Genomic DNA, 72089 nt, shown 5'->3' with positions numbered 1-72089 from the left:
AATTAAAAATATATATCCGAACAATCGAAAAATGAGCCACAACAGTTATAAACATACGCGATACGAGCGACAGATAATGAATCAAAAAAAAATGTATTTTAAGGTCGATGAGAAAACATTAATGTTCAAAGAAAGATTATAGAAAGAAGAAAATCAATCAACATTGAAATTTGTCTTATGATGTCTGTGCTGATCTTAATATTTTCATCATTTCATTCCCGTCAATAAAAGAATTGCGATTTAAAAATTTCTTTTTTTTTTTTTGGAACTTTTGTTTTTACAAATTACAGGTTTTTATTTAAATTATGTATTTATTGAGAATGAAGCTTCTGTTGGCTAATTTGTCGTTATGTCCATTTGTTTGCTGGTTTGCCTTACTTTATGCTTAACTATGCAGCTGTCTAAATAAAGTGTAAATCAGAATTGACAGGAATTTAAGGATCCGGACTACATAAGTCCACAAAGCATCGAATGGAGTCAGAACTATACTTTTTTAGGCCCTAGTGGAAGCGCTCCACAATAGAATCGTGCTAATTTAAGTTTATGTGCTGATTTGTCTTTCTTTCAGCATGAGAACTTGTATAATAAGTTAAATTTATGCATGCTTTTTGCTGGTTGACTCTAGCTGATTATTCTAGAAGCAAAAGAACGGTTACCCTCTTTATGATGTGGATTTTATCAAGTGGGTTCAAATCCCAGAAATTAAATATACAGAAATAGATTTATAAAGACTCCCACAAGATGCCCCAATATAAAGGGTGACAGTATCCAACTTTGCGGATGATAAAATATTTCGAAGAAAACCAAAGAATTCCTGGATTGGATGTAAAGAAAAATATGCTAAATTCCTCAATATTCCGATCAGGCAGAAGTTCTCGAATGATAGATCCGGCTTTAGACGTTCTATCCGTGCGGAAATCTGCTCACGTGCGCCCTAACCAAGGAAGTAATTAAGTAAGTCATTCAAGTTTTATTCATGCTACGGACATGTCGAAGATGCCGTTATTTTTTCGTTTGAATTTTAAAATAACTGTCAAATTTTCATTAATTTTAGTTAAATTTCAACGAATAACAAGGTTTAATTGAACAACTCTTGTTTATAGATCAATCTTTAGCTAAAATAGATGATTAATAATGTTGAAATTAGACAAAAATATTCAAAAAATCCAAATTCGACACAAGATCGACTTTTTTCAAAAATGTCGACTTTTTTCGACACTGAAATGTCCGTAGCATGGTTTTTTTCAATCTAAATGCGCTTTTAAGTCAACTTCTATCAGATCTCATTACTTCTCTCAATATTCTGCTCACCTTACAGACACAGATGATGTAAAACAAAACTTTTTTCTTCTTTTGATTTTTTTTTTCTCTCAAAAATATTCGCAATCGCAAAAATTGATGAATAAATTTTTCGTACGTGTTTACCTCTTTTAATTCTTTTACTTTTTGAGAAGATGCAGCAAGACATATTTAGTTCGAGTTGGTCATTGTGCCTCAGGGGAATTAATGCATCGTCAAATACCATTCATTCATTAATTTCGGAGTCCAAGAATTTTGCTAGAACGAAATAAATGATTATTTGGAAGGAAGGAAGTCGTTGTGAAATGCTGAGGGGTTTTTGGAAACGCATGAGAAAATGATTTGAGAGTCTAGATAAGAATTTTTATGTGACATATAGATCCATATGACACTAATTAAGTGAAATCTATGGGAATGTTATTACTGTCTTTGCAATATTGCCATAATGATCTGATTCGGTCAGTTGGCACCCTCTTGGAATTTTTTTTTTGATGGTCTAGCTACTTTAATGCTGAAACTAATTATAGTGTTTGCAAAAAAAATTGGTCAAGTGAATGGAATAATTTTGAATAAGCAGCAATGCAGAGAGAGTACATGACCGAATACTGGCCCGCGGGGTTTATTTCACGTGTTTCTAATTGGTTCGGTGACCAACACTCGAATAGTACAGGTCAGTTAGTCAATCAAAAAGCTGACACCAGGCCGGTGTGACTCTCTCTCGTTTTCAAGCTTCACTTTGACATGGTTCCGGGTTTAAATCGAATTTAACCCGAATAAGATAGTTCTAAAAGATTGTCAGTTAGATGCAAAAATGGAAAATTTGTACAAACATTGTGATAAGGCTAGCCATAGAATCAAAAGGAAGGTCATTTGTAGGTACCAAGGTTCCACGTCCGAGCATGGTTCCAGTAAGTAAAAAAAAAACCTTTATCTATTCAGATCATTAAGATCCAGAGCTGCGTTAGGGCGATTCGCGGCTAATTATTGTTTAACGAGTGAGGGTGCGCCAGACCACTGCACTCAATAGACCTACAGTTTATAGTGGGATCAGAACCACTCCAGTAAGTATGTAGCCCGAATTCAGTATCAAATCAAAGTCACATCGAATTAGGTTTGAATCTGAGGGAAAGTAAGAGTCATGCCAGCCTGAGGCAAATCTGGGGTAGGATTTCTAGCATCATTTTGACTTGATGATGGGTTATATTTGAATCTGATACTATGCCAGAGCCACGTTGACCTGAGGTTGGATTTATGATTGATTAACCAATTTATGCTATTCGGGATAAAACTTTGTAAATTTGACAGCATATTTTCGTCTATTTTTGCATGAAGAGCAGTGTTGGGCATCCTTTTTTGTGTCATGAAACACCTCTTGGGTTCTTCGACCTCTTCGGCCTCTTCGACCTCTTCGATCTCTTCGACTGGCTACCATTTGCCAATTTCCGATTCCACGACACACCACAGTCCTTAATAAATTGATACATCCGAGACGTTTCGCAGCACACTAATATACCGACACACACAGGTTATCCACAACTGATCTAGTCTAATGTAGGGCATACATTCAATACATTAATCTACACACTAAATGATGAATCAGACAATGTAAGAATTTGCACTCATTTCTCGTCCAAACATTAAACTTAACACAATTCTTGCCATCAATTCAGTCAATCCCCCAAAAAAAAAATCCAACTGTTTATTTCGTGATCATAAAAATACTTGTTCCATGCTCCATAAAAAATTATTACATTCATTCATCTCAGACAGAATTGAATGAGCTCTTAAAAGTTTGACTTGCGGAAAAAAAGGAAAACGAAAAAGCGAATCAAAATGGACACGAAAAAAAGCAGGCACAAAAAAGTACCTTCAATTGAAGCACATCATTGAATATTTTATGGTAAGAACATGTTACTTACTAATAGACATGTCAAGTAGACCCATTGGTGAAATATATCCATTAAAAAGCAATTTTGAAGGCAGTACAGTCTTGACATGATGCCGATTTCGTCCTCAATCGTTTCAACTCAATTACTCAATGAATGTGTAAAAAAGAAGAAGAAGTAAAGCTATTGAATGGAGTTAGAGATGTGTGAAGTGTTAATGTTTTGACTTATTTCATTGTTAACAGTTTTATACCAGTATGAACAGACTAGGCCTATGACCTTTTTTATGTTGTCTTCTTATTGTTTTTAGACGATGATGATTATTGGAAGTATTTTGGTTAACTAGGTGTGATTATTTACGCTCGTTTTGTCTTGGTTGACATGCGAATTTTTTTGCGATTTTATGAGGTATGATTAGTGGCAATTATTGTAGTGGAAGATTGGAATTTGAATTTTTAACGGAATTTTGAATTTGAAATTTCAACGAAAAAAATTAATTTGAATTTTGAAAGAAATTTGAATTTTCGAAGAAAATTTGAAATTTGAATTTTTAGAGAAAATTTAAAATTTGAAGAAAACTTGAAATTTGAAGAAAATTTAATTTTGAAGAAAATTTTAAATTTTTGATGAGAATTTGAAATTTGAATTTTTGAACAAAATTTGAAATTTGAATTTTTGAAGAAAACTTGAAATTTGAAGAAAATTTTAAATTTGAAGAAAATTTTAAATTTGAAGAAAATTTTTAATTTGAAGAAAATTTTAAATTTGAAGAAAATTTTAAACTTGAAGAAAATTTTAAATTTGAAGAAAATTTTAAATTTGAAGAAAATTTTTAATTTGAAGAAATTTTTAAATTTGAAGAAATTTTTAAATTTGAAGAAATTTAATTTTGAAGAAAATTTCATTTTGAAGAAAATTTTATTTTGAAGAAAATTTAATTTTGAAGAAAATTTGAATTTAAATTTTTAACGATTATATTAAAAATTTTATTTTTTTTTTGTTAAGATTTTGAATCAGTAATTTTGAAGCAAAAATTCAAATTCTCAACTAAATTTTTAACAATTCTAATTCTACATTCTCTAACTAATCAACCACTTATCCAACTGTCTCAACACAATTTCTCTGCCTCAACCCATTCAGTACATTTAATAAAATTTCATAAACCTTTTAATTTCCCCTATACATATTTCACAGCTCTTATGCTTTATGTCAATGTTTCTTACTTAAAGAAATGAGAGAAAAAAAAATCATCATAAATATACACATAATATGCAGACATCACTCAAGAGGTTCAGTGCTCTTAAAACATATGTGAATATGAATAAATAAAAATTACTTAAAGATCTCAATTTTTTTGTTATTAGTTTGGTGAGAAAAATGTTCCCTCGTCTTATTATTTTCTATTGACCTTTAAAACAAAAGCAAAAAAATGCCGATAGAAGTGAGAAAAAAAATATTTCTCTGATGTCTTGTGGGGAGAAAGAAATCAAAGGGAACCTCTTTCTTATCTCTTATCAATTAATACATTTATTAACAGTATTTGTTAATTAGCTTTTAAGTGCCACAGAGCGTTTGGATGGGTTTCATGGAATGATTTTGTCAGAATTTGATGGCTTTTTGTGATTCATTAAATGAATTTTTATAGGTTGATGTGTAAATGATGTGTAACTGATATGTAACGGATATGTAATTGATACGTAATTGATCTATCTATAGCTCTTTTGGGAACGTTCGAAAATTACGTAACGCTTTAAATAACTTTTTAAGAACCCCCTTCTCTCCTCCTTCCCCCTCCTTCCCCCTCCTTCCCCCTCCTTCCCCCTCCTTCCCCCTCCTTCCCCCTCCTTCCCCCTCATTCCCCCTCATTCCCCCTCCTGTTCCCCTCCTTCCCCCCTCCCCCACGGTAACATTCTATCTAGAATCAGCCGCATTAACATTCCATAATAAAATTGTAATTCCTCACCTATCTTTACCCTTAGCATTGCATGATTTCCAAACGTTTCTTTTGAAGGTTGATATGTAATTTAAACGTACATTATATGTAAATGATGTGTAACTGATTTATTTAATGATCTTTTGTTGTTTGATTTGGGGGCTGTTCATTTATTAGGTTACGCAAAAAAACGAATTTAATTACAATTTAACGAGTTCGTCTAATACCAGACTCGATACAAGACTTACAGTTTAAAGTGGGATTCGAATCAATTTTTTGAAAACATTACTGCCTCTATTGTATATCAATTCCAGGATCCCGAATACCGGGATAAAAAAGTCAGTTTTTGAAATAGATTCATTTTTAAATGGCAATTCAACGTTATTTTAATTCAAATTTAGTTAATTTCAGTTGTTTTGAGCCGTTTTGAGCACAATTTGACACCGGATTTTGAGTAAATTATAACATCAGTATTGATAACGGCATCCCGGGATTAAAATTTTGGACCGATATTGAAATCCCTAGTATATTATACGAAAAGGACAGCTGGCTTGACTATCATGATAGCTAAGCCCCTACAGCTCAATAAGTTAACCTACTTGATACGTATTGATGTGTATTTGATATGTAATTTTTAACATAAATCAGAATTTTAATAGATCAACGTTAGCAAGAAGATTAATCCATGATTTCCAAGAGAATGATGTGTACCGATATGTACCAAGTTAGAAGTAAATTTGCATAAATCTGATATTTGCTTAAAATATTAGTGATGTACATGAAATATACTTCAATATGCAAAACTAAGAATTTTCTTGAATTTGAGTAAATATTCTACAAATTAACGTGTAAATAATATTTCAAAAAATGCAAAATATCTTCCATTCATTAATTCAACAAAATTCACCAAAACACCCATCAAAACCACTCATTTCTAAAAACCCAAACTCAACTTCTAAAAAATTCTAACAAAATCCACCTAATTCTTAACACTCTTGAAACACGAATTGAATAGTACTCCACTTCCTTATCTTATCGTAAATATCGAGCTAAAAACCACTTTACAATATTTTATATTAAATCTTATGCTAAAAACGTTTTGAATGCATTTGTTGTTGGAAATATATAAATATGAAAAAAAAAGTGCTGTGTGAAATTCTCCACAATAGAAGTCAACAACATTTTACGGGAATTTGTTTTTTTTTTTTGCACAAGTTTAAGTTTGAAAATAACATATCATTAAAATGCTAACAAGATGTTAACACTATACTGAAATATTTTAATTGTGTAACATTTTTTTTTGTTCCTCCTTAAGATGTTTTAAAGGCATTGCGGGATATGAATATTTAGTGAATATTCAGTCGAAAAGAAGAAGTTCCAAATCATAAATAAATAAATAAATTTAAAAAAAAAAATCATTTTCAAATCCACAGAAGTGTCCAATTTCACCGTGTTTATTATGTTCCTCAATATTGTCATTAATTAATCACTTTCCAGGTATTATTTTCATATTTCTTCTATCGTCATTCACATTTCCTATTTCATTTCATTCAGTGATAATTTATTGAATATTTTGAACTTACTCTCCAACATATGATACGCTAATTAAGCTCAGACGACATGCAGTGCATAAAAACTACTTCAATTTCATCTTTTTTTTGTTCTTTTTTTCACTATTCAGGGTCAATTTTAATTGATTTCTTTAGAATTTCATTTGTCACACATTTCAAATTATTTCAATTCCAATGAATTTTTATTAAATTATTAATTAATGAGCCACAATCAGTCACACTTTAATTTTCAATTTATTTTATTAAAATGCACCACAAAATTTAATTAAATTCAATTTTAATAATTCATAAAAAAATATCAAAAATCAAAATATTAAAAACAAAAAAAATAATTAAAATTTAAATTTCTTCTGACATGTTCAAAGGATGAAAGAAAACTGAATGCAAGAAGTCAAGTCAAAGTAAAAATCAGCGGATTTTAAATGTTTTGTGGTGAAATTAAAAATGAGAATTTCTTCAAGAAACTCGCGTGTGGAGATTTTATGCTGCTTATTTAGATTCTCTCTTTTATGTTGTGTGTTCGAAGATATTTTATGCTGGTTTTTGGGTATCAGTTGCATAAGTGGAAGGGGTACAGGAAGGGTTTAAGTTGGGTAAGATTTCTTTGAAGTTTTAGTAAGAAACTTAGAATTTTGGAATGAATTTTGAGAATTTTGCCTTAAATAGTCACAGAAAATTGAAGAATATTGTTTAACTAGAAAGGAAGGTTGTCCTTAAATCTTCTCATTTTCCAGGATATACCCTTACATCCATAATATCCTCAGAAATTTAATATTTAAATTCCAACTCAAAAAGGTAAATGTTTCAGTACAAAATATTTTAATCTACAAAATTCTATAGAAAACCACACTTAGAACATGCAATGATACTCTTCCTCCCCCCAATACCTAACTACACATATGTATCCACAAAAATGTTCATACAAAAGATTCTAATTATTCTAATTAAAATAAATAACATAAAACCTCATGTAATGAAAAGAACAAGGAACTAAAATTTACGTACATGGAGCTAATGCCAAGTCATAAACTATCAGATTTCAAAAATTATGATTAATCCACAATATCATCAACATTACACTACATTTAGAGAATTCATTCATTAGATTATGATTCAATCTTGTTGAGTAATTACAGCTACAATGCACAATCATACGCCATGTGCGGTATTGAGAATGAAAAGAAGGAACATGAGCAAACATAAAAGCAAAATCCATTAAGTATATGAAAATGTTTAGATTTTAACAAAAAAGAAGAACTTTTTTTGTAAATTAAGAAATTGATGTTTTTTGAAAACATGCCGATGAGTTGTTTTAGGGGCCGTGCTGCACACATCAACAAATATTTGCAAAAGTGATAAGTAAATAAAAAGATTAATCAAAAGTTAGAAGGGAAAGTCACGTGTCAAAATTTGTCAGCATCAACCCCTCAATCATTTACAATGTAAAGAAATGTTTCTAAGAAGTGACGTGAAGGAGGAATCGACGACACACATAAAAAAAGTTATTCTTTGACAACTCATAAATTTTGATTAAAATTTTTCTTTTTGATTCATAATTTGCGTGAAGAAAAATTTTTGTTGTATAATTTTGTGACTTTAGGTTGTGTGATGCACACTTTCTGTACAAGATGATTGGTGGTTAACTTTATCCCATCCTTGTGGGGTCCATTACGAGCTGAAGATCGGACGCTGTAATTTGAGATGTACTTGAGCTTCCCAATTAGGACTTAGTTTGTGTGAACTTTACTTCACTAGACTTTTCGAAGACAATCCTATTCTACCTCATCCTCATTCTATTCTAATTTAGCGACCAAATTTGTTCACAAAAACCTGTTCAAATTTTCTGAATAATTTCCAAACAAAACTCTTAATCTGCCTTTAAATTAGTTTTATTCTGGATTCGAATCAAATAAACATGCCCTAACCTACCTGAGTGATCCGATATGTTCATAGGACGGTCTGGAAGCTTAAAAATTGTTCAGAAACCTCAATCGGTTCCACATTTCTAATGCTCTAATACAAATCCAATAAAGTAATAACGAACGCAATGTTACCATCAAGAACTTTAGGAGTGAAGGAATGAAGTTATCGATAGATATAGTGATATACCTGGGGTTGGAATTTGTCAAGGGCTAGTCAGAATTTGGCACAAGTTTCAGGTGACTTTTACTAGTAAGGCCATTCATCCGGGAGTGTGGTTTTAGGAAACTCAGATGTCAAGGTTTGTCAGTTTTCCAAATTTTTGGAACGTTTCAAATGTCAATTCCCTCAATTCTTATTACAAAATTACCGAAATTTCATCAGATTGTCTTCCTTAAAGGACACATCATCCTAGTATCAATCATTTATTCAATTTCTTAATAAATTTTACAAAAAAAAAAAAAAAATCATAACAAAAAGGGGTTGACTTATGGATTACAAGATTCAAAAATTATTAAAATTTTGCTGTAAAACGATTCTTCCGAATGAGTAATAAGCGCAAATAAAAGGCATAGATGAATAGAAGTGTGAGAGATGTTTGAATGATTGATGGTTTATTTTTCTTATTGAAATTTAATCTTTTTTAACTTTTTTTTCTTCTCCGCTCACTCACAACTCATCGAGTGCCTTTAATATTCTTTTTGCATGTATCATGCATCAATTCCTTTTTAAATGATTCTTTAATGAGCACATCTTTTGTGTATTGAATAAGGAACACTAGAAAAAACAATATAAGTATTTTTCCTATTTGTTCAGATGTGATGAAGCATCAATTTCTACCCCTCTGCATAGATTTCAACTTGCTAGTTATTTAGGAAACAGGAGATTAAACATTCGAATGCTCTTCTCCATCCTCCCACTCTGAAGATTTTTTAGTTCTTTCAACATCCATCCTTAGCTTGAGATGAACATTTTTCCCCATAATTTATGAAGTTTATTTTGGAATTCTCATTGTGGTTCACGCTTCAGTTGATATGAAATCGTCTCAAGCCATAATTAGTGATTTTTTTTTTTCTAAATAAATAATGAATATGTTCTCTCTACGATCTGAGATTTTATTATGTACATATTAAACCCTTGGTGGGATTTTTGGGAGGGTTTTGAAGGTTTCTTTTGGTGGTTAGTTCTAGAAATGTTGATGGTTTTGAGATTTTCTTGAGATTTTGAACATAAACCAGTTGTTCTCGGTTAAATCTGGTTATTCTCGACTAGTTTTAGTCACTCGTGGTCGTTATCGGTCGATGTATGTCGTTAACTGTCATTTATGATCGTTCTCTGCTGTTCACAGTTGCTCTCATTTAAATTTGGTTTTTCTTGGTCCTTTTTAGACTTTTTCAATCATTACCGCTCGTTTTCTTCTATTTCTGGACGTTTTTTATCATTCACGGTAGTTTCCAGTCTTTCATGCTCGTTTAATATTGTTTCTTGTCTTTCTCTGTCCTAAACGGGGTCCCAAACTTTAGGGTTCTTGAACAAGAGCGCCTCAATTCACCAAACCGCCGTTTTCGTCTTGAAAATTATTAAAATTAGTCTTCTAGGTACAGACAAGCCAATTTCATTCTTGTCGTTATTGTGGCATCGCTTTTGTTGACCCAGCTTACCGCTAGCATCAGGCTATGCTGTTCATTCGAATAAAACAAAGGGTTGCACTGACAAATTCACTTATAAATAGCTTATTACCCTAGCGGGCAAAATGCGTGCTTTCAAAAGAGTAAACAAGGTTTACGAGCATGGTCATCTACCATATTTAAGGTAAGCAAGCCCTCGAGAGCATGCTCTTTGCCTATTAGGGTCTATCCTTCTCAATCCTTCTCTCAATAGTTAACAATCAAAACCACATGAAAATCACCCAAAATTCCCACAAAGGAATCGACAATGAGAATTCCCTCCGAAAAAATCTCAGCCTCAGAATGAGAAAAGCAGGATTAAAATGAACAACAACCAAAATGATGTGCAAAGATTTTATTCGAGTGGAATTTAATTGTCTTGAAGAAATTTCCATAATTATTTTTATTTTGCACAATGAATCTGAAATTTGTACATATTTTGTTGCTCCATTGAGAGCGTTTTGTGTTGAGAAATTGAGGAATTTGTTAAAGAATTGAATTCATTCGAGAATTAATGAGACTACATTAGGAAATTTCGAAGATTTGATGAAAAATTGGGGAAAATTTGTGTTGTTAATGAAATGAACTGATTATTTAGTCTGTAATGGAAGTAAATGAATTAAAATGAACATCTTCTTCCATTTGTTTTATGTGATGCGATGGGGATTTAGAGGAAATACCTGATTTAAACTCAATTTAATTAATTTGAGTATTAAGAGTTGAAAATTGTCTATTTTGGATGGATTTGATAGACATTTTGAGGTGTAACTGTGATCCCCTTCCACTTATGCAACTGATGCCCAAAGCCCAGCATAAAATATCTTCGAACAAACAACATAAAAGAGAGAATCCAAATAAGCAGCATAAAATCTCCACACACGAGTTTCTTAAAGAAATTCTCATTTTTAATTTCACCACAAAACATTTAAAATCCGCTGATTTTTACTTTGACTTGACTTCTTGCATTCAGTTTTCTTTCATCCTTTGAACATGTCAGAAGAAATTTAAATTTTAATTAATTTTTTGTGTTTTTAAAATATTAAAATTTTGATTTTTGATATTTTTTATGGATTATTAAAATTGAATTTAATTAAATTTTGTGATGCATTTTAATAAAATAAATTGAAAATTAAAGTGTGACTGATTGTGGCTCATTAATTAATAATTTAATAAAAATTCATTGGAATTGAAATAATTTGAAATGTGTGACAAATGAAATTCTAAAGAAATCAATTAAAATTGACCCTGAATAGTGAAAAAAGGAACAAAAAAAGATGAAATTGAAGTAGTTTTTGTGCACTGCATGTCGTCTGAGCTTAATTAGCGTATCATATGTTGGAGAGTAAGTTCAAAATATTCAATAAATTATCACTGAATGAAATGAAATAGGAAATGTGAATGACGATAGAAGAAATATGAAAATAATGCCTGGAAAGTGATTAATTAATGACAATATTGAGGAACATAATAAACACGGTGAAATTGGACACTTCTGTGGATTTGAAAATGATTTTTTTTTAAATTTATTTATTTATGATTTGGAACTTCTTCTTTTCTACTGAATATTCACTAAATATTCATATCCCGCAATGCCAAAAGATATGACATCTAATCAGCATTTTACTCCACACAACAGAAGTGACAAACTCAACAATAAAAATGAGCATAAAATCATAAAATTTGAGAGCAACAGCAACCACAGCTGCAACCATTGAGGAGGTAAATCATCAGATTCATAGTATTTTTCATCATCCTGCATGTTATGCAACACGAACAAAACAAGAAACATTTTTTTGATGAGACTTGAAGCATGCATGCATACATCATCAACGAGAGATGAGAATTCATTTAAAATTGAAAGAATTTTTATTCCATTTTTCAGGCTGCACATCAGTGATGATGAATCGACGGAAGAGGAATTTGCAAAACAATTTACGGTAAATTGAAAGAGGCAAGGGATGGACACTTTGGAGTTGATTCTGGTTTTGTCAAATTTTAAAGGATTTTGAACTGTTTTGTGAGGATTCTCGGATAAATTCAAGAATTTGACTTTGATCTACTGCATGACATACCAGTCATCAGTCACATCCTATAATCATGTAAACTAAGACAAAAGCCTGAACACATTTTCAAATCAACCCCAAAGTGTCCACCCCTTATCAAAAATCTAAAAATAAATCACAGCATGCTAAAATCTTCCTGAAATGGAAGCAACAACAAAAAAACTGAAGAATTTTCCATCTTAATTAAATTCCTCTCGAAATTATTTACAGCAACAACAAAATGCATCAAAATTCCACTCGAGAAGCAGAACAATGCCGAGACTCAATAATGCCACACAAAACTCAACAAGAAACACGACACAATTGTCGACTTTTCAGCATCAAACACAAATTATACAGCCACAGTTGATTGATGCACATTTGCCACAAATAAATCAACCGAAGAAAATTCCACCAAAACCACCGTTGAGGAAGCAAATCCGACATGATCCGGAAGGAATTCAACAGATTCAGTCAGTTACGGCTGAGTTTCATGAGAAGAAAACTTTTCAGTTGGCAGTTGTACAACAAACCCATAAATTGGCACTACGTGAAGTTCCAAAGCCACCAATAAATTTTAATCATCAACAGAACCAACAGCAGCAGCACTTGTTGCATCAAACTCAATCATCTTCGTCCTCAATGACTACATCGACTACTCATTTTCCAAACATTTTAATTTTTGGCACACAAAATTTCCATTTGCGGCATCAACAGCAACAAATGGCACCAAATTCACAATATTTGCAACAACAACAAAAGCATCAAATGAATAACAACATGCCAAGAATGAATTTTATGAGAAATCAGCAGCAGCAGCAACAGCAGTCACGGCAAGTACACAGTGGCATGATTGTGGCAAATTACAGCAGTGCTGTAGATGAACGAAGTGATCCGGAGAATCACATTTATGAGATGATTGATGAATGTGAAGCAAATGGTCAGCAAAAGAAAAAAGCAATAAATAGTGATGAGGAAATGGCGAGGAAGCCTGAACACGATGGAAATGATTTGTTCCAAAATTTGTTACGTACAGAGATGCTGAATCAGCTGCAATTATGCAATGGAAATAATTTGAGGGGAAATAATGGATTCTTGAGTCATTTAACACATGAAAAGCGGATGGACATCATACAGGAAACTGCACTGTCACTGGCCTCGTCAGCTTATGTTGAAAAGTAAGTCACACAATCAATTTTACGGTCTAATTAACATGAAAGGGTTGGGAGATTCCTTTGTGGAGCTGTTTCTTTGTGAGAACAAAATTCAGTATGTTTGGGAGTAATTGTGTTAGTTTAGGGATTAGGCAGCAAGTGAGTACGAAATGTCAGTGAAGGATATATTGTCGGAAATACTTCAATATTCTTGAGGCAGCTTATCTGACTTTCAAATAGCAATCCTGAAATTTTCGACAATTTCTAATGCCTTTGTGTCAGTTATGGAGTCCAGTGACCCACACCAGGTCCAATGAGCAACAGATAAATCCCATAAAAATTGCAACAGCATCCAATTACCCCCTGATGCTGACAATGAGTACAAAAATCGATATTCGAATGAGTAAACAAGAGGAGCTCAAATTTCACGAATGAAATGATTTTAAAAATAGCAACCGACGAGCATTTCCAGCTATTGAGACACAAAAGTAACATTCAGCACCCGACAATTTTCACTTCTTACTTCCATGTAACCTCGATGATGATTGTCAATCGAGTACGGTACTCAATTTTTGTTTATTTTTCTCGCATAATTTCCAACTCCGGAGTCAGATGTGAAACAACAAAAGGCAGCGATGGAAATGATTTCGAGTGAAAATTGATGAAGTTTTTCCCATTTTCATGTAAACAAATTTTTTTCCAAATTTTCCCGTTGCCTGTCTCATAAATTATCAGCTGCTCTTGAACAAGGAATGAAAAATGAATTTTAATTTTCATCATGAGCAGCTATGGATATAGGAATGAAAATATGTTCCATTTAAAAATATATCAATGAGGCACTTCATCATTTATGCTTGAAATTTTGACTCTTTTATTTGTTTGGAACTGAAAAAAAATTGTGAATTGTTGACTGGATATACTGTCATGAAAATGTTGTTGTGTGACATTATTAAATAAACATAAGGAAGTGCATCTAGTGACTGAATATTCTCACATTTTGACCCAATTTCTGAAAATACTTAAACAAACTTCATTTTAGACATAAAAAATGTGAAAAATTCTACACAAAAAGTCAACAATTCAGTCAGTTCCAACACACTAGATTATCAACAAAGATTAAGCATCAATCCACAATCATTTAAGACAATAAACCAACAACAACAAAAATATCGACTCAAAAATAATCTCATCTAAAATGAGTCATAAACCTTGTTGCTTTACATGCATGACACAAAATAGACACAAAATTTCTGTAAATTTGTTAATCTTTTTTTCACTTCATAAATTTTCATTGTTAAATTTAGTAAAAATTTCTAATTTTATCTTAATTAATCATGACATTTATGGAAGAAACATGCTTTTAGTGACTGAAAAATTGTTTGTAGGAAATTTATTTTTGTTTTACTAGAAAGCAGGGATGTAGTTGGAGTTTTATACAGGAACAGGCAATGAGTAGGATCAATTATGTGTGCATGGTAGTTGTGCTAAAGGAATAGTTGGGTTTCTAGCATTTTTTAGGGATTTAATGGTATAATACTCAACAATTCAGGGATTTTATGTCAAATAATGCTCAAAAATTCAAGAATTTCAATAATTCAGACTCATGACCCCTCCCCCTCCCTCCATCCCTGCTCTAGACACCCAATAAAAAGCAAAAACAAAACGCCCTCAATTTAAATCAAGTCCTAATCATCATCATATATCTCCAACGGAAATTAATGTTCATACAATATTTTATTGTCATAAAGAATTTATTTGAGTTGCATCACATGCTCATAAATTATCACCAACAACGCCAAATATGAACGAATAAAAATATCCTCATGTGATATAAAAAGTCATTAAAATGAACATGGATATGCTGTAGATGTAAAATAAAAAAAATTGCGATAAAAATCTTTTAACCATTTAAAGAATAAATTTTAAAAGCGAAAGCCGAATAAAAAATGTATTGGAATTAACAGACATGGAAAAAAATTACAAATCATTATCAGATTTGGTTGTTTATTCAGTGGACCTCACATGGATGGGGAGTTTGAAGTTTACAGTTCTTTGTTTAATTATATACATAGCATTTTGAGACATATTAAAGTGAAATTTATTGTGGACAAGATCAATTGAGATGAATTGTGGATTTTTTAGATTGAAGTGAAGTTGAGTCAGCTGCAATTCAGGTCAAATTTATTGCAATTTAGATGCATTCATCTGCAAATTGGTTTGATTTTACTCAATTCAGCTCAAATTTATCACAATTCGGCAATATTCATCTGCAAATCAGTCTTCAATTCGACTTAATTTTACTCAATTCTGCTAAAAATTCAGCCATTTACACTATCTTCAGCTTCAGTTCAACCTAATTTGAACTCAATTGCGCTGTATTTTAGCTCAAGTCAAGCAATACTGAGTTCGGCATAATTCTACTACAAAAAAGTTTGATTAAGCTTCAACTGAGTTCTACTTTAGCTGAATTCAGTAACGATCTGGCTCAATTTACTTAATTTCAGTCACAATTCAGCTTAATTGAGCAACAGCTTAGTTCAATTCAGCTCAATTTAACTTAAATTTAATTCAATGTTGTTATTATTGAGTTCCTATTAAGCTTAATACAGTCACAAATTTGCTCAATTTGAATCTACCATTATTCAGCTTAATTCAGCCACAGTTTTATTAGAATAAGCTAAGATTTAGCTCAATTTTGCAACAAATTAGTCCAATCCTGCTTAGTTTAACCACAGTTCTGATCAATTCAGCTCAAAATTTCAACTCAATTAAATTAAAATTCAGTTTTATTTTGATATCACTGAAGTCATATCCAGCTCAATTCAGTCACAATTTAGCTCAACTCAGCCATAATTCAGCCTAAGTTTAACTTAATTCAACCATAGTTTGGCTTAATCCATCTATAATTTGGCTTAATTCTGCAACAAATTTGTCCAATTAAGATCAATTCAACCTTAATTTTGAATAATTCAACAACAATTAAGCTACAATCAATAAAATTAATTTTAATTAATTATTTTCTACTTTTTCATTATTTCAGCATTTATCCGCAATCACTTGCTGCCAACATCATTGCAATCATTGATTAAAAAGGTCACACAAAATCCATTAAGATATTAATTTAAAAGTACAAAAAATCTCACTGATTATTAATCAACATAATGATTGATCGACATAAATGAAAAACGAGTGCCAAGCAGTGCACTCATTGAAGAGTCAACATAGCATGTGATTACAAACGACACTGGTTATTAATCAGTTCATCCACAACAAAACGCTTAAATCGAACAAGATATGCAATAAGTCATTGACTGATAGACATTCACAATCTTCATGATAATCTCAACTCATCGCATATTTATTACAGACTATGAAGTAAATGAGGATAAAAAAGCTATTAACATTGTTTGTGCTTCTTATCAGACGATTATCGAGAACGCGGCACTGGTTGAGACACACTTTATAGTGTAAATGTAATAAGACTTTCATCACGGACATGAAAAGAAAATTAAATTGTCAATGATGGTAAAAGTGAAGGGGAAATGAAATTAGTCTTCCTGTCGATTCGCACAGTCTTTGAGAAATTGCATAGTCAATTAAATGTTAATTATTATTAAATGGGTTTTTTTTTTTTGATGCATGAGAGTAATTGAGAGTGTGAAGTGTGGATGGAGAAAATATTAGACTTTATGCAAGGTTTCCCATAGTCCGTTAAATATTGTTGAATTGTAAAATACATTTGGTCTATTAAATTACAGGTTCGATTCCTTTTAAAACTTTCTTTATTTGAAATAAGCATTGATCTAGACAATTTTTTATTTTTATATTTTTCCATGCCTGCAATAAGGCATTTAAATTATAACAAATAACTAGATTTACTTCCGCGACCCGTACCTTGATATATCAAGAGACGTTACCCTAAATCACTGTCCTTGATGTTTATATTAAGAGCAGGGCCTTGACTCCAAAAGTAACGAAAAGACCTTCGGAAAAGACCCCTCCGCTAGAGGTCGGATTCCACATTTTCTGAATCCTACGGAATACAGAGTCCAGCAAAAGTGCCTCCATATGGAAGTTCTATCCCTTCTGTTTAAGGTTAAGAGTCAGGGTGCGCCAAAAGATAACTCTATGAATGCAATGAATATTGCAATGCTAAATTCACTCTAAAGAGTAAATTCATTAGACTATAACTAGTGTTGAGTTAAATCACTAGAGCTACGTGAACTAAAATAGCGGAAAAATACGATTTCGTTTTCAGTAAAACATCTTTCTGGTCATGCCTTACAAACTCAAAACTTACCAATTCATATGAAACCATTCACTTAATACCTAACTCTCTTGGAAAATATGAGAGATAGGGGCGTAGCCAGGATATTTCACTAGGGGTCCGACCGTTTTTGTGGAATCTATATTAAAACACCCAATTCCTTTGCTGATACAAGAACGGAAGCCACGTGAAGCTGAAAACTGACGGGTATCATGGGGAATGGGCATTGTAATGTGAAACCATGGGAATCCATTTTGTGAAGCAGTATGAAGCTGAAAATTTTTAAGATGGGCGCCCCGGATGCTCCCGATATTCTAGTTTTTAATAAAAAGCAGTGCCCCAATGGCCCCCCTGGATACACCTTTTAGGAGAGGGGCGTGCTGATTCAGATTTTATTACGCTTGATACATTAGGGGAGATTGGGGAGAAGGAACTTTTGAACATTCCTAATTCCTAATAATTTGTATGGTTTTCTTTCAAAATCCATACAAATTGTCATGAATTATCATGAATTTGTACGTTTTTTGCCAGTTATAGGTGCTTATTTTCCAACTCTGCTTCAAAAAAGCCAATATTTAATGTTACGTAATAAGCGAACATCTACTAAATTCCTTAAATATTTCCCATTTGAACAATTGCGGTCAATTGTAAAACATGAAATGATAATGAAGTAAGAAATTCCATTCACAATTATGATGATGCCAATTTACAATTGAACATTCTCATCCACTTGTTCTTTACATATGCAAAAACATCTTTTTTTTGCAGTTCCTCCTTCCTATCCATCCCGCAAGCAATTTCTTTGGTTTAATTTGCATTCTGACTCATTTTAATTATCTTTTCCTTCACATCATGTTCACGTTGCTGTTGCTGCTGCTTTTTTTTAGTATCTTACAACGTTTGTGGCAAGTATAAAGAAATTAAAAATTCAGGTTGATTATCTTATTAAAAAACAGGAACATTGAGCATGTAGAACTGAAAGCAATAAAAACGACCAGCTATAAAATAATTATTACAGCATTTCTCTATTGTCCAATATCCGCATAAAGTAATAAAAAAAAGCCACTGGAGTGACCTCATCTAATCTTTGTTACAATTATTGCTCCCGTGCCTCACCCTGAAGTGAAAAAAGGCTTTTTTGCATTAAAATTACCTTGTGTGTTTTGTGGGGAAATGGACAGAGACAATTATCAGGAATGTGTAGAGACACATAAAAAGGTATGTTGAGTGTGTGTTGGTTGTGAGTTGATGAAAATGTCCTTGTGGATGTTTTAATTGTGCTGGTTGGATGGGATTTGAATGGAAAATTGTAAAAATCTCAATTTTTTCTACATTTATAGCAAATCTATTAATGGCCATACTGGCATTGAATCTCCACAGCATACTTGATGTCTTTTCTATGTTTCAACCCCAATCACACACATTACCATCCACACTTGTGTTAGTTCCAACTCATTTTCATTAATTCACAAAACAGTTTTTCATGAAAATTACCTTCAACCTTCTCCCTTTGTCGTCTCAGTGTGGTCCACATAAAGTTGCAATGCACAAATGTCATTCATAATTAAAAAGGAGAACTTCATGTGGCGTCTGATGATGTGAATATGAAAATATGAAGTGGACATAAAATGTGAAAATGAAATACTCATTTGGTCACGTTTTACGATTCTACGCACTTTATAGTGCCTGTTTTATTGCTATTAATAATGTTTGTGTGACGGTAGGTGTGCGAAATTATGTGGCAACTTTCGTTCCTGTCGTAAATTTATTCCTGCCTTCTTGTTTTAATTTTTCTACTATTTTTTGCTGTTTTGGATTTTAATTTTTAATCTTTTGTTGTTTAATGTGAATAAAAGGAAGTTTAGAGGTGATTTTAGTGCCTGGCTACAGCGCATTACAGATGTATATCCAAAAATTCACCAAAAAGTCCTCGACATTCAGACAACTCAGAATTACAGCAACATAACCTAAAAATCAACTCAACAACAGCAATTCCTGCACATATTTCAATCTATTCCCACAAACTCCACACATGCATGCAAACAAACAATCATGAATGAATGAGAAGAGCTGAAAAAATATTTGCAGTTAAAATTATTAAGCATGTAACATGCAAAAAAACAAGGCACAAAAGGAGGAAAATCCATCGACAAAATTACAACAGCAAACATCAAACAAATGCCTGATAAAAGTGACATAAAGGATTCATCTACATCCAGGCTTTATGCTTTATGTTGCCTTTTATGTATTTTATGCTGTTTGTGGTGAAAAAAATGTTTAATTAAAATGCAATTTTTATGCTGTTGAGTGAGTTTTACTTCTTGTGGATGGATTTATCCCTTTGTGGAATATTTTTCATTTATCATCAAAGCTTTGGCACTTCCTTTAATTTTCTTAAGATGCAAAAATTTTCCTTTTTTTTCAGAGATCAAAAGCTTCATTTTTGAAATGGAATTTTTCATTCTTTTTGTGCTGCATTTGTGCATTAAAATTTCATTTGTAATGGCTATTGTGAGTCAGTTCCAATTGTATTTTGTTTGATTCATTTCAATTTCATGATTTGATGATGATGGACAAGACTTTGCATAATTTAAAGTTAAACATCGATTGTAGTTTGGGTCTTTTGTGATCTGTAAATTGAGGAATTGGAATTGGAATTAGTGATGAGATTAGTTAGTAATGTGGATTGGAAGTGGATTTTTCTGGTTAAAGGTAGGGTTTGCCAAAATTAGATGCGCATAGATGCAGAAAACTGCAGGCCTGCGCATCTGGGCGAATCCTAGATAAAGGTCAATAGCCGGGTCCTCAAGCTGTTGCCACATGGCGTCCAATTGGCAACTTTCATTTTAACTACCATAAAAATTGCCACTTTGATGCCATGTGTTGGTTATCTGGCTGCCATAAAAATGTTATATTAATCAGGTAGATTTTACTTTCTGTGTCTCTTATTGACTCTTGTTTAACTGCCAATCGATCCATTTTCTGACTAGACAGGACTTCAAAACTGGCAGAAGTTACCTAAAGACAGATCCAGCTTTTGACTTGCTTTTGACGAATTCTAAATGAGACAATGAACCCTCGTGTCCCTTCATCAAGGAAGTAAGTAAGTAAGAATTCATTTTAAGGCATGTTGACGTCAGCAGATGCTCTATCTAGCCACAATTATGCTTTTTCGAAATCATGGTCCCGATAAATTTTCGGGATCGGGACCGGAATCGGGATTGAAATTTTCGGGATTTCCCGGAAAGCATAGTCACAATCTCAAATAAAATAGGCTGCAATTAGTCAACCTGAACAGTAAATGGAGTAGACTCATTTAGATGAGAATGCTCATTGTCTGTTAGAGTTAGTTTATAACTAGTCATATAACTCGACCTAACCAGTGCCTGATCCACTCGGAAATCATTAAAATTTGTCTACCGATCAGTTGACATCAAATAAAACATGCTGAATATTAAAGACACATCCCATCAAATTTACCTCTACTTATTCCATTAACTACTCTGCATTTGACATTTAAGCCTCAACATCTCATCCAAACAGATCCCAAAAAGTAAGAAGATAAATTGTTGTTGCCAACAAAGCCAACATTCCAACCCCATCAACTGCAATGCTTTAACTAAATGAAATGACTTAAATGAAAATGTTTGCATTCCACTCACAAAACTGTCTTTTATCCTTTTTTGTGTCATACTACCTGTATGTCATTTTCCTGTGCTGTAATTTTCCTTTATGGCATAGAAAAACAATTCATCATTTCCATTTTTCAGTTCGTCTCGAGTTTGTTATTTTTCAGGAGGAACTGAAAAAATTGAAAAAAATTTTTGGCTTCTCATTTGAGTTGTTTTTTGTCATTTTTTGCTGCCTTGCTGATATCATGTCCTTTTCTTTCTGTTCTTTTTCAATTACTGCATGCGAAGAAATTTTGATGAAAAACTTTTTCGGAATTGAAAATGAAATTTGAAGCCAATTCAAATGTGTCTTGTTGCCTTTTTTTGCTAATCCTTTCTTGATTAGTTTTGAGTTTCATTTGGGGCTGTTGGTAAGTGATGTGGAATGTTAAGTGGAAGTATGGAAATGAATGTTTGGGACTGAATGACATCGAAATTTCATGGACATTTCAGTACATTTATTTAAGAAGGCTGAGACAGTGTAGAAGTTGGTATTGACAATTGGCAAAGGGCAACCAGTAGTAGATCCAATTGTAGACACCAACTGAGAATGACCATGGATCACATCTGATCTGTATGGCCAGCAAAGTATATAAATAAGTAAGTGCATTAATTTCAACATTAAGCAGACATTTGTTAGTGCCAGTTTAGTCAGTCAGTCACTCAAAATTCCCCAACAAACTCACATAACCTCAAAATACTCAATTCCTCAATAAAGACTACATAAAATCATTAAATCCTCATTTTGTTTCCACTTTTGGATTACAAAACTTTTATAAGGTTTGACATTTTTATTATGATTCGCATAGTGAGCAGCAGTGCTGAAAGGGAAGGAAAAGTCGGACTTAAATGTGTGAGGATTGAAAAATATTTAAAACGACATAAATCATGAAAAAATGGATGTGGAAGTTAAACGATGTGTCAACAAAGGAAGTGAGTCGAATGGAACACAAAAGTCAAAATATGTGGAATTATTGTCTTAATGAAATGTCATTTTTGGGTTGATGGAACTGAGAGTGGATTTTAAAGTTTTAATTGTTTAACTTTTTGATGGGAATTTGATGTTGAGTTGAGGAATGGAGTTGGAATTGATAAGAGAATTTTGAGTGATTTTGATGAGTTTTGAGGAAGAATTTTGAGTGATTTTGATGAGTTTTGAGCATTTGCAGACTGTGGAAATTCAGGAAATTGTGAAAAATTCTGGCTTATTCCTGAATATTTTACAGGAGCTTGATCAAGATTCTTCACAATTTTATCAACAATTTCCATCAATTCTGCAGCAATCACACAGCAATTAACAACTACAACTGCAGGAATCTCTGCAAAGCAGCCTAATAATTTCACCCAATATTCAACAAGGAACAATCCCCAAAAAAGCTGAGAATTTAATTAAGCACAAGAATTTATTAATATTTTCATCTTCTGCTCTAAAACAACAAGAATGTCTCATGCTGCAGGCACATGTATAGTTCCACTCTTTTGTTGTGCTGCTGATGATAAATTTTACATGTTTATGTCCTTTCTTATATCTTCCTGTTTATTCCAACATGTACAGCATAAGAAAAACTTCCTTTTGTGCTGTTTACAGACAAAATTTATCACGACTTTTTGAAATATTTCATTCAACAATTTTCACTTCCATTTATGAGCAGTCATAAAACACAAAAAAGTTTGAAGATTGAATTAAAAGATAAGAAGCTGCACACATGTGTGGACTCGACAGAATTAAAATGTCAAAAATGGTCCTCGTTTAACGCAATTTTGAGTGCCTTCAGGTCAGATCGATGAATTATCCATGCTGTGAACGACAACGAGCATCAAATGACTCGAATGAAATTTATTATTGCCAACCCATCGACTATAAATTTCCTCAATTTATCGTTCATTTCTTATGATTTATAATCCAATGAGATTTTCATCCTTAAAATTAACGCTGACTGTAGACTGCAAAAATATTTTTAAATGAAAAACAAACAAAAATTGTCTTTTTTACCCGCAATTCCATAAAAATTGTGTATCTATTCAAGAATAATCCTATTTTACGACATTGATACATACAAATATGCAGCATGGCATACAACACACAATAAATGGCTTTGAAAATTCACAAAAAAAATATAAAAAGTCGTAAAAATTTTCAACAAATCGTTTTTCGTGTTTCTCTAAATTTTTCATGCCAATTCCAATGATAATCCACGACCCACTGCCTCATCCTGCCTCATCCTCATCACTTTGTTGTTCTTGTATTCAATGAAATTTCCATAAATTTTTTAAAGTCAATCCAAAAAAATATTTTTTCATGTCATTCATCTGCTTAGTTTATTGACGATGCAAATGAGACGAAAATGGAAGTGAAACTGAGGTCGATTATTGATTTTTGCATGAATATCTTTAAAATGTATTTCCCAAAGCGACGTGCAGCATAGCCACAGTCAAGCAGCATCGTTTTAATTATGAAAAATAAAAATAAAATGTTGAAAAACGCAAATTTTTACACCGTAAATGGAAGAGATATATGTATGCCGAGTAACTGCATCCATTGTGTATGTGCTGAAGTGAAAATAATTTCATGAATCATCCACGAGAATTGCTGGTTTAATGGGCAATTTTTTTCCATTTTAGTTAAATGAATTATTTTTGTTGATTCTTTAAAAGGGGTTAGTTGAGGATTATGGGAGCTTTATGGATTCAGATTGGAAATTAGTACAAGTTCCAATTTTGTCCAATTTTCAGTTTTTGGCCCGATTTATCCCGATGGACGGGATAATTTTTTAATACTTCCGAAAATTGAAATTTTCAATTTTGGGTCAATTTTTTTGGTTCCGATATTTATTCGATGGACGGGATAATTTTTTAATACTTCCAAAAATTGAAATTTTCAGTTTTGGTCCATATGCCTAACTAGATGTGAATTAATTGTTTTAAGTCTGCACACAGCACTTTTACCACTTTCTACTTTATTATTCTGTTAGTCATGCTTTATACTTCCATAAATGAAATGTACACCCACACACATCCCGTACACAAGAGTCATTCACATACAAAAAGGACAAAAACACATTGCAGGATAATGAAAAGTAAAAAGTCATAAATATTAATAAAAAAGCATAAAACACATTCAGTACCTAAAAAACTAAACTCTTTCCATCGTCTAAATTTAATAAGCACGAAAAATCTATTTTTTGCCTCTTAATTTCCTTGATTTATGACGTTTATTTTGTGGCTTTATTCATTTTATTTATGAAAGTATGTTTATTGTCTACAGTCGAAAAATGTGTCTATAATTAAAATTGCTGCAGATTAGTGAATAATTTTTGCATGCATGATTCATGATAGCGTTTCATTAGGGAAATAATTGAGTGGAATTTTGGGCTGTTTTGTTTAATTTTATGAGAGGTATTGCGGTGTGAATGTGTGTTTTATGCAGTTCAACGCCAGACGACGGAAGGTTGCAATTGTTAGATAAATAGATGCTGCACTTGGTTGGTCGTTCTCGGTTGCTGTTCACGGTCGTTCCTGGTTGAAAAAGAGAATAATTTAAAGTTTGAAGAATAAGCTTCAAAAAATGGTAATTTAAACTCAATAATTGAAATTAAATCAATCTGTGACTTAGGGGGTCATTCCTTTATTACATAACATGAAAAATCAGCTTTTTACACCCCCTCTCCATACCCTCATACCCTCATGTAGCAACATCTCCTTAGAAAATCATTCGCGGCAAACCTTCTATCCTTGACATGTGGTAATCCTTCGAAATGAACCCAAATAGCACACGGCATAAGAAAATTCATGGAATCATTCCAAGCACCTTTGGCGAACCTTCGACACAATTTTATCGACAACCACAGATTACGATTTTGGTCGACAACCTCTGCGTCAATTACTGCCTTAATGGTTCAAAATTCATTTCCTTTTCATTACTTTTCCAATTTTTTCAAGCATATTTCACTTAAATTTCAACAATAATTGAATAAATTTTAATAAAACTAAATTGAAACTCACTTTTCTGTTCATTGTTGGATTTAGTTTTATGACTGAAAAAAGATTTAAACTCCAGCAGCGCAGACTGTGTAAGAAAAACTCGTTAAACTTTTCCTTTTCAATTTTTATTTCCTTTTTGTGAATTTTCACGAATTTTCCGAGAATTTTCAAATTCTTTTTTACAATTGTCAATTTTCAGGACGATTTTAACGACATCAAAAGCAAAAAATCCTCAAAATTGAAAGTTAATGTCCAAAAAAATCAATTTCCACTTCCAACAGACGCAATTTCATCCTCAATTCCAATGATATCCTCACAGTTGGATATCAACGATATGAAAATTTTTATTTCGATTTGATAAATTAGAAAATTATTCATGTGATGGGACTTTCCTTAGTCCTTTTTATTCCTTATTCCATCTCCATCCACACTTCCACTTCCTTAAGGTTGAATCATGACTTTGTTTGTGTGACTTTTTCCCAATTTTCTTTTCAGTTTTTCTTTTATGAAAATTTTTTCTTATAAAAAATCTTTTTTTATTATTTATGTTTTGCCACTTCCTGCTCCCTTCCTTTATGCTTTGCTTTATTTGCAGCAGCCGCAGTTGAAATACAAAAGAAGTAAACTAGAAGTGGAAGTGGAAAATGGAAAAATTGGAGGGGCGCAAAGGAGGAAAAATAAATTTATCTACATTTTTATTACTTTGCACTTCTTGTTTTGTTTAAAGTTAAATTCTTTCCATCTTTTTTTAAGGCATGACTTGATTTTTGGAGGTGGATGTGCTGAGTTTTGGGTGCATTTTGGCATTTTTTGGGGATTTTTGCTTAAAAATTTCTTTTGAATTTTACAAGATTTTTAATAATTTTGTAAAATTTGTTGAATTTCAATAAATGCGCTCTATCAACAACCCACAGGTGCCTTCCTTACTTGCAACTTTCCATCCTCACAGCTTTCATTTTCAGCTCACAATTCAAATGAGATTTTGACAATGAAAATTATCATCATTACTAGGCAATTTAGAGATGATTTTTGTCGATTAGATTAAACGTTTTATGGCCTATAAAAAAGTTTTTCCTTCCATTTTTCCGAACTTTTCCTAGAATTTTTTCCTTCATTTATAATTTAAGGTAGAAAATGAAGCAGAAAATTTGCAGTTCATCTTTAATTACTCGACTGACTCCAAATAGATGAAAATGAAAATGAAAATGAATGAAAATCGCACACTTGGGAAAATTAATGAAAAAGTTTTTCCTGGAAAATTCTTCAAATTGAATGAGAAAGTTTTGAGCATAAACAACAGTTTTTTGTGAATTGTTTCTATTTTGAGGAACTAAAAAGACACAAAAAGTTGTTAAGGAAAAATGTCAAAATATTTTCATAAATTTCACCAGCTTTTGTCATCAGTTCCTCATAAACTTCCTCCTTACAGACACAAGACGACAATTTACTTCCCATTAATTCCATAGCTGTCATGAATGTCGGCAACTGCGTGCAATTTCCCTTAAAAAAAAATTTGCAACAAAAGTCACATAAATTACATAAAATTATGAATGCTCCAAGGAAACTACTTCCAATTCCAAAAATAATAACAAAAAGGGCCAGAACAGACACAAAAGAAGCTATAAAAATGAATGCAGGATTAAACTCACTTTATGAGCCTGACTGATGGCAATAATCATAATTTTCATTAAATGATGGATAATCGTAAAATGATTTTTGCTTCTCTGCCTGCTTACTGCTCAGTTCCAGCACACAGAAATTTATGATTGAACACAAAAAGCAAAATCATGTTTTTTTCTCATCAAGGCACAGCAGCTAAGAGATGAGGTAATAAATTTGCGAGTGTAAGCAACGGAAAATCTTTTAATGCTCTTAATCTAATGAGCCATCACAATTCATTAATCAATCATAGGAAATGAAACTGGAAATAAAAATATTTTTTATATGTGAGAGAGGATTTTATGGATCGAATTTTTATTGACTGTGAAGGTGAATTTGGAAAGATAAGCAGGTAATCATTAGGGAATATTTGAGGTATTGCGGATATTATCAGGGCTTATTGCGCTATATTGAGGATCAGAGGAATTAGGGGGCAGCGGAAATGAAAATGGAAATGTTGAACTCAAAACTTAGTTTCATTAGGTGAATATTGGCATTTTATATTTACTTACTTGCTTCGCTGACTGTACAGATAAATTGTGATCCATGGTGTTTCTTAATTTGCATCTGAAGCTTGCTTTATCTCTGGAACTGCTCCAATTATTCGATGTGATTTCAAACCATCTTTATACATGTCACAATTCATAGTAACCAGAAAACTTAACAAAAAATTTAGTAAGATTTTTACAATTTTTTTCGACTGACTTTAAAAATTGTCCATCCTCTTTAGTTATTGAAGCTGATTTATTGTGTCAGCTTATGCATTCGATGCAATTTGCTTCTTTGCTAAATTGCAACCATTTTTATTACAAGTCAGTTAATCGAATTTAAACCGAATTAGAAAGTCAGTTAATCGATAATCAGGAATAAAGCAGATTAACATTCTTGTTGATCTTTGCCTTGATTTCAATTTTTGCAAAGCTCGAAGTCGATAAAGTAAGTCGACTCGACTCGACTATGCAGCTCTTACGTGGTTAGATAGTGAGCAGCGGCACTCATAATGACCACCATCATAACTTATGAACATTCCAAATGGATTTCATAACCAGTCTGTTTGATGCTCGAATGCTCGATGCTCGATGGAAAACAAGTTTTTTAGTTAAATTGATATTAAAGTGTCTACAAACAGCCTAGCATCTGGTAAAGTTTTGTCCAGGGAGCGAACAACTCAAGTGATAAAGTGTGTCACTTTTATCATTTTTGTGTCACTTGTCTCCAAAGTTGTCCGCAAACGGTTTTGCATTTACAAAAGCAATGACTGAGCCATTGACATTGCCTGTGCCTTTGTCCTTATGAAGAGCGTTAAAGTCTTACATTTACTTCCTTAATTAATTAAATTCACACTCAAGAAACTCCAGAATTCCTCTTTAAAAATTCAAAACGAATCCTAATGCTCCTCCTTCCTCCCTTAAAAAAACAAAAAAAAAACAAAAAAAAGTTCAACTAAAACTCATTGAAAAATGACTGATTCATTTGTCATTGTACTTTCTATACATCACGTCTTGTAATATTACACAGGAAATGAAATTGTAAGTAAGATGAGATAATCCATCTTCATAAGAATTTTCAACCTGGATCAATGTCAAAGTGAAAAAAATGAGAGTAAAATGAAAATGAGGAACATTTGTGACATGAATGCTGATAAGGAAAAAAAGGAGACAAATTTTTTCCTGTTCCTTTTTGTCGCCATTTTCCTCGTCGTCTAAATTAACATCTATCTTTGTAAAGGTACAAAAAAAATAAAGAAAATAACTAATTTAATTAAAATTGTAAAAGAGATGAAAAAACTTTACAGGATGAATGAGAAAGAGATGCTGAGTAACTGGATGAAAAGCTTTGGAATTTTTTTTCTTTATTATTGTGCCTTTTGAAGCTTTAATTTGAACTGGAATTGAAGGTAAATGTAGTTGTGATATTCATTTTGTCAAGTAGATCTCCCGAACAGCTTAAATCAGTGATCCAAAACCATGTAGGAGTTCTGCAAGCCTAATGTCAGGTTTTGAATCTATCAACTGACTTGAACTATACGAGAATATTAGAAATTGTGTCCATATTTCAAGAAAGTAAGCTGTCGATAGAAACCATTCGGTATAGACAATCGGAGTCATACACAGTTAGGTCCTAGGATGGAATCCACAAGGGAAAAGACGTCCTGGAGCTCCAAAAGCAACATGACGTAGAACGGTATTAAAAGAATGTCAGTTAGATGCAAAGACGAAGAATCTGTACAAACTTTGTGATAAGGCCAGCAACAGAGTCAGATGGAAAGCCTTTTGTAGAAACCTAGGCTCCACATCGGTAAGTAAGTAAGTAAGTAATCGGGAGTCATAGCATTATATAGGCAGCTTTATGCGTCATTTAAGAAAGATCATGGATTACAATAGGTATACTTAAAAACCATGACGTTTCTTAAATCAATTTAAGAACAAACATGGACATGGCAGTATATAAACAACGTATACTTATGTCCGTGTTAATTCGTGTTTCCCCAATTGACTACACTCTAATGTCTCAGGGTGGTACAAGCTGCAATTAGTCGACTGTATGTCTATTTATAAGGTTGACATATCAGAGTTGGCAGAACTTTAAAGTCTGAAAACAGTGTATTTGGGACAACATGACTTTCTTTTGGGACTTTTGGGACTTTTGGAGTCCGGATTCCACAGTCCTGCCAACTCTGGTTGACATATCCCCGAAAAACATCGGAAAAGTCTGAAAACAGTGTATTTGGGACAACATGACTTTAGCATAGGGCTGGATTTTAAAAAATCGGTCTTGAAGCCAGAGTCACACCGTTTTAGGGCCTTTTTCCGACTTTTGTACCTTTTGACATCACGACAAGTTCAACTAGTGACGATCAAGCTTTGAACTGGGTTTACATACATAAAATGATAAATTTGAAGCCTATCAACTTAATATTGCCTGCCGAACGACATACAAGCGATGATAAGCTTTCCAATCGACCATTTCTTTATTAAACTTGTTCAAAGCAAGCAACAGAAGACTCTGATAATCACAATTGCAACATTGTATCACCAACTATCTCATTATTCCATTCAATCATCCACTCGCCTCTCAATACTTTCCTTACTTTTCCTTCTTTTAAATATAAAGTAGAAAAAAAATAGATAGGAAGAAGTTTTTTTTTATAAAAATTTATAAGACATTCCTAGAGATTAAAAAACTTTATGAACTTTTCCCCCATTCCTATTTTACAGTTTTGTGTGTGAATGAGAACTAAGGAACTTAATTCAGATTGCATTCAGGTGAAGTGCTTTCTTTACATTTCTTGTTCACTTTTGAGATAGATTGTAAAGAGAAAATTAATTCCTATAAAAATTGCATTTTCAGGTTCTTTAAATTAAGTAAAAAAAACTTTTGAATTTTAATTAAAAATCTTCCTTTTTTAGGAAGATTGATGATGGAATTATTTCTTAGGGAAAGTATTTATTATTTGTGTGGAGTTGTGCATAAGTGATGTAACATGTGGAGATCATCATATTGTAAGGAACAGTGCAACATGGTCGGTATGGCACTGTCATGTCGCTTTATTGACGACAAAACGTCAAAATGACATGAAAGTCGATGTTTCCTGAAGTTTTGGTCTAGACTAGGGCGGCCATCTGCTGTATTTTTGCCGGGACACTGCTGTACTTTTTAACCTTGCTGCTGTGTCCCGACAAAGCCTCAAAATGTCCCGATTTTTCAACAAGTCGAAAATTCCATACAAATATTGGAATTTTTGACAAATTTTGAACATTTTCCTTTTGAAGGTCCAGGTTCAAGCTTAGGACTCAAAATTTAAGACTAAAAATAGTAGATTGAGACCGATACTAACTGGGACTAGCCGGGAAGTCTCAATAGTGATCTCAGAATCGAGAACCCTTAATTAAAGTGCGACCAAGACCAAAAAACGGCTTTTTTCTCACTTTGATTGCTAATAATCCAATCTACAGCAGCATGACTAGATCTAACTACTTAATCAACACTGTTCATACCTTCAGACTACCCTTCTATCTACCCTGAAGCTCTTATAAGCTCATCTCCCAGATGTTATACATCATTCTTGCACATCCTTTACAAGAATTCAACAAAAGAGGATATAATGGATCTTACATATGCAGAATAACATAAATGATAATTATTTGCATGAAAAAGTCCTTCCTCACATGCTGCAAGGCAAAAAATAATTCCATTCTTGTTATTATGCTATCATATGATGATAAATTTTACATGTTTATGTCCTTTCTTATATCTTCCTGTTTATTCCAACATGTACAGCATAAGAAAAACTTCCTTTTGTGCTGTTTACAGACAAAATTTATCACGACTTTTTGAAATATTTCATTCAACAATTTTCACTTCCATTTATGAGCAGTCATAAAACACAAAAAAGTTTGAAGATTGAATTAAAAGATAAGAAGCTGCACACATGTGTGTGGACTCGACTGAATTAAAATGTCAAAAATGGTCCTCGTTTAACGCAATTTTGAGTGCCTTCAGGTCAGATCGATGAATTATCCATGCTGTGAACGACAACGAGCATCAAATGACTCGAATGAAATTTATTATTGCCAACCATCGACTATAAATTTCCTCAATTTATCGTTCATTTCTTATGATTTATAATCCAATGAGATTTTCATCCTTAAAATTAACGCTGACTGTAGACTGCAAAAATATTTTTAAATGAAAAACAAACAAAAATTGTCTTTTTTTACCCGCAATTCCATAAAAGTTGTGTATCTATTCAAGAATAATCCTATTTTACGACATTGATACATACAAATATGCAGCATGGCATACAACACACAATAAATGGCTTTGAAAATTCACAAAAAAATATAAAAAGTCGTAAAAATTTTCAACAAATCGTTTTTCGTGTTTCTCTCAATTTTTCATGCCAATTTCAATGATAATCCATTGAACCACGTCCCACTGCCTCATCCTCATCACTTTGTTGTTCTTGTATTCAATGGAATTTCCATAAATTTTTTAAAGTCAATCGAAAAAATATTTTTTCATGTCATTCATCTGCTTAGTTTATTGACGATGCAAATGAGACGAAAATGGAAGTGAAACTGAGGTCGATTATTGATTTTTCCATTTCACATACCGTATACACAACTTGCATTTTACTGGAATTTTCTCATTCATTAATGTTGATGTTGCATCGTGTAATAATAAAAATATTACTCTAGGGATTAACACCATCCAATGAACATTTTATTATTACAAAATTTACATTTCACTGCCAGCATAAATTTCATAAATGTCTGCGAAAATAAATGAATGAATTTTGGAGTCGATGTGGGATATGATGGTTGGAGTTGAAGTTGGAAATGAATGATTTTAGACGCAGTTTGATTTTTGAAGGATGAAAGTAAGTAATGTGATTGTAAAATAGTTTTGGAGATGGATATTGTGATTCTTGTCGTTTAGACCAGCAATTTAAAGTGGAATTTGAAGGTAATTCAGTCTTTGCTATACTTATGAACATCCTTATTAAATTTCAATGGAGATAGTGATACGTGGATGAACGCAATGTAACGGCTTCTAACGTCGATTGTTATGGCTTCCAAATTTAATACATAATTCAGGATTTCTTATGGATATCCTCAAAAACCCATATAAACTGCTGAATCTCTAACTCCAGCCAACTTACATACTTACTTCACTGGCCATACAGATCATCTGTGATCCATGGCTTTTCTCAGTTGACATCTAAAACTGGTTCTATCGCTGATCGCTTACTTACTTACTTACTTACTGGAACCATGCTATAACTTATTTCTGAAGGCTTTTCACTTTACTCTATTGCTTGCCACATCACAAAGCTTATATCGCTGGTTGACCTTTACCAATTGCCAATACCAAGTGCTACACTATTCTCAATCAAAAACCCCAGACAAAGCACATCCAAAAATCGCCTCTTTTCCTATAAAACAAAATCAAAAAAGCATATCAAGATTTTCGACGAAAAATAAAGCCAACGTAAAATTGGAGTAGACACAAAAAAAAATATACAGGCCATGGCATAATACATCATTGCTTATTGCACATATCTCATATATATATACACACAATATCAACATTATATACACAGACCAGAAAAGGATAATCTAATAAAGAGCAAAATTTAGGACAAACTAATTGAAGCATCAAATTCAATAAAAGCCACGTCAAACTTTCTCTCTTGGGACTTTTTGCGATCGATTATTTGAACAAAGTTTTTTCATGGAGGGGTCGGGACATAAAAATTGAGGGAAAAAACTTTTCTGTTATTCACAAGGGCAATTTAATATGAAAAGCTGGGAATTGACTTGGCACATTAAAATCATCATTTTTGTGTCTATATTTTATAGCTAATTTCAATGCGATGCGTTAATTGTGTCGAAAAGTCTATTATAACGCAATCAATATTGATGCGCGTTCTAATGAAAAAAATAACAAAAAAAATGTTAATTGCCATTTCAAAATCGATTAGCACTTAATTTGGATTTCAAATTGTCTATAATCACGCATCTGTGGAAAGGAAATTTAGTTTATTTAATTGATGATTGAATTTTTTTTTTTATGAATTTGTTCGTTTTTCTTTGGGAACGGAAGCGAATAAATTGTTGTGAAATTATGAGCACTGATGGAATTAATGGGTAAATGATATCGTAATTTTTTGGAGTAAGTATAAAGAAAATATTGAGGAAAATTTTATTGAAATTAATTTTCATATTTTAAGGGCAGAATCGAGCTGGTAATTTCAAATGGAATTGCTTACATATTTAATATGTGAATGTTCCAGGTTGGGGCTTAGGTTACAACAAAAAGCATTTTATGTGAATATATTTTACAACTCAGTCACCTAGTCTGTAGGGCTCTTTAATGACTTTTCCATTGTGGATTTTAGTCAACGACGGTGAAACATACTTTTGTTTTGACTCAGCAATGGCGTTTTCTCGGGCCTTATAGTTACGAAATTAATGTCCGATCCAACTGCACTTACAAATCAGTGTCTCAATATTGATGTCAATTCTAGTCTTTTAGATGCTTTCATTGGACACGTTGATTTCAAAAATATACATTTTTTAAAATATATTGCAAAACTTTATACTTGATTATTTTCAGGAAAAATTTCATACTTGCTTCATTTAACTGTTATGTTGATAGTTACAAATTATTTGGTTTGAAAATACAAATTATCTGGTGACCCAAATAGTTTCAAAACGAACCAAATACACAAATATTGGTATTTGTAATTGACAATCCTAAACGTATGTTTTCCGACAGAAAGTTCGGTCATCAGCGGCGTACTTAGCGTTGCCAAGAGATACTACTTAAAAATGTACATTTTGATGAAGTTCGTGATCGAATTGTTTTTATTATTTTATTGGAGATTTTATAATTTTTGACCGTTTTCTGAGAATTAGAAAGTTTGAAGGACATTTTAGTTTGGACTTTAAAATTCCGTAGGACCACCTCCACTACAATCCAGATTCCAAAAATAGTGGAGTTTCCCCTTCAGTGGAGTCCTATCAACGATTCACAGTGGTGCACTAGGATTCTAACTGAATCAATAAGAACTTATCATTTATTAACTCTGATTTGAGTATTGATGTCCTTGTAGAAGGTAACTTTAAGGACCAGGTAGAAGGCAAGTCAATAGAAATAGACTCACAAGCACGTCAAGCTCAAATGTGATTTATGATTTTTTTTGGAATTTTTCATGCCTGGTCAAGTAGTAGAGTATTAAACCTTCGATTTAGTTTCAAGATAAATTCTAAAGATTAGATCTAACATTAGAAAACAAAAAGCCAATTAAATTTAAAGGTCATGAATCATCTTATAGCTGCACGACCAACAAAATAAGTATACCAGAGTGATTGATGTTAAAATTCCTTTAAAAATTGAAAATTATTAATATGACACACTTACCTTAAATTTCATACCACTCTGTCACCTCAAAAATCCCCGAAAAATGGAACCATTAACAAGCATTCTTTTTCAATAAAGTCAAATTGAAGAAAATTTATTTCCCATTTCCCCTCAAAGAAAATTTTCTTTAGAAAATAAAAAATGAGTAATTTTTATTGCATCTCATCACGTGATTGAAGTGCGGTTGAAGTTGTATCGTTTGATTGATGATTATTATAATGGATTTTTGAGGGTAAAATGCTGAGCAGCAGATCGCTGTTATGCTGCAATTTTCTGTCATAAAAATGTATTGAAATTTAAAGGAATTAAGCTGTTAGGAGTGGAAATGGACGAAAAGGAAGAAAAATTGATTGAAGGAAGTTGATGTGAAAATTGGAATTGGACGAAATTTAATCAAAACTCCCAGACTATGCACTTAACCCTCATTGCATCCAAAAAAATCACTGCCACATCCTTAAATGCCATCAATTTCACCCAACTTTATCCATTCAACATTCCCGTACATCCACCAAAGCCAATTTAATCTCGGAAAATTTAACAAATAGCAATAACATTTCAATTCAATCCGTTTCAAATTGTGAATCAATCCAAGATAAATTTTATAAAATAGAAATTGTAGAAAAATGAAATAAATTTTTGTATCACAAAGGATAAGCATAGCATAGATTGTCGATTGAACGAATGAATAATAGAAAAAAATTTAAAATCACACAAACATTTCAGCATGTTTAGCATCGATTGAATGAATGGCAAGATTCACATGTCCGTCCGTCAGTCTCTGTCCGTCAGTCTCTGTCCGTCAGTCTGTCCGTCAGTCTCTGTCCGTCAGTCTCTGTCCGTCAGTCTCTGTCCGTCAGTCTCTGTCCGTCAGTCTCTGTCCGTCAGTCTCTGTCCGTCAGTCTCTGTCCGTCAGTCTGTTCGTCAGTCTCTGTCCGTCAGTCTGTCCGTCAGTCTGTCCGTCAGTCTCTGTCCGTCAGTCTCCGTGTCCGTCAGTCTCTGTCCGTCAGTCTCTGTCCGTCAGTCTCTGTCCGTCTCTGTCCGTCAGTCTCTGTCCGTCAGTCTGTCTGTCCGTCAGTCTGTTCGTCAGTCTGTACGTCGGTCTGATGCGCTCTATACCCACACAATTACCCAATCACCGAACTCGCTCCTGTCCTTCATTTGCTTGTTGATAGAAAAATTTAACCAATTTTTCACGTTCTTCAATTGCAATCGGAACTTTTATGTCGCACCATAAGTCAGTCGAGTATCTCGCTATGCTCTGTGTCATCTCAATCAATGTGCAGATGTAAGGTTGGATTTGAATTTTATTTTTTTCGTATATTCCAGCCATTCATATGAGGAAGAATTTTATCATGTGAAAAATTTGTCGCTTCATCTTCAATTTTCTCATCCATTGAATTTATTCTACGAAAATGATCACTTGTGTGGCTTTGCAGACGTGTGCATGATTTACGAAGATTGAGCTTATCATGGAAATTCAGAATTTTTTGAAAATTATTGATGTTAATTCAGGAGGAAATGATGGTAAACTTCTTGCTTTTTCAGGTGATGTTGGAATTGATTGTCGATGAAAATTCATTGAATTTTTCCATACATTGTGGCTTGTTATGTAAATACATCCGGATTTGGGTATTGAGGATGATTGAATTTTGAGATGATTTTTGTTAATTTGAATTTTATAGAATTTTTTTAAATTTTAAAGATTTTTGTTTATATTTTAAATTTTGAATTGAATTTTGCAAATTTGAATGTTTTTTTTTAAATATTTTTAATTTTTTTTTAAATTTTTTAAATTTTTTAAAATTTTTTTTAAATTTTTTTAAATTTTTTTCAACTTTTTTAAATTTTCTTAAAATTCTTTTTTTTTAAATTTTTTAACATTTTTTAAATTTGTTTCAATTTTTTATAAATTTTTAAAAAAATTTTCTTATATTTTTAAAATTTTTTTAAATTTTTTTCAAATTTTTTTTTTTTAAATTTTTTTTAATTTTTTTAAAATTTTTTAAAATTTTTAGTCTTTAAATTTTTAAATTTTTTTAATTTTTTTTTCAAATTTTTAAAATTTCTTTCAAATTTTAAATTTTTTTCAATTTTTGAAATTTTTTTAAATTTTGATTTTCTAAAAATTTTATTAATTAAAATAAAATTCAGTAAATTGAAAAACCTTAAAAATAAATTATTTAAAATTCTTAATCCATTTAAATTTCCCAAATTCAATTCCACGTTATAATTTATTTATATATCCACAAAAAAAAGTTCCAACTGCAAAATTCTCTAAAATCTCATGCATTCTGGATGAAAATAAAAGGAAGTTCATTGTACGTCTGAACAATGTAACAGAAACAAAAAAATGTTTACAAAGTTTCTCTCAAATATTTTCAATTCCAATGAACCGGTCGGGAAAGTTCCAATGAGAGAGAAAAAAGTGAAAATTCTTGACTAAAAATAGGAAAAATAGAAGAAAAATTGATGAGATAAATGTTGAGTATGTTGTCAACTTTTATGATGAGAAGTCAAAGATTGTAATAAATCTGGGTTTATAGGCACATGTAGCAATAAAATGTGTGACATTGTTGAAGCCGTAAATTTTAAATTGAAATTCTATGAAAGTTAAAAATAAGTTTGAAGTTTTTTTTGGAAATGTTTTAAAAAAATTTTTTTTTTGAGTTTTGTTAAAATTTAAATTTTTTTTAAAAATATTTTTTCTTAATTTTAAAATTTAGATTTCTAAATTTGTAAAAAATTCTTAACAATTTTTTTTAAAAAAAAAGATTTTTAATTTTAAATAAAAAGAAGGTTTTTAAATTTTAAAGAATAATTTTTAAATTTCTAAAAAAGATCTTTAAATTTATTGAAAAAGATTTTTCAATTTTTTGAAAAAAAATTTTCAATTTTTTAAAAACTTTTTTTTTATTGAAATTTTGTGGAATTTAAGAATTTTCGATTTTTTTAAAAATAAAAATTAGTTTTTTAAATATTTTAAAAAAAAAACAATTTAATAAAAAATTAAATTTGTTCATAAATTGAAAAAAAAAGTTTCAAAATTAAATTTAAAGCTCTTAAAATATTCAAAATTTTTGTTTTTCATCATTTCTAATTCCCCAAAATCATTAACGAAAAAAAAGTAATTTTAAAGCAAACTTTTGTAATTAACATCATTTCTAACGACAATGTGTCATTACGCATTCAGCTCAACATCCAACGACGTTTGTTTCTATTCCTTCTTTACGCTCAATATTCATTAAAGTTGTATGTAAGAAAAAAGATGAAAAATGGAGAAAAAAAATTATTTTTCATCGTGTCATCGTGAGTCAGATGGATGAAAAAGGAAGAAAATAGAAAAAGTTTTCATGCCATCCAACCTGCAACATTTATATCCCTACCATTAAAGACAAACAGAGACATAGATATTTATTTTTCAGCTCATATATGTCTCATTGAGGGGGATGTGATGAAATAATGGATGGTTTTTTTTTTTAAAGTTTTAAACTTATTTCAATTTTAAATGTTTACAATATTTTTAAATTTTTTTTAAATTTTTTTTTTAAAAATTTTTTATTTTTTAAATTTTTTTTCGAATTTTTTAATTTTTTTTTTGAATTTTATAATTTTTTTTTTGATTTTTATAATTTTTTAAATTTTTCAACTTTTTATTTTTTTTTCTTCAAAAATTTACAAATTTAAAACTTTTCAAAATTGAATTTTTTTTTAAAATTTTCAAATAAAAAACTGAAAAAAGTTTAAATTATAAATTGCCAAATTTTGCATTTTTTGAAAGTTTTGAATTTAAAATTTAATTTTTTCCAACATTTTCAAATTTTTCAGATAAACTTTGAAAATTAATTTTTTTTGAAATGAAAGTTGAATTTTAAATTTATTTCTAAATTTTCTTAAGTTTAGATAAATTTTTTAAGTTTTAAAAATTTTCAGCTTTTTTTTGAGTTTAAAAAAAATTCGAAAAGTTTGAGAATTTTTTCAATATTTTTTTATGATTTGTCAATTTTTTAAAATTTGTCAATTTTTAAAATTTGTCAATTTTTTAAAATTTGTCAATTTTTTAAAATTTGTCTATTTTTTTAATTTTTTTGTCAAAGTTTGTTAAAAAATTAAATAAAATTTTAATTTTTATTTTACATCCTTTAAAATTCAAACATTTAATTCCATTTATGTACAATTTTCTTCCTCAACTGTCCCCCTTACACCTTCTTCCATACCTCCACTCATGCATTGTATGAGTAGCATACGTATATGTTTTCTAAATACCGGATAGATGGCATTAAGAAATGGATAGAAAAGTTGTTTAATTTAATACGTGAAAGAAATTTCATATAACTTTAACTCATATCCTCACCAAAAATTGTTGTTGTTGTAGCTGCTCATATCCTGAAACCACAATGGTAAGGTAAATCATAAGACTCGGTTACATGACAAAAATATTAATTTCTGTCGAGTTTAAATCAATTAAGAAGAAAACTTTAGACTTTAGTTTTAATTACAAAAAGCTTTTGAGCTGAAATTAAAAAAAAAATTATGTGCTGGGTGGAATTAAGAAAGTTTTTAAACGGATTTGGCAAGCCACAGATGAAAAGAGATTTTTGGTGACAGTTTGGGATGTGAGAGATTAAACTGAGGATGGCAATTTGGACGTCACTAAAAAATTTCAAATATTTAAAAATTCAAAAAAATCAAAATTTGTCAAAATTTAAAGTTTTAATTTTTTCAAGTTTTGAATTTCATAAAGTTCAAAATTTGAATTTTATTGAATACCTAATTTCCAAATTCGAAAAATTTGATAAATTTTAAAAGGAATTGAAATTTAAATTTTGAAACTGAATCGAATCTTTTGAAATTTTTTTCATTTTTTAAAATCAAAATTTTTAAATGATTCTAAAATTTTTTAAAGAATTTTTTAAAAAAAAGTTGAAATTTTAAAAAAATTTTTTGAATTTTTAAATTTCGAATTTAACATCTAAAAATTCAAATTTTTAAATTTTTTAAAATCAAAAATTTTAAAATTTTAAATTTTCTAAATTTTAACTTTTTTAAAATTAAAATTTTAAATATTTTAAAATTTAAAAAATTTTAAATTTTCAAATTTTTAAAATTTTAATTTTCAAAAATTTAAAATTTTAAAATTTTAATTGTTTAAAAAATTAAAAATTTTAATTTTCTTAAAATAATTAAAATTTTAAATTTTAAAATTAAAAATAAAAAAATGTTTCAAAATTTAAAAATTTAAATTTTTTAAAATAGTTTAATTTAACTTTAAAAAATTGAATTTTTTTTTTTTTCGAAAATTAAATATTTAAAAACAAATAATTTTGTTAAAAATTTAAAATTTAAAAATAATGTTTCAAAAAACATTTAATTTAATAAAATTTAAAATTTTCAAATCCATTTCAATTCAAAAATTTCAAAATCCGTTTAATTTCAAATTTCTAAAATCTGATAAAAATTTGAAATTCTTCATTTAAAATTCAAAACTCAATCCAGTCAGCATTTCCAACTTATTTTTTCTCATTTTCAATCCTTAATTACTTTCCCAACTCGCTTAACATTCAGCTCTAGAAATGAAAATGTTCATACGTGTGTCATCATTCCATTATTTAATTCTCAACATTTTTCTCGTCCTATTGTTATTAAAAAAGTTAATTAAATGTAAAAAAAAGAATAAGAATAAAGGATGAAGACCATTAAAAATGCGAAACAACTCTCTCGCGAGCTTATAGGACTTAATGTGCAATTTAAATTTGAAATAATAATTTTTTTTTGCCAGCATAACAGGAAGCAGTTAAAAGGGGAGAATCTAACCATGATATTCATAAATTTAAATTGAAATGGAAATTTGAACATAAAAATTTAATTAATATGCAAAGTAAAAAAAAAAACAGGCAAAAAGCACAATGAAGGAAAATAAAGGAATTTTAATGGAAGTATGAAAAAGTTCCTTTACTTAACTTTATGTCTTGAAGGAATATTTGATGAACTTTCACATTTCATTCCATTCTTTTCAAAATCCATAACTACATGTCCAAAGCACTTTTCATTTCTTTTATTGCCCACAGCTAAATATATGAACTTTTATACTCAACATTCTCGATAAGATGAGAAATATCGTTGCTATTGTGCATATAGTCGATGTTTAATAAAAGAAAACTATTGGAAGTTAATCTTTTGGATGGGATTTGAGTGAATAAGGCGCATCCAAAAATGGATTTGGACCATTTACGAAGATTTGAATGCTTTTAACCTGTTGATTTGACAGAAAAAGTATAATTCCGAGTGGGACTCGAACCCACGTCCTACGTTATCTAATTGCACTCTTAGAACTGAGCTATCACGGGTTATTCGACTTTATGGTCAAATGCTTTATATTAATTATACATTTTGTGTCCCTTTTATTACTGTAAACCTAATTGAAGGTTTTTCAGTGCCATTATTTAGACAATACTTACTTACTTGCACGAACCATGCTCCGACTTAGAGCCCAAATTACTACAGATTACTGCAAGACTTTCCATCTGACTCTATTGCTGGCCACATCACAAAATTTGTTCATAATCGCTGTTTTCACATCTAATTGCCATTCTCAACAATGGGTCACAATTGATCTGTTCACGGCAAACGAAGCAAGTAAGCAAGAAATTGACATTCTTGAGATAGTGTTCTGAGACATGTCGCTTTTGGAGAACCGATGCCTTTTTCTTTGTGAATTCCATCTAAGGTCGGTGAAACAAGGATGTGCTTCCATCCTACTTACAACACTTTCTTTAGTGACCATTAAACTCTTGAACTTACTTACTTACTTCGCTGGCCATACAGATCAAGTGTGATCCATGGCCTCCCCCATTCGGCACTTAAAACTGGCTCTATCGCTAACTAACGTTTGCCATTTACCAATTCCAAGTGTTACACAATCTCTATCGACAGCTTAAACTCCTGTAATCAGGTATAAAGCTGTATTCAAAATTGATTAATCAAATTTTTAATTAAGATTCCATTCTTAGCTTTATTTACTTTCTTAATCGTTCTTTTATCTTACTATCAAGCCTTCATATCTTCAAATATTTCAAACCAAAAAATGCACTGAAATGCTTATGTAGAGTTAACGAGAAAGTGATTGGCTCAAATTAGACTAGGTTCAGTCAAATGTTGTCGGTTCGAATCCTTCTTTCGCCAAACTTGTGATGGACATTATCTTGTCATCAACAAAGCATAACTTACAAATGAAGTCAAGCGCAAACTGCAAATATACATCAATAGCTGTGCTATAGAAGGATTCTCAGGATTTTTTTCTCAGGAACTCCAAAAGCTACTTGGCGCAGATCAGTAATGAAAGAATGCCAGCTTAACATGCGGACAGAGAATTTGTACAAATGTCATTACATCAATGGAAATCCTTCAGCTGTCGCATAGGAATATGGTTGCCAAGGCATACCGTGTATTTTCTATTTTCATTCCTGATATTGCTTTTTAAGTCAGAAATGCTCTTCAAGCCAGCAACCCAGCTATTTAGTCAAAATCTCATTTTATCATTTTTTACAAACTATAAAATTCACAAAAAAATAATATTTTATAGACGAAAAAAGTGTGCATGTTTATGGCTTTTGTGGTTGATTTTCAATATCCAAAAAAAAGCTGAAGCGGAAATATTATATGATGCAAATATGCATAAATATAACTGTGAGCATATAATAAAAAAAAAAGAAAAAAAATCCTGATTGAATTTCACAACCACACAAATATGAAATAAATGTACAAAGCATGTTTGAGCATAAAAAGCACTAAAGTTATGATTGCTTGTGGATATTTTTTTTTCACTTTTGATTCCTTTTATTACTCGATGAAATTGATGAGATTGTTTATTAAAAAAAAAGGAATTGAAAATAAAAAAAAAAATTGTTAAAATTTTATGATGCTTGGACAATGAAAAATTGTTTGCAGTTCATGAGACTGTTTGTTTGGTAAATTACTGTCATAAATGCACAGTCATCGGGTATTATTACTGACTATCGGAACTGATATGATTTTGTAATTGAATTTTGTAAATAATGGTTTCAAAAAATATTGTTCATATTTTATGTGAATTTACACATAATTGATTGATATGTGCGGTAATTACGGGCAATGTTTGTGGTACAAAAAGCCTTGATTTTTAATGTTTTCTTTAAAATAATTGATAGTTTTGTAATGTTGACGGAAAAATACATTTTAAAAAATTTAAAAAATAAATTAAAAAAGAATTAAATTTTATTAATTTTAAATTTAAAGTTTTAAATGTTTTATTTGAAATTTTAAATTTTAGAATTAAAAAAAAATTAATTTTGTCGGAATTTTTTATTTAAATTTTAAAATTTAATTGAAATTTTTAAAATTAAAATTTAATTGAAATTTTAATCATCAGATTAATTTTTATTTAAATGTAATTTTTGGTCACTTTTTTTTTGGTCATTTTGAAAAATAATTAAGCAATTTTCAACCATTTTATAGAAGAGTTGAAAAATCAGAAAATAATTCTGCAATTTTGACTTTTGGACTTTTAACTTAAAATCAAGAATGACCAAAATTTGTATTTTAAATTTTGAAATTTGATTGAAATTTTAAAAATAATTGTATCAAATTTTAATTTTTTTTTCTATAAATTTTTAATTTTACTTGGAATTCTTATTTTGAATAAATATTAAATAATTGAAATTTTAATTTTCAAATTTGAAAAATCAATTTTGTTTTAGAAATTTTTATTTAAAGTTTGAAAACTAATTATTATTTTAATTTCAAATTCTAAAAAATAATTGAAATTTTAATTTTTAAATTTAAAAAGATTAATTTTATTTTAGAATTCTTTATTTAAATTTTGAAAATCAATTGAAATTTCTAAAGTAAAAACAAAAACAATTTTAATTTTATAATTTTTTATTTCAATTTTAAAAATAATCAATTCCTATAAATCACTATCTTAATTTAATTCACGATACACTACAACTACACTTCTTTGGTTCCGGTGGATTTTTATAAATTTGAATAATTTTTTGAAATAAATCATCAATTCCAATCTGCAAACAAAACATAACTCATTATTATAGAAATTAAATCCACAAAAGCCTCCAAACTCACCTCATCGACTGCAGAGCACTCATGAAATATTGAATTTTCATTTCTAGAATATAAATATCCATCCTCGACACTAATTGGCTTCTGATTTTGAATTCTGTCGAGCCTTAACAAACTAACTTTGTCATTTCGTAAATCTATTTTCGTTCCAATTATCATTAAGTGTGTTCGAGGTGAATTTTTACGTAAAATTGGTATCCACTGGAGATTATAAAATAATTAGTGATATATTCAGTAAAAAAAAATTGTTCAAAATATTACGTTCGCTTTTAGGGGGGAAATTGATAGGATTTTGTAACTTAAAATTACTAAAAAATTTTTTTTAATTTCACTTTGTAACGAGAAGGGGAGGGGGGGGGGGGCTAGAATTTTGTTATTTTTGCGTAACGTAATAAGTGAACAGCCCCTAAGTAAAATACGCATAGATGATAGAAATATTATTATTATTTTTTGGGATTATAATTTATTTTTAAAAAATTTAAAATTTTTGCTTTTATTTTAGCTTTTTAGAAAAATTTATTTTTTATTCATTATTATTTTAAATACTTTTGCGCAAAGTTTTGTTCAATTACAAAATTTTCGGAAAAATAATTTTAAAAATTTAAAAAAAGTATCAAAATTAAAATAAAAATATTAAATTTAATTTAAAATTTGGAAAAAAAAATTGAAGAAATTTAAGAAAATTTGTTAAAATTTAAAAAAATTGCTAATTAATTTTTTTGAAATTTGAAGTTTTTATTTGAAATTTGAAAATTTTCAGTTTTTTTTTTAATTTTAAAAATTGTTTTTATTATAAATTCATTAGAAATTTTATATTTTGAAATTTTAAAAGTTTTTAAAAATTTTGTTTTGTAAATTTTTTGAATTTTAACTGAAATTTTTATCATTTTTAAATTTTCAAACAAATTCAAAAATTTTAAACTTGAAAACTTATTAATTTTACTAGATTTTTAAAACTTTAAATTTTTAAACTTTATTTTAATTTTAAATTTTGAAATTTTCAAGTTTTTAAATTTAATTTTTTTTTTTAATTTAAAAATTTTCAACTTTATTTGGTAATCCGGTTTAATTTTTTTTTAAATTTTAATTTTTTTTTTTAACTTTTAAAAAAAAAATTTAAATTCCAAATTTTAGTAAATTTAGTTTAAAAAAAAACGTAAATTTTTGTCAAATTTCAACAATTCAAATTTTATTTTAAAAATATTGAAATATTTCCCCAAAATATTCACAATTTTACAATTTAATTAATTAAACTCACTCTCTTTTTAACATCCTGAAAGCTTTTCAAATCCATCACTGAATAGCAAATTAATGCAATACTAAAACTATCATTCTGCATTTCCTCAATTATTTTATAATAATCAACAGACTTTGTGTCCCAAAGTTCCATATTATATTCAATATCACCATCGTTCATTAGCACATTCATTGTGCTGACATTATCAAATGGTTTATATTCACTTTTAACATTCCTAACACACGCATTTAACAGACTTGTTTTGCCAACTGCCGAACTTCCAATCACAACTATTTTAATTTTTACAGACTGCATTTTAAAAAACAAAACTTCATGACATCTTGCGACGTTCAACTTAAGACTGACATTGAAGACTGACTTTATAAATAAAAAAAATACCATAAACTATCAGCGATAAAGCTCTTATCAGTTCTTATCTGCAAAAAAAAATTATTATTGAACTAGACATAGCAATGATGTGATTAAAAAGACTTTTTATTTGGAATATTATTGTTTTTTGATAACAATTATTTGGATCAATATGTAAATAATTCATTTAAATGTTCAGGGATGATTTTTAGTTTTTTATTTTTTAAATTCGAGTTGATATTTTGAGATTCAAAATAACGTTTGAGTTTGATTATTAAGTTTTTTAATTAAGCACCCCAGGGGGTCCAAGGGAAGGGGGTGTGTCAATTATTTAAGATATTTTTTTTTTTATTTTTTAATAGGAATTCTGGCTTTTATGGAGAGTATGGACATTCTTAAACTTGGGGTACCCATTTAAGGGGTATACAAAGGGTGAAATTTTAGAATTTTCGCAATTTATAAGTTAATAGGAAAATTTTGACGGATTTTGATAATTTGAGGGATTTAGGATGAAATTTTTACAAAATTCTGATTTTAAAATTCAAATTTTTATATTTTATTTACGAATTAAAGTTAATTAAATGATTAAAAAAAATTTATTTCTGACGGATTAAAAATTTTGAAATTTTGAATTTAGGATGGAATTTGATAAAATTTTCAAATTTTAATTTTAAACTAAGTTTGATGATAATTCTTAAAATTTTTGGAATTTTTAACTTTCTGATAAATTTGAAAAAAATTTAAATTTAAATTATTTTTTTTTTAATTTAATTTTAAACTTTTAAAAAACGTTAAATATTTTAAAAATTTAAATTTTTGTCATTATTTTAATAATTTCAAAGTTTTTTTAAAATTGAAATATTTCCCTAAAATATTCACAATTTACAATTCCTGAATTAATTAAACTCACTCTCTTTTGAACATCCTGAAAGCTTTTCAAATATAACTGAATAGCAAATTAATGCAAACTAAAACTATCACTCTGCATTTAATCATTATTTTATAATAATCAACAGACTTTGTGTCCCAAAGTTCCATATTATATTCAATATCACCATTATTCATTAAACATTTATTGTCTGACATTATCAAATGGTTGCCATATTCACTTTTAACATTCCTAACGGCACGCATTTAACAGACTTGTTTTGCCAACTGCCGAACTTCAATCACAACTATTTTAATTTTTACAACTGCATTTTGAAAAACAAAATTTCATGACATCTTGCGACTTTCAACTTAAGACTGACATTGAAGACTGACTTTATGAAGTAAAAATACCATAAACTATCAGCGATAAAGCTCTTATCAGTTCTTATCTGCAAAAAATTTTTTGAACTAGACATAGCAATGACACGTGATTAAAAAGACTTTTTATTTGGAATATTATTGTTCTTTGATAACAATTATTTGGATCAATTTGTAAATAATTCATTTAAATGTTCAGGGTTGATTTATAGATTTTATTTTTTATCAAATTCGAGTCAGAACTTTGAGATTCAAAATTTTTCAGAATTGATTATTAAGTTTTTTCAGAATTAAGCATCCTAAATCCGTCCAAGGGAAGGGGTTAATTTTAATCCGTAAGATAAATTTTTTTTTCATTTAATTACACTTAATTCGTAAAGAATTCATATAGGAATTCTGGAATTTTATCAGAATTTTGTCAGAATTTCATCATAAATCCCTCAGAATTCCATCAGAAATCCGTCAGAAATTCGGTCGGTCCTATGGCATTCGCCCTTTTCGCAAAATATCGGGACACTTTTGTGAAAAATCGAGACATTTCTAAGTTTGGCACTATTGGCGTTCTTTTGGACTATTTTGAGTCTTAATATTTATTTTGTTTTTGGAAAAATTTAACGGTCGCTTTTGAGAAAGCTACACTCTGGTTACTCGTTTAAATTCCAATATCTAATTCAAAATTTTGTCAAGCTTGCTAACCTTTTAAAACAATAGAAAATTCAAGAAATGAGGTATTTACATGAGCATACAAGAACCTCAAACAATAATCCAGAAAGAAGCTCTTGTTTTTTTTTAAAAATTCACAATTTTTTGAAAATTTTGTATGAAATTATATACTTCACAAGAGGATATTGAATCTTGTGACTTGATTGAGATCAAGACATTGACTGTCTGAAATTGGAGACATCAGAAAATCATAATTTCTTGCAGCCATTACTTCGACTTGAAAGTTTTGAAATTGCACGTTTATTGGCTTACCATGTAGATGAGTTACGTGAGACATTGTAAACACAAATCATAAGTAGAATAAGATGAGTACCCGATTTCTTAAGCAACCTGGGACACCCTAACTTAATCTACGGTACTATTGCAGGATTAGGAAAGTTGGGGTACCCTTAGATAGTCCAGCCTTTACTTAAACTTACTAAAATCCAAAAGGGATTTTGAAACATTTAAAAATTTATCATCCGTTAATTATGAAGACAGCGAATTTAATATTTTCATCTTTAGCTATTGAAATTCAAATTTGAAACATTAAAAAATTAATTTAAATTTCAACTTTATTTTAAATTTAAAATAAACGCATTAAAGTAATTAAATTCAATTTTAAAATATTTAATCGTAACTGAAAATGATTTTGAATATTTGCGCTTGATAAAGCAGTACAATCTGTAAGGTTCTTAAGCATTTGAATTTTCGGCGACCGTTAATCTTAATATGGAATGTAAATAGAATTTAACTTCCGGTTTTGTTTCTTACTAAAATGTGTAGACAGAATGTTGTAAGTAGCAATGGGTCAAGAAAGAAGGTTAATACCCTTAAGTAGGGAACCCAAGCTTAAATAACACAGCATTAATAATCGTCAATAACCAAAAAAGGATAATTTGTACAAATTTTGTGATAATTCCATCAATAGAGTCATGTGGAAGGCATTTTGTAGAAACCTAGGCTCCACATTGGAGCATGGTTCGCGCTAGTAAGGAAGTGACTATCAAAAATAGTTCACTTATTACATTCGCTTTTTAGGGAGGGAGGAGGGGTCAGAAATAGATCAAATCCTTCAATGGACTCTTATAAATTGTGATATTCAGGACTATAAGTGTTCGGGGTTCTCAAGACGTGGTCAAGATGCCATACCGGGAGGTATAAAGTGTAGAAATTGTTGTATAGTTGTTATAGCTCCGAACTACCGTTCTAAAAGACCCAGGTTCAATCCCAGGAAAAGTCTAGTTGGATTCGGATGCATTTTATGCTGTTCTACTCACACCAACTCGGTTGTACCAGCCAAAGTTATAAATCAGGCCTAAAGTCAACTTGACTCTGGTGTAAGGTTAAATTTCATCGAATCTGACAAAGGAAAAGCCGACCAGAAGCTCCAAAAGCTACTTGGCGCAGAACTAGGTGACAGAGCCAGCAACAGAGTCAGATGGAGAGCCTCCTGTTGTAACCCAAGTAACTCAAGAGTCACATCCCTTCCTACACCGTTAGAAATTTAAAAAAATTGAAAATATTCAATAAAATCTTCAAAAACAAAAAAACCGTTTTAAAAATAATTCAAAATGAATTGCCTTAAAGAATTTTAATCAGTTAATCTCTTTGAAAATATATAAAATCTTCCTGCATATTTTTTTTTATGGATTTTTGCATGAATCCCAAATGTGCCGCATGTTGGTTATTAACATAATTCTTCTCCTATAGAGAATTAACACATAAAAAGACTATAAAAATTTGTTATTAAATTAATTGCTAACCAAAGTAATTAAATTCATGTGTTTTTTCGGATCATCTTCCAACTGTGATCCTCTCTCTCTCCTCACAAAAGCAAGTAAGCGAGCAGAACGAAAAAAAAAAAAATTGTTGATTGCCCACCATTTTACACAGATCATGCACTTTTTACGATGCATCATGATGTAACATTTATGTGAGCTGCACTTTTTATTACAAACTATAATATTTTATAAAGTTTTTTTTATTAAATGGCCTCAGTCGAGGTGAGAATCAACATACATTGAGTATATTTTTACACTAAAAAGAGGAGGGAGATGTGAACAAGAAAAAAAAAAAATGCGACAGATGTATGAGAGACACAATATAAAAATTTTGTTTTAAAAACATTTTTCATCTTGCTGCTGCTGCTTTTTTTTTAAATCATGGCTGTTGTCAGTGATTTTTATCTTTACTGCTTAGGGTCCGTTCACTTATTACGTTACGCAAAACAACGAATTTCTAGACACCCCCCCCCCCCCCCCCCCCCTTCGTTGCAAAATTTCCTTTTGGTTAGGCTGTTACAAAATCGTAGATCCCCCCCCCACTCCCCCTTAATAGCGAACGTAATAAGTGAACGGCCCCTTATTTTCTCTCTTGATCATCGCGATGCAATAAATTTAAAAATAATAATAATATTTATTTATGAAATGGTATTTGCGAGATTTTTTCTTTTACTTGTCGTCATTATTGGAAAGGGGTGCAGGCAGTAGATGATCACATTAGCAAACAATAATAGAACATCAACCCTTTTTTATGGTGACGCAAAAGTTTCATTTTTAAATTTTTTTTAAATATTGTTAGCAAAAAAAATTGTCATTTTAAAGTTCAATTAATGGTGCTTGGTATAATGGTTATGTCTGTAAGAGCTAACGGCATATGGAATGACCTGAGTGCATTTTTTTTGCTAGTATGCAGCTTGTTGTACTGGTTTTGCTGCTTGATTTTTTTCTTTTATTGCTTGATGATCATGAATATTATTATGTCATAAGTCTCGGTGGCTTCCGATATGAAGATGCAGTTTTAAATAATAGGTTTTTAAAGATGTCAGAAGAGTGAGAGGTCGACTTGAATTTCGTATAGCGACTCTATCACTCAAATCGATTTAAATCGACTGAATTACCGTCGACTCGAATCAAGTTTTTCATAAAAAATCCAAGTATTCTAGTTCTGAATATCGGCAAGACTCAGGCATGATTCATCTGTATAAAATTTCATAATTTTTGCAATTGTTTGAAATTATGCATTTTTGCAATTTTCAGGTTTGTGTCTGGTCTTAAATGCATAAGATTTAGATTAAATTATTTTTAAAAAAAATTAAAATTTAAATTTTTTTTAAAAAATTTCAATTATCTATTTTTACAATTTTTTAGTTTTTAAAAAAAAAATTATAAATTTTAAGTTTTTTTTTTTTAATTTTTCAATTTTTTAAATTTTTATAAGATTTTTTAACGATATTTTTTAATTTTCAAGTTTTAAAAATTGTTTTAAATTTAAAATGAATAAATAATTAATTATTTAAAGCTTGCTCTATACTTGCTGTTAAACACCTACCGATTTCAGACAATAAGAAACCATTTATTCCAATAGAACTGTATTTGCAGTTAAAAAGTGAAAAGCTTTAAAATTAGTTCAAATGCTTGAATTTGGTTTGAATTCAATTTGAATATTTTTTAAAACAAATCAAAACACTACAAATTATTTTCAAAATTTGAGACAACTTTGAATTAAAAAATTTGAAATTTGTAATAAATTTGTAACTTAAATCTAAAGAATCTTAAAAACTTATTTGACAATTAAAAAATCATCAAAAAATTCAAAATATTGACCCGATTTAATTGTGACAATTTTGATTTTAAATGAATTCAATTTAAAAATAGTAAAATAATTAAAACAAAAACTAAATCAACTTCAAAATATATTTTCATATTCACACTAAATTTTAAATTCTTCATAATTGAAATAGCCACCAAAACATTGAAAAAAAAAATGTTTAAAAATTTTACAGCTGTTTAAAAATTTTTAAAACTTAAAAACAATTTAAAATTTTTAAAATTTTAAAACAATTTTAAATTTGAAATAAATGCTCAAAATTCGCAAAAAAAAAAAAATTGAAAAAATATTCACTAAAATCTAAAATTTAAAACGATTTAAATTTCCCATTACAACAAATCACAATAAATTAACTCATCACGAGAATTGCAGAACAATTCATCCCTCCCTGCCTCAAAACGCGCATTTTTTTAAAAAAAATATAAAACATTCATTTTTATTAATCTTGTTTAAAGAATATTTTTTTAAATAGTTAAAATATGTGACAATCAAGCGATTTAGTCAACATTTGTACACAGATGAAAATGAATTTCAAAACATTTTATGTGGATTAAAAGTTTTTTTTATTGTACGATGTGCGGCTGTGAAGATAAATTCAGCTCAATTGTTCAATAGAAGAAGATGGTTGAACATTGTTGATGAGGGGCGAATTTAAACAATATTGTTAGTTACAGTAAATGGATTTCTAGTTGTTGCCACAAGCTTTACTATATTCCCTCTAATATTTATGTCTAAATCACACCGTGCTGCTTTCCATTTTGATTTTTTTTTGTGTTTCCCTCTCTTGATACTCACTGCATGCCATAGACGAAATAATATTTGCTTTACAAAAAAGACTCTAATTTTGTTGCCAAAATAAAACATTGTAATTAAATTTTTCGACTAAAATTAAATTTATTATATTTTTATGTTTTCTTTTCATATTTCTTTGGAAAACTGTGTCATGGCTTCGATCGAGTTTACTTGTTTTCTATTCTTGCTATTGCTATACATATTTCGGGGTTTGTATTTGATATTTTTTTGTAACTGCAACCTATAATTTTAACGCCAATTTTTTGTTATTAAATTATAATGAAAGAGAAATTTTGTAAAGAAAAAAATTAGATTGTGTAAAATGAAGTGGGAATGGGTTATGATGGAATTATGGATTTGATGGATTTATTAAAAATGAGTAAATATTAAGTTTTGTTTTTTCAAATATTGCTTTTCAATAGGTATTTTTTTTCAAGTCATTCATTTTTTAATATAATTTGTTTTTTAATCAAAATAAAATTAATAATGACGTTTGAGTTTTTAAAAATGTTTAAATTTTTTTTAAAAATAAATTTTATCGAAAAATTTTTTTTTAAAATTTTAAATTTTTAATTAGATTTTAATTTTTCAAATCTTTTGAAAAGTTTTAAGTTTTAAATTTTTAATTGGGTTTTAAATTTTTGAATTTTTTAATTAGTTTTAAATTTCAATTTTTTTTTTATATTAAGTTTTAATTATCTGACCAAATGATTATCGAAATTCTTCAATAACGGATAGTTTTTGCTAATTTTCGAATATTTTCCATTATGCAAACGATTTTAATTTTTATCCTATAGAACTCGCCGAGACACGCAATTTGAAATTTACATACTTTCGATGCTTAGTTCCTTTGCTAGAGCCATTTTTAACCCGTTACTGATAATTTTAAAATTTGAGCATACAAATTATAATTTAAACAGTTACTTTAAAAATTTAAGCACTCAATTTATGGGCTTCTTAACATTACTGCTAAATTTAGGAATTAAACTTGTTTAAGATTAAAATTAACATTTTTGTTAAAAAATTTGTAACGGTTGGCCATAAATTTGAATTTTTTCAATTAATTTAGTCAGCAAAATTATTGTAAACAAACGAAGATTCATTAAAAACTAATTAATGAAATAGAATTGAACTAATTTCAAAAAATGATTAAATAAATGTATTCTTTTTCGATTTTAATCAATAATGGAATAGATTTAGCGATTTTTTTTCAAACCAAATTTTTGTTGCATTCAATAAATTTTCTATAATATTTGAATTCTGAAAAACCGTTATTAAATTTCCTCAAATTTTCGAAAGGCCGTTATATTTTTATTTTATTTTCTATTAATATAAATTTTAATATAATTTAAAAACTTTAGTCGAATATTTAACGAATTAATTTTAGGAAAACTTAGTTTTAAAATTTAGTTTTAAATTTGAAAAATCTGATTTGAATTTTATAAATTTATAGGTACTTAATTATTTTTTTGACAATACAAAATTTTAAAAATAATTTAATTTTACATAATACCAATTAAATTTAAATTTTTATTTTTTGAATATTTTAAACTTATTTTAGAAAATTAGAAATCTAATATAATTTTAAGTCATGATTTTAATATTCAACTTTAATTCTTTTTATAAAATTATTTTCTATTATCACAAAAAATTTCAATTTTAATTTTTAAATCAGATATAGGCTAATATTGCAAAATTTGTAAATTTTTAATATTTTTAAATTTTTTTCGAATCAAAAAATCTGTTTTCTATTAAAATATTGTAATTTTTTCAATTTTTGAATTTTAGATAACTAAAAAATAAATTAATTTAAATTTAAAAATCTTAAATAAATTTTAAATAAACTTAAAAATTACAATATTTTCCGTTTTCAATTTAATAAATTGACATATTTTCAAATTTTGAATTTAAAAGAATTTTGCATTGTGTATTAAAATTAAATATTAAATATTTTATCATAAACTTAAATTCGAATAATTTTGACACATTCTTCCTTAGCTTCATTATATCTTAAAAACCAATATTTTAAAATCGTATTAAATAACAAGCATTCCTATTAGTAAAATCCTCTCGCAATCTGCTGCACATCACACATTTCACTCACAGTCGGCATCATTAAAAACTGATGTATAATAATGATGATTTGCCTGATGTCCATCTAAAACATTTTTATTTGCCACCATAACAATAGAATCTAAAATGTTATTGTTTGATTTAGTGGTTTGACTAAGGGTCACATGACCATTTTTGATATTTACTACAGCCATTGTAAAACAATATTTTAAAATCAATGGCCCACAAATACCAAAAGCAGATCATTTACAAAAGTAAGGAATTTTCAGTTCTTGTGGACAACAAAAACAAATTCTTTTTCTTCGTCCCGAATTTATTTGTATCCAAAAAAGATGAGAAGGAAGACAAAAGAGGCCAATGAAGATATTGAAATAAAATAAATTGTCCTTAACTCAATCACAATTGTGTGTGTTTGTTGCATTAAAAGGCATAAGGCGAACAAAAGGCCCAAAAAAAAATAAAAATCAGACCGAAAATTGGTAATGAAGACATCTTTCAGTGCCAATTTACAGTATAAAAAAATCGAAAAAATTTTTATTCTTTTTTTTTCTATTGTTTAACGTGGTTTTTTGTGTTCTTTATTTCATAATAGAATCGGATCGAAGTGAAAAAAGAGAAAAGGGAGGATGAACATGTAAAAAATATTTCATGGCTAAACTGTACACAGCAGAGATGTCTTAATAATGCTTTAAACTCGACTATGTTCTGTGTATGAAAAAAGTTTAGAAAGATAGGCGTAAACCCGGTGCTTTGATGCAATTGTTTCGTCAGCTCTTTGGCGGAACATCATATGAACATAAATAGAATGCATTGCACAACTTCCTCGTGCTTGCTTCTTTCTTTTTTTTTGATTGAAGAATGTGAAGAAAATATTGTGATGAGAGATGCTTTAGAGATGCCCGAGTTGACAAATATGAGATGTGATGGGTTAAATTGAGAGCGCATTTCATATTTCTTTGTAATATTTTAATGAATCTAACATTGGCTCGACTCAAAAGAGTCCGTAACCGGACTCTAATGTCAGCCCAACCCGGGAAATCTAAATTTAACTCGACCCAATAGGTCTAATTTTAATTCGATCAAAGAGGATCAAATCTTAGCTCGACCCGAGATAATCGTATTTCAGCTCGACCCGAGATTATCTAATTTAGCCGAACCCAAGATGATGTAACTTTAGTTAACCTGAGAGGATCTAACTTTAGTTTGATCCAAAAGGATCTAATTTTATCTCGACCCGAGATAATCTAATTTTTGCTCGACCTGAGACAATACAACTAAAGCAAGACTTGAATGGATCTAACTTTTTCTCATCCCGAGATGATCTAACTTTAGCTTGACCTAAGAATTTCTAATTTTTGCTCGATCGGAGAAGATCTAATTTTAACTCGAACCAAGATGACCTAATTGCAGCTCAAATCGAGAAGATCTAATTTTGTTTCAACCAAAAATAATTTAGATTAAGCTCAATCTGAGAGGATCTAATTTTGGCTCAACCCGGGATGGTCTAATTTCAGCTCGACTCCAGAGGATCTAACTTTAACTTAATCCAAGAGTATCTTCTTATTTAGCTCGACTCAAGAAGATGCAATTTTAGCTCGACCCGAGAGGATCTAACTTTAACTTGACCCAAGAGGATCTTCTAATTTAGCTCGACCCAAGAGGATGCAATTTTAGCTCGACTCAAGATTATCTAATTATTGTTCGAACTAAGATCATCTAAATTTAGCTCAAGTCTCTAATTTTTACTGACCACAGAGAATTTAATTTTGAGCTTGATCATAGAAGATCTATTCTTTGCATGACCCAAGGGAATCTAACTTTAGCGACCACAGAGATGATCTTAATTTTGAACTCAACCATAATGATATAACTTTCTTAATTCGACCCTAAGGGAATTTAACTTGATAACTGAGTGGATCTTAATCAAACCCAAGAAGATCAAATTACTCTCTACTCCATATTACTTCCATCGATACCAATCAATCTAGTCAAAAAGGACACTCATCAGCATCAACTCTATCAAAAATTTCCGCTTTAAAAAAAATTTCCGATCTAAAAGAGAAATTGTATTCGATAAAGAAAAGACGTAAAGGAACAAGAAGAAGAGAACAAAAAAGTGTCAGCTTTCAAAAGGAGCGACGTCATTCATAAAGAAATATTTTATGTGGTAGTAGCTTTGATGAACCATTGATGATGCTTAATAACAAAAATATTTTTACTCATATAAATTTTTTCAAATAATGAAATAGATGAAAGTAAGCATGAGGATCCTCACATCCACACAGCTTGTTAACTTTTCACATATCACAATTGATCTAGTTTTGATATGAAAAGAAACATGAAAATTTGTATGAAAGAGGATACAATTGAGTCAATGTGATGCCGCACAACCGTATATTTTACACATGAATGGACGAGCCACTTCACGTTGATCCTTGAAAACGTCAACTGTTGAAGTTACAAATCCGTTTGTTTATTTATTTTTTTCTCGTTTCTTCCTATCATATGATCAGCATAGATTTTTTTCAATTCAACGACTTGTGACATTTTTGTGACACATAAAAAGTAATATGTAACATGCACCAAACAGTTCTTTTGACTGGGATATTGAATAAAAAATAAATATAAAATTTCGATCTGAATAAACATGAATAGGCAATGCACATCATAGTCATTGGATCAGGATCACTGTTTTTGTTTTTTTATCATTCATGAATGAATTGCATTTGGTTGAAATAACAAAGAATGGAATTAGTTTCTCGTTTTTTTTTATGTTGAATGGATGAAGTGGAAAGATCTGACACAATTTTATGTTAATTTGTATTAAAATATTTGAGATTTTTTTAAGATGGGTGGAATGTGTGATGAGGAATGGCTGAATATTAGTATGAGATTCTATTACGAAATTCTCAAATGATGAAGTTCGGCTCAATCCTAGAGGATATAATTCAGATGGACCTGGAAGGATGTAATTCAGTTCGATTCAAGAGGATATAATTAAGCTCATTTTTAGAGAATTTTGTCTAGCTCGACCCAAGAAAATAAATTTAGCTCGACCTGAGAGACATTTAATCTAGAAAATTTAATCTACTCAACCCATGAGGATATAATTCAGCTCGACCTAAGAAGATATAGTGGAGCTCGTCTTTTCAAGTTTTAATCTCAACCCAATGGGATAAAATTCAGCTCGACTTGAGATAATTAAACCTAGCTCGACCCAAGAAGATACAATTCAGCTCGATCTGAAAGAATTTAATCTAGCTCGACCCAAGAAAATGTAATTCAGCTCGACCTGAGAGAATTCAATCTAGCTCGACCCAAGAAGATATAATTCAGCTCGACCTGAGAGAATTTAATCTAGCTCGACCCAAGAAGATATAATTCAGCTCGACCTGAGAGAATTTAATCTAGCTCGACCCAAGAAGATATAATTCAGCTCGATCTGAGAGAATTCAATCTAGCTCGACCCAAGAAGATGTAATTCAGCTCGATCTGAGAGAATTTAATCAAGCATGACCCAAGAAGATATAATTCTCGACCTGAGACAATTTAATCTAGCTCGTCCAACAGGAAATAATTCAGCTCAAACTGAAAGGTTGCCACCTAGCTCGACCCAAGAAGATATAATTCAGCTCGACCTGAGAGTAAATAATTCACAATTCAAGTTACCATTAATATTAGCCACAAATTCCCAAATTATCTCCCACAAAAAACAAAAATTCATAAGTGACTTTCAACAAAACAATCTGCAAGCTGTAAAACATTTTTCAAGAGCAAGGAAGCATATTTTCTTACAAAAACATCAATTCATGTACAAAAAAAAAAGTGTGTAACGAATGCTCATTCTATTCACATTTCATCATCAGAACAGAAGTAAAAAAAAATATTTTATTTGTTCCAGCAACAGCAACATTGGTTGGTAACTCGCCCTGCATTGTATCGCGACTGTTTGTGTTTCATTTTGTAGCGTTACTGATTTGTTTGAATATAAATAAATAAATACGCATTGAGTTAAATTTACTTGAAATTCATCGCACATTTTTATTAAATGGATATATAGACATCCATTCTATTATTCATCAACCCTAATTTTTTCGAACGGTACCCGAAAAAAATGTATTTTAAAGTACAAGAAATGAGAGGGATTGGATTTTTATTGTTTGATGATATTAATTCATTTTTAACCCTTCATTTACTTCTTTTAAATAAACGTTACGAAAAATCATTGCTTACTTACTTACTGATGTTCAACACAGACAATTACCCTTGTTAGCTTCTATATAATTGCTGTTGGTGCATTTAAAATGGGATTTTATGTTTCTCTCAACATGTGATGCGACTTGTATATTACAATGGATATATATGTGAAATTCCTGTTAAATAGAGGAGTGTCTTTTTTGTAAAAGAGAAAGGAACTGTAATGTACTGGTATGGAATATTGTCTATGTTTGTTGGATGAGTGTCGTTTGAAGCGCATTTTAATGGGTTGAAATGAATTTTATTTACTTAGGTCGAGCTGAATTCTATATTCGTGGATCGAACTGAATCCTATTATATCTTCTCAGGTCGAGCTGAATTCTACCCTCTTGGGTCGAGCTGCATTCTATCCTCTTGGGTCGAGCTGAATTCTATTCTCTTGGATCGAGCTAAATTTTATCTTCTTCGGTCGAGCTGCACTCTATCCTCTTGGGTCGAGCTGAATTCTATTATCCTAGATCGAGCTAAATTTCATCGTCTTCGGTCGAGCTGCATTCTATCCTCTTGGGTCGAGCTGAATTCTATTCTCTTGGATCGAGCTAAATTTTATCTTCTTCGGTCGAGCTGCACTCTATCCTCTTGGGCCGAGCTGAATTCTATTTTCTTGGATCGAGCTAAATTTTATCTTCTTCGGTCGAGCTGCAATCTATCCTTTTGGATCGAACTGAATTTCATTCTCTTGGATATTCTATAAATCAATCAAAGCTAAATCTCTACAGACAGTCAGGCAAAACAATCACTAAACCTCTCTCATTATCAGAAAATCTAGTTTAACACAACGACAATGGAATGAGGAAGAATTGAAAAGGGAAATTGTCAATGTTGCAACATTTTAATGAATTTTAATTAAAGATTTATTTATTATTTTTATGTGCCATGTCGAAAAGACATTTTGCATGTTTATATCACATAAATTGAGCCTGATAAAATAATTAAGTTAGTATCAACACCCTCCCCGTCATCATTATTCATTACTGGAGCATAAACATTTATTTCCATGTTCAGTGAGTCAACACGTTAATGTGCGTGGGAAAATCCTCATCTCCCCAAGTAAAATTCCAGTTCGGAAAAGTCATCATCTTCAAAATGGAGGGGTTGGTGTTAATAGGAAACAATCAGAACAAATTGAGTTTTCCGTTATTTTTTAGCACATCATTTTAGATGTGATAACATACTCACTATGCATCATGTTAGGGTCTTTTATGTGTTTACAGACTAAATCGGGGGAAAATTGCGCATGTAATGTGATCCCTCTCTATGCTGTATATGCTTTATGTCTATTGTACACTTTTTTTAATGATTTTGTAATTTTACTTCAATTGAGATGTTTAAACCGATTAACACACAGAATTTTACAAGCTGAAAAATAAACATAAAAAAAGTATTTTTGTGCAATCTTTTTGACAAACAATTTACTTTATTTGTTAATGGATGGAATGGCTTACAAAATCGTTTAATTCATGTTTAAATATTGATTTTTATTGAGTTAAATTTTGAATGAAAATTTTAATTTTGTGTCTCTTTTGAAAAATTGTTTTGTGAATTTTATAATTGAAATATTTTTTTTGGGGGTTATGGAGGGGTTATGGGTATTTTTGTAATTGTTGTTGGTTTGAAAGGTTTAGTTTGTAGATATTTTACATTTATTTGGATTTTTGAATTTTCAAATAATTGCTGAACATTTAATTTAATTAAAAATAAATTGAATTAAAATCAAATCTTTAACCATTTATTACAAATTTCAATTCATCTTTAAAAATTGAATTTTTGGTTATTTTGAAAACAAAAAAGTTAAAAAAAAATATTTTGAAATTTCATTTCAATTTAATCAAAAATTAAATTTAAATATAAAAAATTGAAAATTTGGTGTGAATATGATTTTTAAATTTTTTTTATAAAATTTGTAATTTGAAAAATTGATATTTAACAGAATTAGAATTAGAGTTTAGAATTAAATAAATTAAATATTTTGAAGTTTATTTCACAAAACTTAAAAACTTGAATTTATACTTTTTGTAAAATTGTCAAATTTAATTTTTTAGAATTTTATAAAAATTTAAAAAAATTAAAATCTTTTAAGTTGAAATTTAGCTGAACAGTTAAATTCTTACTGACTTTTTAAAATTGACAATTTTAATTTTTTTAAATTTCACACCTTTAATTGCTTATTTCTGACAATTTGATATTTTTCAATCTGAAAATTTTAGTTTCGTAAACTTAATTTATTTTAATTTAAGAATTCTAGTTTTTTTTTAATTCGACAATTTTGATTTTTTTTTAATTTGACAACTTTAATTTATTAAATTCGAAAACTAAAATTCTTTAAATTTGGCAATTTTTAATAATTTAAATTAGACTTCTTTAATTTTAAATTTAATAATTTTCATTTTAAAATTTGACAAGTTAAGTTTTTTAAATTTGACTAGTTAAATTTTTTAAATTTGACAAATTAAAATTTTTAAATTTGACAATTTAAATTTTTTAAATTTGACAATTTGATTTTTTTTAATTTGAGAATTTAAATTGTTAATTTGAAAACTTACATTGTCTGTCTTATATTTTTTAAAACCACAAATATAACATTCTCACTTAAAGAATTCAAGTAAACAAAATAATTAAAATTTTAAAAATATAATTTATTATTAAGATTATGAAAAAAATATTATTTTATTTTAAATTTAAAATTTAAAAGTATTTTTTATTGTTTTTTTAATGTTATTTCAATGTTATAATATTTTTTGTATATTTTTTTCCTACAAATTAATTCTTACAATGTAGCAAAAAAAAAGACTTAATTTAATTCGTTCCACAAGATTAGCAAAAATGTGCATAATTTCAGTATAAACGCATTACATTTATTCCACACATGAGCCATATTTATGTGACACAATCAACCATTTAGATTACAATATTTGCTATACTTCCATAAATTTCCATCATGATCTACATAAAGATATATTTTTTGGGAAATTGCAAACTGCAATAAAATTAAATTTGACATAGTTTCTGCATTGCATTATAATTTATTGAATTTTTATATTTGTTTTATAGATTAATAAAGTTATCACGTAAATTTTCAATGCCAAATCGATTTTCGGGGTTTATATTTTGTATACACATGGGACATATTTATGGTTAAAAGTAGACACACACAGAAAAAACTTCTAAATTAGGGGCTCATAGCTGTTATACAGCAGAAAATAAATAATGTCATAATTTTCCCAAAAAAAAAAAAAAAAAGAAAAATGATCAGATGTCGGTTAGGCATAAAGGGGATTTTATTTTAAATTTTAAATTTAAAGTATTTTTTATTGTTTTTTTAATGTTATTTCGAGACATTTAACCAAAATACGAAATATGGTCGTTATCGTAAATATTTTCATAAGTATGCATTCTATGCTAAAACGGTTGCATAATGTCGACACATTTTTGCGTTTATATCATATTTATCCCAGACTAGCGTCATTTCAAATATTGATCGTTATTATTTGAATGAAAAAACGGGGATGAAAACTATATTTTTAAAAAATAAATGACCGTTGAAAATTTTTAAATTCAAAAAATACGTTACAAACAAAAAATCAATATTTATTCAAATTCTGATGCATGTAACTGTTTTCTTTCAAATGAACAATGATATTAATGATCATTTGAGTCTTAACTTCATGGAATTTCATCAAAAGAACTGATAATTTTTAAAAAATATTTTTCGTTGTTTACATTTATATCAACGGTAAAATATTTTTTGAATTTTCGCAATCAATTTCGAATATTTTCGAACTAATTTCGAATTTTTTCGAAATGAAATGACGCAAGTCTGATTTATCCATTCAGCTCAGTGCACAACATAAGGAAGAATTAAAAATGACTTCAGGCTATTAATGTCTTGTGTAATGGCTGTTGTTTTTTTTGGTACGAGTACCTTCAAACATAAGCACACACAAGTATTTGTACATGCGTATGGGATCGTGAGAAGGAAATATTAAAAATATTAAAAATGCTCATCGCCATTCATTTAAAAAAAATTTGAATATTCACAACAATGTGCTTCTTTATGCTACATTTATTTCAATTTATTATGGTTCTCATCGTTGCTGATGATATTAAAAATAATGTTACTGAATGTTCTTTAAGAAGACATTAAACTGTATTGATTCTTTGAGTGTTGTTCTACCTCAATAGCACTATGGGGTTGTTTATCAATGACGTCTGATGAGAATTTGCATTTTTAATTGCTTTTTTGACACAAAATATTCATGAAATTTTATAATTTGGTGTCTATAATGACCTTGGTGTCTCCTTCTTCCTTGACATAAATATAGGCATTGACAATAAGATAGACATCATTTACGAATGACTCCCTAGTAAAAAAGTGGTTGAGAATTGCGTAGAATTCAATTAGAAGCCAATGAAAGGCATATTTAATACGATAGAAAACAATGACGTGAACAAAACTGAAAGACAGAAATAGAATATCGAGAGCTGTTCTTAAAGGGGTAATCATATGTGATGTCTATGTGTTTAGGATTGTAGTTTAAAATGGTGTAGATTATATAGACCAGTGGTGGGCCTTTAACTCTTCGAAGCTCTACTTAGAAAGATAGTACACTAATGTGCCGCGGTACATAGGTTGCCTATTACTACTATAGACAACTAGGTTTACAATAGACACATTTAATTGTGTAGGAACACATATAATTGATCAACAAGATATGGCAAATTACATTTTTACATAATGCACCAAAATCAGATCAGAAAGCAGTCAGTGTAAGCTCGAGTCTTGTCGTCAACGAATATTCAGATGAACTAGCGTCCTGACATTGTCCTAAAGTGACTTCATTATTATACGAAATTGACAAAAGGGTTTAGCTGTGTGATACTTTATAAGCCCGACTCCCTAAAGTACAAGCGATCACGAGGACGCCTCAAGAACTCATGGTAAGATACTGTCGGTAGAGATGGTAATGCACTTGGCATCGGTAATTGGTAAGCGGTTGTCAGGGATAGAGCCTTCCTCAGACGCAACAGACGCAAACTAAGGGAAGCTATGGATCACCATTGAACTGCACGGCTAGCGAAATAAGTAAATAAGGAGCACAAGTTGATTAATTAATTCAAAATTCTCACCAATTCGGCTCTAATCTGGCATGTTGTCAGATTCAAACCGAATCCTACATCAAGTCAGAGTCACGTCAGCTTGACCTAGCTTGACGTCAGAGTCACGAGGACCAGATTTTTGATCGATTAATAGATATCTAAAATTTACTTGGCGTACAACAGTAGAGAAGGAGGCAGAACAACAACAAAAGAAGTTAGCAGAAGTAGGCGTTATAGCCCGGAACAGAGACCTGTTCAATCACTTTATTAACGCCCTACGATTCACAGTGGATCAATAGGAACCAATCATCATCATCATCAATCGATATCTGATGTTCGAGATACCTGCATTACTTCTTACAGGCTAAAGAAATCAGAGACATCATTCACACATGACCCATCCACATATGCGAAAGAGTAAAATAAGCAGCTATTAAATAGAAATCGGACACCATCAATTTTTATTTCTATTCATTGCTCTACAAACTTTTATTTCTTCTTTTATTGATTCCATTCATAAAATTTGAATCTCATTGTTTTATGTACATTTAAATCTGTATTGCGGAATACAGTTCTAAGACTGATTCTTTTTCTTTTTGTTATTCAGTTCTTATTTCATTAATAGAAACTCCGAATTGTTAATCAAATCATTAAGAAGGAAGAAAGAAGAATGGGAAATTGCCTCTATAGATCACACAGTAAATTCTTGTACTCTTATTTTTTGTGAATAACTAGATGTTATTTGATGTATGTAGTTAGATTCTGTTTTGTCATATAACATGATGGGATGGGGAATTGGGTTGTTTAGTGGATTTGATGGGATTTGGTTTGATAGCTGGTTGGAAGGTCATTTATGGTTCAAAGTCGACTCAGATTTTGTATGCAAAAATCAAAAAAATGTTAAAATTGAGCAGACGAGCAGCACAATGTGGCAAATTGCATAAAATGGTTTGAATTAGTCGTAACGTTGCCGTCTGGGCAACTATGCATCTTTCCGTTAATAAAAGTAACGAACCGATGCCCTAGCTGACACGCTGTGCTGTTCAGGCTCATTTCCAGTTAATTATGGATACGACAATATCAAATTTGCTCTAAAAATCCTCAAAAAACTCAAACATTATCCCCAAAAGTACTGACATTCGATTCACCAACCCAACACACTTCTCATTCCTCGCACGTAATTCGATGTAAGATTTCTCAGGTACACATTCATCCAGAAGATTACGTAGTATAAGATTTGTTGTATATTTCTTTATTAAGACATCGGAAGAATAAGATGCAAACAAAAGTCTCAAATGTCCAACTGTATTAAGTAATCTTAAAAATAAAAATCTCTTAATTATATTGAGTGGCTATTGTGGGTTTCATTATGAACGAAGCATCCCCAACAATGGAAAAATTCTACATTGCGGTTTTTGTAATTTGATGCATTTGTTTCTGCTTAAACATCCTTGTTATTGTCCTCGATTTCATTTGCGAGAGGAATTTGAGATTTCTATCAAATTATTTACAGAGAAAAGTGTGAAAAGCCACAAAAAATATAGGAATTAAGATGAAAAAGTGCAACAGGATACATATCCATTAAAAATAGCCTTGAGGCACTTTTTGTCTTCATTCACAGAATTTATGCCAATCAATCTTGGATGTAAGAGACAGTTTTTTCTTTTATTAGACACAAGATTTATCTGAGGAAATTAGTATTATTCATTTAATATTAATACGATACATTTAATAAACAATATTGAAATATTTCAACAATATAAAATAGGAGTAGCAGAGGATTTCCAGTTGTTTCCATTGATTGTCGATGCATCATCGTCAACAGCTTATTTCTTTATAAATAAAAAATTATTTTTTGAAGATCTTTAACAAAAATATTTTTTTTTTTTTTTATAAAATCTCAATTGAATAAAAAGAATTTTTTTGGATTCATCTTTTGCGTTGATGTTGATTCCCTACAGATTTCAACAGAAAATACAATTCTAATACATCATGTGAATGTCACAACTAAACATTGACAAACAATAAAGATCGCAGCAGGTGAACGAGAGAGAAAACTTGAAATGATCGTCAGTTATGGGCTTCTATGAGGGATAATCTGGTGATTTGAGAGAGTAAATTTGAGGCATTTTGTCGATTATGGGATATTTTGTTTGAAATTTGTTGGGTGTTAATTTTTGGGAATTTCGGACTGAAGTGTCTGGTGCTGGATATTTCAACCTCATACAAATTTACATCTTCGTATCAACTCAAATAGTAAGAATCCTGGTAAGAATTATGCAAATCCTTGTAATTTTGATGACACTTTAGGTAATGATTGAGGGGTCGGCGTATGGAGGGAGTTGAGCCCACGTCGTCATATCCTGGTCTGTCGCCTAACATTTGAGTTAGAAGCCTTATACCCTTACTGACAGACTTGTCTTTAAAAAGCTCTAATCCTCAGTTACTACTCATTTCTTCAAAAAATGCGCTTTAGCCACTCAAAACTAACTCGATCATCACTTCAAATCCAATATATATTCTCCTACAGCTACACTTATGCACAAAACTCTTTCATACATCACACACAAAATAAAGGAAAAACAAATCTATCAAAACTTTGGCGTAAATATTTCACCAGAATGAGGCATATCCATCATCATTGATTTGTTTTACATCTAAATCAAAATGTTGACAATTGGCTACCATAAACTAGTGTTCTGAAATGTGAGACTAACAAACAAGCAGCAAGAAAAAAAAAAGAGAACAAAATATTCTCAAATTTCTAATGAGTTTTATTCAGCAGAAAAAAAATAAAAATTGGCCTTCTCCCCATGGCTTCTTGTTATAAGCATAGAAATATTGAATATACACATTCTGAACAAATAATAAATAGCACATTTGATTCTATTGTTACTGTGTACATATAACATCATGTTACATCTTCATTGTTGATCAAACAAAATAAGCATCATGTTCTATTATGATGTTGTCTATGGGATAAAAATGTTCTGTATCGTCTTTTTGTGGTTGTAAAGTTTCATTCTTATTCTTCCTTCTTTTTTGCACAGATAACTTTAAGTCAGTTATGATGAAATTGTACAAAAAAATTATGAATTGTGAATGGATGAAGAAAAAGGAATTTGTAGGAGTTTATTGTGTTGATCTGTTAATTAAGGACCGATTCGAGGAACTCGAGGCAATGTTTTGGAATGGAATAAGAATTTGTTCTCAACAGGATGAAGAATTGGATTGAAATGACATGGATTTCTAGGAATTTTATATTTACATCTAGATTGATAGCTAAAAGTAGAGTTGTAACTAGTATAATTCCAGAAATAATGTCAAATTGTATTTGTTTGTTCTATATTCAGTAATATGAAAACAGAAATACAGTCTCGGATGACACTCATCTTCTATATGGTTATACTTAGGGTTTCTGGGAGCGGTTTTCCAAAAACCGCAAAACCGCACTTTTTGACCTTAAAATGCGGTTTTTAAAAAACCGCGGTTTTGAATGAAAAAACCGCAGTTTTAGAATTTTGTATGGAAAAAATTCATTTAAATCCACAAAATGTAAATTTTTGAAGATAAATTCGAAAATTAATAAAAAAAATTTTATTAACTTGAAAAGCTGGACTAAAATCTCGCAAAAACTTTAATTTTAAAAGTTTTTACAACAAATAATTTTTTTGACTACTTTATCAACCAATTTTGAACTGAATCTAAATAAAATGGAAGAAAATATAAAGATTTAATACTTTTATGCATAAAACTCAAAATTTAAATTTTTTCAAAAAATGTTCATACATTCATACATTTGTATGAAAATTGAAAACCGCAAAAAAACCGCAAAACCGCGGTTCTTGAAATTCTGAAAAACCGCAAAACCGCGGTTTTGGAAAAACGCGGTTTTTCAGAAACCCTAGTTATACTGTGGCGGGAGAATAACGTCATTCAGATTTGATGTTTAGTTCATGACAAATTTGTAAATACAGGAATTTTAAACCCAGATCCTATTATCCCAGATTTTTCGCAAAATTCTGAAAAATTATTGGTTTTAATAATGAGATTCGAACTAGGGAGTTTCAAATCAACACAAACTTTCGTGACCCGCATCGTATCTTATCTAACTTAGTGAGCTATCGAGGCAATTTTGATTCATAGTTTTCTATAATATTTTGAGCATATAAATAGCCTCCAAATAGCCCAAATCGGTTACATGATCAATAGTTCGCATCAAGTCAGTGTGACATTATTAAAGTGAATTAATAACCTCTTTTGTTCCACGGAGCACCTCAGCCCTAGAAAATTTTTCTCGGCACACCTTAGGCACACAGGTTACCCACAATTGGTACAGTACATTTGATTTAAATTCGGCACTATGTCCGAATCATGGTTTGATGCCAGACTTTAGATCGAATAATTGACCCATGCTTTTTGGGATCAGTTTATGTTATACTTACTTATTTCCTTAAGGTCCCATTGTCGCATTTAAAATTCATCGAAAGCTGAATGTGTCTTTATATAACTTCTGCCAGTTTCTAATTCCCAGTCCTTTTGCATCGTTGCTCATACAGCAATCCCATGAGCTCTTTGGTCTACCTCGAGATGGTTTATGTTATAGAAATGGTAATTTATTTAAGTGATCTACCATCAACTCTTCCTTACCTAAATTGTTTGCAATTAAAAGCGATTGAAGAATATTGATTGTCCATTCTGTAACTTAATATTAATTTAATATATCTTGGCATAATATATGTGATAATGGTTCACACATAGTGAGTTGTATGTCATAAAACTAGAATAACCTTGGGATCGATCACAGGTCGTTAATGAAGAAGGCCTTAACCATAATGCAGCTGCCTTTTCACTTCTAGTTCCTGATTGTTCCTTATAAATATTTTCTTGCTTTAATATTCCCAAAAATTATTAAAAATTCAATCAATCCTCAATTCTGCATGAATAAAAATTCTCACAAATATTATTCAAACATAATACAAGCAAATAAAGATGTTTTTTTTTTCTGTTAACCAATTTGCCTGCTCATCATTGGCAAAAGATTTATAATCTTTCAGACAAATAATAAAACATCTTAAATCAATATTCACAAGGCGAAAAGAATTCTTTTGTCAGTTCCAAAAAATCAAACAATAATTTGTGTCATAAAAATGTATCTTTGAGGGGTTAAATTGATACATTTTAAAGCGTTATTCAGCTTATTCAATAAAACATCATCATTATTTGCCTATTCGAGAATTTGAGTCCAAATGAGCATAAAGATGAAAAGGAATGAAAATTAGGGAATATATTCAATATAGACAACAGACCCGGATGAATACAATGAGAGAGAGCGACGAAAGGTGTCAAATTTTTTGCAATGAATTGGAAACACAATTTGTGGATTTCCCATTTTAATGATGGTTGTGTGAACATGGTCCATTGACTTTATGTTTGCATTATTCATTGTTGTTGATATACACATAAAAATAGGGAGGAACAATGAATATGTCTCTTTTTTTTGGCTTACTTTCATCTCTTCATCATTAATTTAATTTGATTTTTGTTTGAGCATCTTAGTCGCAATGTGATGATGATACAGATTTTTTTAGAGATGTACAAATGACTCATCACATTTGGCTCTACATGTTGTCGTTTGGGAACAAAAAAATATAAAATCTGGAATCTCAGGAATTCTTTTCGTCTGGAGAGCACTAAAATGTAACTTTTTGTATACAAATAAAGGAACAAAACTAAGAATTGTTTGACTTGTAACTGATGCCCTCAAGTAGAGACAATGACATAACAAAATAGAACACATTATTCATCTGCTATGGCTTATTAAATGTCAAAAGATTCTGTCGCGACATAGATTGACGATAAATGATGATGATGGTTGATATTCCACCTGAAAATTAAGATATAAAGCCTTTATTGATGATTATCTTTGAAGGAGTCAAAGGGGTTTGCTGGTATGTGATCAATTTAATGTTGTTTAGGAGCTGGGAAATGTTTAAATAAATTTAAGTAAATTGAATAACAAATCATATCAGTCATAATACGGGTATGAATTGGTTTTGGAATTTTTTAAGATTTTTATAAGGATATCGGTGATGAGGCATCAATATTGAATATTTTGAAGCAATTCTAGTCAGAGTATGTTAAGCAGTATGCTTATATAAGTCAGGGAATTTAGGGACTTGTGATTATTAGAGCTCGAAGTCTACTGGAATTTCATATAGAGTGACCTCGATTTAATTCGACTTTTCCATTAAAAATCCGAGTCAACTTTGAGATCTAGTGATTTTTTACTCTATCCTTGCATATCCATTCAAACAATATGAATAAAGAATTAAAATCGGCAATTTCGGCATCTGAACAGAGTAAATATTTGGGTATCGAACCATATAAATACCATTGCAATTATAAGACCTCTATGACCAAGTCGCTAGGCATCACACCATTTAGCTGTATCATTCGTTTGATGTGTACACGGAGTCTGATTCCCAACATAGGGCGATCTCCCAATTCACTATGTAGACTATTGTTGTTATGAAGATGTGAACAATCAAGAATAGCACACGGCGCTGAAATGGCACAAAAATCTGGTAATATACCAGCTTTTGATTTTGAACCTTCTCAGACAAGATTCAAGTCGAGCTGGGATCGAATTTTCAGCAATTTCTACGACGTGTGTCTTCTGAACTTAGATGGGCTGGACATGTTATCAGCAAGCCTGGAGATGCTTCATTGGTAAAGAGTCTTCTGAAAACACAAAGACGCTGTCGATAGAGATGATAACACACTTGGTATCGGTAATTGACAAGCGATTAGCTGCGAAGGAGCCAGTTTCAAGCGCAAACTAAGGGAGACCATGGATCACAATTGATCTGTATGGCAAGTTAAACATGTAAGTAAGTAAGTATCTTCTGAAAATGTTCTCGAAATTCAGCAGCAATGACCATTTGAGTATATAAAGTCAACTTAAGATGAATTATTGATATCAAGTTCAATTTAACTTAGAGCTCTATAGCAAATGTCCTTCAATAAAAGGGCCAAACACCATTTAAATAATTCCTTACAAATTCAAGAATTTCACCTGAAATTGACTCCAAAAAAAATGATTTATTTAATAAGATTATCAATTTAACTTCTTCATTATATTTTCTAATATCACGATTCCTTCATGCATATTAAACGTTGAAAGAAGAAGAACAACAACATTTTTTTAGTCCACAATACAATAATATTATGTATATAATGCATAAGTTAAATAAAAGAAGAACTGAATGTGACATCATGACACATTTATTTATTTAAACCTATTTGTTACCATAATCTTGATTAAATATTTTTACATTTTAATACAGAAATATTTTCATGTCATTACCAACAATGATGAATTACATAACTGAATAAAATATTGAGAGATGAAGAACTAAAAAAAAAATTATGAAAGGCACAAAAGGATGAAAAGAAATTCAATAAAAATATTCGTGCTCAACTTTTTTACTTTTTTTGTCGTTTTATTTGAGAATCGTGACAAATAAAAATTCAATGGATCCTGTTTTGAAGCATCATGGCATCTATTGATGTCCATATTTGATAGTAAGATGGTAAAACGAAGAATTTTGTTTGATATATAAAGATACATATTTTGCCAGCTGCCTTTCAAATTTCTATACCATTCCAACCCACAACAATGAGAGTAATTATAATAGCCAATATAACCATGGTAATTTTTATTTTGGAAGCTGTAAAGTGGGAATTTTGTTGGGTAATAAGTGGATGTAACGCAGTTATTTTTGGATTACAATTTTATTAGTTCATTTTTCCCTAACAGGCAGACAATGAGGACTCACCTAAATAAAAGTGCTCATGAGTAAACCAAATCACTAGAATTGAGCATGCTTTATTTTGAAAGAATGAGTATTCTTCCTGTCAGGTCATCTTTGAGATTTCCTAATATTCTTACATGTGCTGTGTACGTCAGAGTCGCCAAGTGATGCATAGTAGATTGTGCTTTTTGAGACGTTCGGAAATTACGTAACGGTTAGAGCAATGGTGTGCTTTTACTTATTGCAGTCCACTTCAGTGGTAAGCCTCGACTAACAGCACAAAAGCTGCAATGGTCTAAATGATTACGAAGTCGAGCAGTCCATTCTAAGGTTACGTGTTCGATTTCAAGAGAAGTCTAGTCGAATTCGGGTGCTGTTACGCTATTTCGTCACTTGAACTTGATTTGATGCAAAGAATCATCAATTATGGCTAGAAATGTTGGTTTGATATACTTTGGGTCATGCAACGTGTGAAGTGTTGGGGAAAGCAAAACGTCCATTGGGACAAAATCGTCGTCACAACAAAATCATCGTCTTTAAATAATAATCTTCATGATGTCGCATCAAAATTAATAACAATAACAATCAAAACTTTTTGAGGACTCCCCGTGGGACGTCTTTATTTCCAAATCTTTACTTTACTCATTCCTTATCAAGGTTGAATCCAAAATTGTCTAGATATAGTTACTTAAAGTAGAAGTGAGAGATTTTGAACAAATCACAAAGGGTATCCAGTGGCAGAATCAGTTTTAGACGTCAACTGAGAAAGGCCATGGATCATAGTTGTACGGCCAA

At 30.1% G+C, this 72089-nt stretch overlaps 2 protein-coding genes across 3 annotated transcripts; one reads left to right on the top strand and one right to left on the bottom strand.

Moving 5' to 3' along the window:
• The first annotated feature begins 11587 nt into the window (after window positions 1-11587).
• Window positions 11588-17336, top strand: LOC139098721 (nuclear transcription factor Y subunit beta-like). Of its 2 annotated transcripts, XM_070650987.1 has the most exons (5): window positions 11588-11995; window positions 12159-12213; window positions 12550-12840; window positions 12910-13496; window positions 16513-17336. In XM_070650987.1, exons 3-5 carry the CDS (start codon window positions 12592-12594, stop codon window positions 16559-16561), a joined length of 885 nt encoding a protein of 294 aa, XP_070507088.1. In that variant the 5' UTR covers window positions 11588-11995; window positions 12159-12213; window positions 12550-12591; the 3' UTR covers window positions 16562-17336. The 2 variants fall into 2 exon arrangements, with proteins under 2 accessions (XP_070507088.1, XP_070507087.1); XM_070650986.1 differs by having other exon boundaries at window positions 12550-13496.
• Window positions 17337-43924: 26588 nt separating this feature from the next.
• On the bottom strand, window positions 43925-47726 carry LOC139098711 (cell division control protein 42 homolog). Its single transcript, XM_070650977.1, has 4 exons — window positions 47681-47726; window positions 45349-45764; window positions 44094-44291; window positions 43925-44032 (listed from the first exon to the last, which is right to left on the bottom strand). The coding sequence occupies exons 2-4, from the start codon at window positions 45727-45729 to the stop codon at window positions 43946-43948; spliced, it is 666 nt and encodes a 221-aa protein (XP_070507078.1). The 5' UTR covers window positions 45730-45764; window positions 47681-47726; the 3' UTR covers window positions 43925-43945.
• Between the last annotated feature and the right edge of the window lie 24363 nt (window positions 47727-72089).

This window comes from Chironomus tepperi, unplaced genomic scaffold, assembly GCF_022539635.2.
Source record: "Chironomus tepperi strain 1889 unplaced genomic scaffold, CSIRO-AGI_Ctep_v1 contig_451, whole genome shotgun sequence".
NCBI lineage: Eukaryota > Metazoa > Arthropoda > Insecta > Diptera > Chironomidae > Chironomus > Chironomus tepperi.
Note: the sequence above shows the minus strand (reverse complement) of the source record. Positions and strands in the feature narration are given on the sequence as shown.

What these genes read in the sequence shown, in the direction of transcription:
- LOC139098721 (XM_070650986.1), top strand. Translation starts at nt 12,592, where the DNA reads ATGCCGAGACTCAATAATGCCACACAAAACTCAACAAGAAACACGACA. An exon ending in TCGTCAGCTTATGTTGAAAA is followed by an intron (nt 13,497 to 16,512) that starts GTAAGTCACACA and finishes TCATTATTTCAG; the next exon opens with CATTTATCCGCAATCACTTG.
- LOC139098711 (XM_070650977.1), bottom strand. Translation starts at nt 45,729, where the DNA reads ATGGTATTTTTTTTATTTATAAAGTCAGTCTTCAATGTCAGTCTTAAG. An exon ending in TTCAGGATGTTAAAAAGAGA is followed by an intron (nt 44,292 to 45,348) that starts GTGAGTTTAATT and finishes TATAATCTCCAG; the next exon opens with TGGATACCAATTTTACGTAA. An exon ending in AGTGCTCTGCAGTCGATGAG is followed by an intron (nt 44,033 to 44,093) that starts GTGAGTTTGGAG and finishes TTTTGTTTGCAG; the next exon opens with ATTGGAATTGATGATTTATT.